The 71169-nt window shown below is 45.1% G+C and overlaps 1 protein-coding gene and 1 long non-coding RNA gene across 4 annotated transcripts; both read left to right on the top strand.

Annotated features, from left to right (window-relative positions):
• The first annotated feature begins 8678 nt into the window (after positions 1 to 8678).
• LOC126941536 (cytochrome b5) lies at positions 8679 to 50949 on the top strand. Of its 3 annotated transcripts, XR_007721347.1 has the most exons (6): positions 8679 to 8947; positions 38546 to 38674; positions 41109 to 41138; positions 45198 to 45221; positions 46390 to 46424; positions 48218 to 48316. XR_007721347.1 is itself a non-coding variant. In XM_050768250.1 (5 exons), the coding sequence occupies exons 1-5, from the start codon at positions 8819 to 8821 to the stop codon at positions 48297 to 48299; spliced, it is 405 nt and encodes a 134-aa protein (XP_050624207.1). In that variant the 5' UTR covers positions 8679 to 8818; the 3' UTR covers positions 48300 to 48586. The 3 variants fall into 3 exon arrangements, 2 of the variants coding, with proteins under 2 accessions (XP_050624207.1, XP_050624206.1); XM_050768250.1 differs by lacking the exon at positions 45198 to 45221 and having other exon boundaries at positions 48218 to 48586; XM_050768249.1 differs by lacking the exons at positions 45198 to 45221; positions 46390 to 46424; positions 48218 to 48316 and adding an exon at positions 50240 to 50949.
• On the top strand, positions 14953 to 36957 carry LOC126941540 (uncharacterized). Its single transcript, XR_007721349.1, has 2 exons — positions 14953 to 36548; positions 36674 to 36957. It is a non-coding gene; the product is annotated as an uncharacterized LOC126941540 (long non-coding RNA).
• Positions 50950 to 71169: the final 20220 nt, after the last annotated feature.

A 71169-nucleotide genomic window follows, 5' to 3' on the forward strand; every position in this document is an offset into this window, starting at 1 on the left:
GAGGAGGAATTGTAAGAAGGGGAGGGGAAGCTCCAGAGAGGAAAGCCTCCCAGCTAGCTTTGAGACAGTATTTTGTAGTTAGACAATCTTTGAGTGCTGATTTTTTTTTTTTTTTTTTTTTTTTTTTTTTTTTTTTTTTTTGCCTCAAGGTATCAATTGAAATCTAAGTCTTATTTGTGGTGTATGATTTTATAGCTGTGGTCTTTTAGTTTAGACTGTTTGAATGATCTCTGTGATGTTTAAACATGTTACCAGGTGGAATTAAAAAAAAAAAATCTTGCCATGACGTTGAACTTTGAGAGCCCATTTGTAACTAAATTTATCTAGGTGATTTAGCACTCGCTAATTAGATGCAAGTGCTAATAAACAAAGGCCAAGTAAATGCAAGAACTGATAGAAAACAAAGTACATATTTACCAAGAAAGATGACTGCCTTCTCTCAATGAAGAGGAAAATTCCCTCATCCAAACCTTGAAGCTAAGATGAGTTAGCTTTGGAATCCCACTTCTGATACCAAGTATGTCCAAGTCAAATACAATCCAGAGGTGAATCTAAAACATTTTATTTGGGAAGCAAGAATTGCAAGTCCAAGCATACATGAGTGGTCTTTGCTATGTCCAAGGAACAAAGAGAAAGTTTGAGGTTTTATAAAAAGGAGTCACATGTATTTTTCTGAAAGTTCACTAGCACTAGTAAAGTTTTGGGTAGCTGGCAAGTTCTGATTGGTGAGTGTTGATGGTGGGTAGAAAGTCTTATAGTAGAAGCAGGTTGTTTCAATAGCTATTAGATAAAACTGGTTTTAAGTTAACAGTAGCCAGTTTCTGTGGGTAGGGTTGCAGAGAACTACATTCTTAGGATAATATATGATGTTTCCTGAGTGCTTTTCCCTCTGGCCTCTTGACTTTATTTTAATTGGGCATGATAAGAATGACCCAATTTATATGATCAAATTTCACAGTGGCAATCGGGTTTGGTACTATTGGTGGGTTCCAACATCAACTGGAGTCTTAGAACTATTCCCTGAGGATAAGAGGGGCCTACTGTGGGCTCATACATTGTACCAATGCTAATTTCCTGGTTTTGATATTGTACTGAAGTTACAAAAAGATGTAACCATTGGGGGAAACTGGGTGAAGGGTACACAGCACCTCTACTATATTTGCAACTTCCTGTGAACCTACAGTTATTTCACAATTAAAGACTGGAAATCATTTCAACATATTTTTGTCGGTTAACGTGAAATAAAATATTTCTATATTGTATATGAACCATGACTGATTAGTATAATACAAATAATTTACCTTCTTCACACTACTTAGTCCTTAAAACTATCTCTGAATAACAAAACGTTACACTTGGAAATGTTTGCTTGATATAAAAAAAAAATGTGATCATTTTGGAATACTTAAAAAATGTGTGTGTATGTTGTCACATGCATCTGTGTGAAGAGACCACTAACAGGCTTTGTGTGAGCAATAAAGCTTTTTAATCATATGGGTGCAGGTGGGCTGAGTCCAAAAAGAGAGTCAGCAAAGGGAGTTAGGGCAGGGGCAGTTTTATAGGATTTGGGTAGGTAGTGGAAAATTACAGTCAAAGGGGTTTGTTCTCTTGCGGGCAGGGGTGGGGGTCACAAGGTGCACAGTCGGGGAGCTTCTGAGCCAGGAGGAGGAATTTCACAAGGTAATGTCATCAGTTAAGGCAGGAATCAGCCATTTTCATTTCTTTAGTGATTCTTCAGTTGCTGCAGGCCATCTGGATGTATATGTGCAGGCTTGGGCTCAGAGGCCTGACATTCCTGTCTTCTTATATTAATAAGAAAAACAAAACAAGATAGTGTGAAGTGTTGGCGAGGGGAAAATTTTGGGGGGGTGGTATGGAGAGATAATGGGCGATGTTTCTCAGGGCTGCTTCGAGCAGGATTAGGGATGGCATGGGAACCTAGAGTGGGAGAGATTAAGGAGAAGGAAGATTTTATGGTAAGGGGTGATATTCTGGGGTTGTCAGAAGGAGCATTTGTCATATAGGATGATTGGTAATGGCCTGGATATGGTTTTGTATGAACTGAGAAACTAAATGGAAGACACAAGGTCTGAATAAGAGGAGAAAAACAAGTATTAAAGGACTAAGAATTGGGAGAACCCAGGACTTCAAATTGGAGAGTGCCTAACAGGGTTCAGCATGATTATTTGCTTGGTTGGCCAGTTTTGGGGCTCTATCCTTGAGTTTTTTTGTTGTCATATACCAGGCCAGATTGATTTAGGTAAAAACAACAATCTTCATTTAAAAATATACAGAGTGTTCCTTTTTCAGCAGTAAGTCAAGGCCTATTCCTGTCTTCTTATATTAATAATAAGAAAAACAAAATAAAATACTAGTGAAGTGTTGGTGTCATGAGGGGAACAGGAAGCTGTTCAGTCTTATTTGCAAATTGATTTTTGGGGGTAAGGAAAACTAGTATACATGTGCCTGTCTAATTAACAGGCAGACACATGTAGGTGGAGGAGCCACAAAGGAAGACGAGACCTTGTGTAAGGCAAAACTGGAAATGTAAAGTGGGTGAAAGAATTGGAGTGTGCTTTTCCAGCAGAGGTAATGTATCCATTCCAAGAGGGAGTTAAGAGTGGTGGTTAGGGGATAAGACCAGGACCAGCTATGATGGTTTGGAGAAAAAGTATAAGCCGGCAGTGTAGACAAGGGCAGGGTATTTATGGATAGGTGAAAACGAAGAATAGGAGTATGACTAGACAGAAGATAGCAGGGATGAAAAGTTTTTGGGATGTAGTCTAAGTAGTGGGGGTGACTGCGTAAAGCCCTGTTGCAGTAAAGAAGAATAGACCTAACAAAATGAAAGGATTTATTAGGCTCATAAGGGTTACTATGTTCTTCAGAAATGTGGGTGAGTTTAAGGGAAGTAGGGGTGAGTACTTGTGACTTCTAAGAGGAAGAGGAGAGATCAGGCTGGCTGTCCCATGGACACGGCTTTATTCTGGAACGGTGAACCCAATGGGGAGGGTCCTGCAGGAGGACGGCAGTTGCGGTATTACAGATGACTAAGTAGAGTCCAGTCCATCGAGGTTGTAGAGTTTGACGGATCAGATTCTTAACAAGAACTGATCATCCAGCTAGAGTGTCTTTATAAGGCTGGGAATCTGGAGGAGGCAAGAGATGATTAGCAGCCTGGTGAATTTCCTGTCTGGCCTGCTGGAGGACTGGAAGATAGTCACCTAGAGGGCTGGTGTCTGGGATGAGGTTGGGGCCAAGCAAGAAAGTGCATCCATATAAAAGTTCAAATGGACTGTACCCTGTACCATCTCGAGGACAGGCTTTAATTCTGAGAAGGGCAAGAGGTAAAAGTACTGTCCAGTCCTTTTTAAGTTGGAGGCTGAGCTTAGTGAGGTGTGTCTTTAAAAGACCACTAGTCCATTCTACCTTTCCTGAAGATTGAGGATGATAAAGGGTATGAAGGTTCCACTGAATACCAAGAGCCTGAGAAACTGCTGGGGTGATTTGACCAATAAAGGCTGGTCCGCTATCAGACTGTATAGCGGTGGGAAGGCCAAACTGAGGAATTACATCTGACAGAAGAGAAGAAATGACCATGGTGGCCTTCTCAGACCCCGTGGGAAAGGCCTCTACCTATCCAGTGAAAGTGTCTTCCCAGACCAAGAGGTATTTTAGTTTCCTGACTCGGGGCATGTGAGTAAAGTCAATTTGCCAGTCCTGGGCAGAGGCAAATCCCCGAGCTTGATGTGTAGGGAAGGGAGGGGGCGTGAACAATCCCTGAGGAGTAGAATAGCAGATGGAGCACTGAGATGCGATTTCCTTGAGGATAGATTTCCACGATGGAAAGGAAATGAGAGGTTCTAACAGACAGGCTAGCAGCTTGTAACCTACATGGAAGAGGTTATGAAGTGATGACAGAATAGAATGGGCCTGTAGAGCTGGAAGGAGATATTTTCCTTGGTCCAAAAACCATTTACCTTGAGTGGGGATGGATTGATAGGTGGAAACTTCAGTGGGAGAGTAAGTAGCAGTGACTGATGAGGAGAAAAACTGGCCATAAGGGACAGAAGTAGGAATGCTAGCTGCTTCTTTAGCTACTTATCAGCATAAGCATTGCCCTGAGCAATGGGATCGGATGCCTTTTGATAGCCCTTGCAGTGAATGACTCCAGCTTCCTTTGGAAGTAAAGCGGCCTTGAGAAGAGTTTTTATTAAAGAGGCATTAATGATGGAGGACCCTTGCGTAGTGAGGAAACCTCTTTCAGCCCATATAACAGCATGGTGGGTGGGATATGGAAGGTATATTTAGAGTCAGTGTAAATATTGACATATAGTCCCTTTGTAAGAGTGAGGGCCCGGGTTAAGGCAATGAGTTTGGCTTGCTGAGAGGTAGTGGAGTGGGGCAGAGCGGTAGCTTCAGTGATAGATGTGGAAGACACTATAGCATAGCCTGCCTTCGCCAGTGATTGGCGATTGGGCCTGGAAGAACTATCATCAATAAACCAAGTGTGGTCTGGGTGGGGAATAGGAAAGAGGTAAATATGGGGAAATGGGGAGAATGAATGGTTTAGTTAGGATGGCAAAACTAGGTATCTAAAGGTGAAAGTGCCTAGCCATGCCTAGGAGGGAAAGGAGTTGTTGTTTTGTAGAAGGGGTTGGGGTTTGGGAGATTAGCCGGACACGATAGGCAGGGAGAGCACATGTGTTTTTATGAAGAATTATGCTGAGATAGGTAACAGATAAGGAAGAAATCTGGGCTTGACTGAAGTAATGGGGGCTGTCCCTGAAGCCTTGTAGCAGTACAGCCCAGGTAAGTGGCTGAGGCTGATGGGTGTCAGGGTCAGTCTAAGTGAAAGCGAAGAGAGGCTGGGATGAAGGGTGCAAAGGAATAGTAAAGAAAGCATCTTTGAGATCCAGAACAGATTAATGGGTTGTGGAGGGGCAAAATGGGGGAATTGTAAGGAGAGTTTATAGGCTTTATAAGGCCATGCTGTAACAGCTGAGTGAAAACAGGCTTTAATTCTTTTAAAGCATGCTCTGGGATGGGATATTGGCATTGAGTGGGGTAAGGGTGATTAGGTTTTAATGGGATGGTAAGGGGTGCGTGATCACTTGCCAAGGAGGGAGTAGAGGTGTCTCATACTTCTGGATTAAGGTGGGGAGATACAAGGGGAGGATGTGAAGGAGGCTTTGAACTGGGGAAAAGGGTGACAATGAGGTGTGGCTGTTGCCTAGGAATAGTCGGGGAAGCAGATAATTTAGTTAAAATGCCTCGACCTAATAAGGGAACTAGGCAGGCAGGGATAACTATAAAGGAGTGCATAAAAGAATATTGTCCCAGTTGGTACCAGAATTGGGAAGTTTTAAGAGGTTTAGAAGCCCGGCCGTCAATAACCACAATTGTTACGGAGGCAAGGGAAAGAGGCCCTTGAAAAGAAGGTAATGTGGAGTGGGTAGCCTCTGTATTGATTAAGAAGGGGACGGACTTACCCTCCACTGTAAGAGTTACCTAAAGCATCTGTGATGGTCCAGGAGGCTTCCAAGGCGATCAGGCAGTGTCAGTCTTCAGCCACTAAGCCAAAAAGATCTGGGAAGGAGTCAGTCAGCGAGCCTTGGGCCAGAGTTCCAGGGACTCTGGGAATGGCTGCCAGGCGAGTTGGATAGTCCAATTTCCAGTGGGGTCCCGCACAGATGGGGCATTACTTAGGAGGAATCCCAGGCTGCAGGCATTCCTTGGCCCAGTGGCCAGATTTTCAGCATTTGAAGCAAGATCCTGAGGGAGGAGGTCTTGGAGGAATGCCTGGCCACTGCAGTTTAGGAGTTTTGAAGTTCTTGTGTGCTGGAGAGGTGGCTGAGGTTTCTTTCACAGTGGAGGCAAGTAATTGCCACTCTTCTCTATTATTGTACACCTTGAAGGCAAGGTTAATTAATCCTGTTGTGGGGTTTGAGGGCTGGAATCTATTTTTTGGAGCTTTTTCTAATGTCGGGAGCGGGTTAGGTAATAAAATGCATATTGAGAATAAGACGGCCTTCTGGACCCTCTGGGTCTAGGGTGGCAAAGCCTTTAAGTGTTGTTGCCAAATGGGCCATGAACTGGGCAGGGGTTTCATATTTGATGAAAAAGAGCCTAACCGTTTTGGGAGAGGTCAGATAAAGAAAAAAAGGAGCATTAACCTTGACTATGCCTTTAGCTCCAGCCACCTCTTTTTGAGGAAATTGTTGGGCAGGTGGGGAAGGGCTCATCACGGAATGAAACTGTAAGCCAGACTGGGTGTGAGGAGGAGAGGTGATAGAAGGATTATAGGGTGGGGGAGCAGAGGCTGAGGAAGAATTGGGACCTGGCTCAGCCTGGGGAGGAGGGGAGAAGTCGGATGGGTCCATAGAAAAGGAACATTCAAAGTACTCAGAGCTTGGGGTGGAGACCGAAGGAACAGACAGGAGAGAAAGAAGAAAGATTTGGGATGAGTCGCATTGGGAGCAGAGACTAGGGAGGGACTGATGTGTAAAAGAAGGCCTGGATATCAGGCACCTCAGATCATTTGCCCATTTTACGACAAGAATTATCTAGATCTTGTAGGGTGGAGAAATTGAAAGTGCCATTTTCTGGCAATTTGGAACCTCTGTAAAGTTTGTATTGGGGTCAGGTGGTATTGCAGAAAAAAATAAGGTGTTTACGTTTTAGGTCAGGTGAGAGTTGAAGAGGTTTTAACTTCTTGAGAACACAGGCTAAGGGAGAAGAAGGAGGACTGGAGGGTGGAAGATCGCCCATAGTGAAGGAGGCAAGCCCAGAGAAAAGAGAGGGTAGAGACACGGAGGGTTGGGGAGGCACTTGCCACCCAAGGGAGGTGGTGCTTGCCACGAAGGTGAAGGATCAAGGCAGGTGTCCCTGTGGTGATCAGACACTTCTGAAATATGGGTGAATAATCAGGCAGGCATCCCTGCAGTGATTAAACACCAAGGGAACACTGTCTTCTCGAGTCTGTGACCAGTGCCGGAGTTTTGGGTTCATGGATAAAACGCATCTCCTCTGTCTCTAGCAGAAAAGGAAAGGAACTGAAATTAAGAGAAGGAATAGATTGAAGGGTGGTGCCAAAATTGAAAGGAGAAAGAGGTTGAGGGACAGTGAGAGAGGTTGGAGAAGAGAGTAAAAAGAAGCTACTTACCCAATTTAAAATTGGTGAGATTTACAAAAAAAACTAGCCGGGCGAGGTGGCGGGCGCCTGTAGTCCCAGCTACTCGGGAGGCTGAGGCAGGAGAATGGCGTAAACCCGGAAGGCGGCGCTTGCAGTGAGCTGAGATCCCGCCACTGCACTCCAGCCCGGGCTACAGAGCAAGACTCCGTCTCAAAAAAAAATAAAAAATAAATAAAAAATAAAATTGGTGAGATGTTCCTTGGGCTGGTTGGTCTGAGGACCAAGGTTGTAGGCGGATCTTTTTCACGGAGCAATGAGCAGGAGGACAGGGGATTGTCTTATCAGTTAAGGCAGGAACCGGTCATTTTCACTTCTTTTGTGATTCTTCAGTTGCTTCAGCATTTTCACTTCTTTTGTGATTCTTCAGTTGCTTCAGGCCATCTGGATGTATATGTGCAGGCTTGGGCTCACAGGCCTGACATGTGTGTGTTTTGTGTTTTTCTGGATAGGCATTCTTTCCTATGGAAGAGGTAAGCAGGGGGAAGGGAGCTTACATTCATCAGACACCTACTATGTGTAGGAACCTGGTGCGTCCCTGGAAGGGTGGATGACCTCACATGTGAAACCTCTAGTGTGGTTCTTTTTGGAATTAACTACCATTGCTCAAAAGGGCCTGAATAAAATACCAAATTTTAACATGCTGGAATTTTTCTTTTTTTTTCCTCCTTCAAACATTTGTAGCTCTTTATATGTGGTATTTTCCCTGCGTCAGAAGGGAAAGAGGGTGCCCTTCGGGGAGGTTCTCTTCCAGACTCCTAGAAGAGAATCTGATTTAGCTTAAATGCACAAACAAGGCCTTGCCACGTCACTGGCCAACCGCAGCCAAACTACTTCAGTCACAGAAATAATTTGGACACTTCTGCTTTTTAAGGGAAAGATGATTTCCCTGGATTTTTTTTTTCCTGTGAGAACGAGGGATTCCAAAACCCCAGCGAGGTCAAGCACAGTTCGCCAACTTTATTTTTTGGGGCGCAGCGCATTTGCTTCCCGAAGTCAGTTGCGAAACCGTTTTCTAGCGCGCACGGGGCTTTCATCTCTTGCGTGTATGCGAGACGCCCTCTTTATGGACTTGGCCATGGCTACTTTTGTTACAAATTAACGTCTGGGACTCGGGCTCCTGCGAATAGGAAACTCCCGTGATTCGCTGCCCAGGTCGCCGCCCTCCCAAGAATGGACTCTGCACCTACCATCCATGCCCGCTGGTACACCTCGCTCACTCGCACGCTTAACCCGCTGGGACGCCCCCGACCTCCCACCTCCACCCTAGCCACAGTTCGTCCCGCCCTTCCGCGCAGACTCCGTGGAGCCCTGTCCCGCCGCCTGCGCGCTGCGGCGGTCGGGAGATTGTGAAGGGCACCTCCGGCAGCCAATTAACACCCGCACACTGGGCGGGACCACGCTTGGGCAGGCGGAGGGGGTCGACCTAAGGCGGGGACTTTTGAATGACAAGGATGACGGCCAACCGTCGGGGGTCCTTCTACTGCGCCCCGCCCCTGAGCCGGCCGCCCAGCCCCCGGAGCTGTGCCCGGCGCGGGGAATGTCCCGGGTGGAGCTGGCGGAGTCGCGCGCTCTGCTCCACCCGACGCGGCTGTGTGTGTTGGGCCTGGCTCGCGGCGAACCGAGATGGCAGAGCAGTCGGACGAGGCCGTGAAGTACTACACCCTAGAGGAGATTCAGAAGCACAACCACAGCAAGAGCACCTGGCTGATCCTGCACCACAAGGTGTACGATTTGACCAAATTTCTGGAAGAGGTGAGTTGGGGATGAGCAGCTTGGGGCGCAGGGAGCGTGGGCCGGGTTTGGGGGTTCACTGGCATGACCTGTCTTTCGCGGGCCCGAGTCCGCATACGTACGCCTGGGCGCGCCCCCCGCCCCCTGAGTTCGCTCACCTGCGCGTGTACGCCTGGGCGCGCTTCCGAGTCCGCACACCTGCACGTGCACACCTGGGTGCCCCCCACCACCCAGAGTCCGCACACCTGGGAGCGCTCCCCGAGTCCGCACATCTGCTCGTGTACACCTGGGAAGTCTCGAGTCCATACACCTGCGCGTGTACACCTGGGAGCGCTCCCCGAATCCGCACACCTGCGCGTGTACACCTGGGAGCGCTCCCCGAATCCGCACACCTGCGCGTGCACACCTGGGAGCGCCCGGGCACGGTGGCATCATCGCTACGTGGTCCGGGGGCGCACTAGGCAGGAGCTGGTGCACTGGGCAGGAGCTGGCGCTCGGGCCCTGTGGCGGTGCTGGAGCAGCCTTCCGGGGAGAGCGCGCAGCTATGCGGGGGATTTAAATGATCCCTTTCTTCCTTGAGTTTGAATAGAAGGGTGTCCTTCCACGACCGGCGGCATCCCCGGAGTGGCCGGCTGGAGACCACCCACCCCGAGAGCCACGGATCCCGCCGGAGGGGACCCCGAGTGCGGAGGTCGGGTGTGGTCCGTGCCCGCCCTTCCCTTGGCAGCCACTGGCCGACCTTGGGGCCCACATCCACTCGCATTCGCGTTCACCTGGAAGAGGCCCGGTGTTAATTAACCTTTTCCTGGCTTTGGCAGCCAGGTGTCGTGCTTGACTCCTGAGACCGCGATGTGTGGCTGGAGCAAGAACACAGGAAGAGGCCAGGCAGAGCAGCGTGCGTTCTGCTGTCGGACTCGCCCCTAACAGTTTTGGAAGGTGTAATAGGGAACGTTTGTTAACTTAAAGGAAGACATTCCTTTGATAAGATAATTTGCAGTCGATTATAATTTTTGCCGCACACGCTAAGGGGCGTTTTTGGTGGTTGTCTTAGATCCTCTGGAAGTGTTTTACCACTTTTGGGGAGTCTGACTCATGAATCTTAACGCATGCTCACGCCCCTCTCCCAATAATGAGAAGGTTTAGTGATGGGAATTTTTTACATAGTCCGGGAGCAGGGAGACAAAAACAGATGCCTGGTCTGAGCTGGATCACAGTTTACATCAGAGGACTTTGGTTTTGCAGAAAATGTTAAAATCAAAAGGCCTGTTTTAAAAAATGAGGCTGGGCCAAGCACGGTGGCTCACACCTGTAATCCCAGCACTTTGGGAGGCTGAGGCGGGTGGATCACTTGAATCTAGGAGTTCGAGACCAGTTTAACCAACATGGCGAAACGCCATCTCTAACCCCCAAAATACCAAAATTAGCCAGACCTAGCGGCGCACGCCTGTAGTCCCAGCTACCTGGGAGGCTGAGACAGGAGAATCCCTTGAACCTGGGAGAGGTTGCAGTTAGCAGAAATCGCACAACTTTACTCCAGCCTGGGGGACAGAGTGAGACCCTGTCTCTAAATAAATAAATAGAATTAAATAAAAAATAAGGCTGGAGTTGATGTTTATTGGTAAGGTATTTCACTCTGGAGCAGTGCCCAAAGATAAAGTCGTGTTACCATTTAGTAAGGAGGGGTTTATGTTAGGGAATCAGAGCTGACCTGCCCTCTCCCTCCTGCCCGGCTGCAGATCCTGACATATAACAAACATCAGTTCTCATTAACTCTAAATGTGGAATTTTAAGACACAGTGTGTGCTTTGTCTGTTTGTGTTTATAAAAAAAGTAACATAAGAGAATATTAGGATATTTTATATTATGAAGCATTTTCTTCGTTTCTTTTGTTTTCTTTTTTCCTAAAACGAGTTTTTTCAACCCTGGCACTGTTGACATTTTGGGCCAGCTGATGTTTGTTGTGGCGTCTGTCCTGGGCATTGTAGGATGTTGAGCCACCTCCCTGAGTTCTACCCACTAGATGACCGGTACCACCATCTCCCGTATTTTTTTTTTGTTTTGAGACGGAGTTTTGCTCCAGGCTGCACTCCAGGCTGGAGTGCAATGGCTTGATGTCGACTCACTGCACCCTCTGTTTCCTGTGTTCAACCAATTCTCCTGCCTCAGCCTCTCAAGTAGCTGGGAGTACAGGCGTGCACCACCACGCCCAGCTATTTTTTGTATTTTTAGTAAAGACGGTTTCACCATGTTGGCCAAGCTGGTCTCGAACTCCTGACCTCAGGTGATCCACCCACCTTGGCCTCCCAAAGTGCTGGGATTACAGACATGAGCCCCCGCTCCCGGCGCTACCTCCCCTATTTACAGCAACAAAAAATGTCTCCAGATATTGCCAGAGGTCCCCTAGGGCACATAATCTCTCCAATTTAAAAATTACTAAGGTTACTGTGCATGACTTTAGGGGTAGATTTTCAGAGAAGATAACAAGGAAGTGAAGATTATTGTTAAAATGTACTCAAAACCATTTACTTTCACATTTCATTCCTGTGAGTCGGGAAAGGAAGGATTGTGCAAAAATTTTCCGAGAAAAACTGAGAGATGAGAGCAAGCTCTTGAGTGCGTAAATTAGCTGAAAACAAATTCCTTTATTTTTTCTTACTCAAAGTTTTTGTGGAGAATGCATCTCAAATAAAATGAACAGGAGGGTGGCTGAGCCCGGGAACGGCTAGGAGGATGGCGTGAGTGAGGAGGCTGGGGTGTGGGAGAAACACGAGGAGTTTGGTTTTTGTCCTGTCAGCTTTAAGGGGTTGGAGAGATCTTCAGGCGTCGGGAGAACTGCAGGCGCTTCTGCCTCCGCTGTCTGCCAGCATGTGGTTCTGGGAAACAGCAAGGCCGCTTAACTTTTCGCTGGATTGTGGCTGCCCTCTCAGCACCTCCCGATTTGACCTTTTATGGACGTATTTTTCCATTTGCCATCTTTATATTATTTGCTTTGACTTTCTGTGACCATCTCTTGCTTATTGCATATCCTGGTCATTGGCTTCCCAGCCTCTGGCAGGGCCTCAGGTTCTACCTGAGATTCTAACCAGGATTCCTTGCAGGTGACTGCCTGTGCTCCTGGGATTACATCTCAAATAAGCGCGCATCTTCTCGCTCAGAGCTCTTCAGCACACTGCCCTGCCAGGTAGTTCTTTTTTTTATTTTTTTATTTTTTTATTTTTTTATTTTTTTATTTATTTATTTTTTTTTTTGAGACGGAGTCTCGCTCTGTCGCCCAGGCTGGAGTGCAGTGGCGCGATCTCGGCTCACTGCAAGCTCCGCCCCCCCGGGTTCACGCCATTCTCCTGCCTCAGCCTCCCGAGTAGCTGGGACTACAGGCGCCTGCCACCTCGCCCGGCTAATTTTCTTGTATTTTTAGTAGAGACGGGGTTTCACCGTGTTAGCCAGGATGGTCTCGATCTCCTGACCTCGTGATCCGCCCGTCTCGGCCTCCCAAAGTGCTAGGATTACAGGCTTGAGCCACCGCGCCCGGCTGCCCTGCCAGGTAGTTCTTTTAGGAGGCCAGTCTGTTTGTCTCAAACCTACTTTTAAAACAAATGAGTGCAGAATGTCTCTGTCTTTCTTCCCCGCTTGCCCGGTCCTCCTTCCTGTCTTCTGTTGTTGAAAGGCTCCAGAATTTCTTGCAGCCTTTGTGTGTTAACTAAAAAATATTTTATCTCACCTAATTTACCTAAATAGGAAAGATTTTTCTTCCCCTCCTAACTCTCAAATGAGCTTTCAGTCATTATGGGCTAGACCTTTGTCTACTGTGAGATCCCCCATCCGTATGGACAAGATTTCTCATGACTGAGTATTTCACATTCTTTCAGAATGTCCTAGATTTATGTGCATGTCCGCGTTCATGTTGAGAAGGTGCGTGGTGAGATGGTGGAGGGATCCTGCTCTGCTGGCAGGTACAAGCCAAGAACACAGGTTGAAGCTCAGCTGTGCAGTGTGCGCTCTGACCTCCTGAAATAATGGCCTCTAAAGCTGTTTTTGCTGTTCAGGAAGAGGGGTAGAAACCTAAGAGGGAAGACTGGTTTATTACTAATGGCAGTCTACATAGCAGCAGGTGCTTAGTTACTGTCTGATACTTAAAAGATTTTGAGCTTTATTACCTACATATTTTGAACTAGATTTTTTTTCAATCCTGAGTTATAGTTTTTGAGTTTATATTTGTGAAACTGAGTCTGCTTGATCATAGAACTTCAAGGGATAGTTCTTTGAAATGAAAACTTAGGCGTTTAGGGCCGGGGGAGAAATGTTTGCATTTCCCTTTCTGCGATTTGGGCAGCAGCATCTATTCAGGTTTTAAAAGAGCTGTGGGCCGGGCGCGGTGGCTCACGCCTGTAATCCCAGCACTTTGGGAGGCCGAGGCGGGCGGATCACGAGGTCAGGAGATCGAGACCATCCTGGGTAACACGGTGAAACCCCGTCTCTACTAAAAATACAAAAAAAAATTAGCCGGGCGTAGTGGTGCGCGCCTGTAGTCCCCGCTACTTGGAGGCTGAGGCAGAATGGCGTGAACCCGGGAGGCGGAGCTTGCAGTGAGCGGAGATCGTGCACTCCAGCCTGGGCGACAAAGCGAGACTCCGTCTCAAAGTCTCAAAAAAAAAAAAATAAAAAATAAAAAATAAAAAAAAATAAAAAATAAAAATAAAATAAAAGAGCTGTGGAAGGGAGAGAGAAAGGTATCCTGTAACTAACAACAGTTACATGGAAGGGATAGAGAACAGTATCCTGTAATTAACAACAGTTGCGTTAGATGTTGCTTTTGGTTCAAGTCAGTGGGTGTTTGATTTGTGAAATAGATGTTGTCCTGGAAAACTTTATAAAGCAGAATGTAATGTCTTTTTGTCAAGTTGTCTCCTCTCCCTTTACATCATAAAAATGGAAACTTGTTTCTGTAGAACATTTTCTAGGGATCCTGGGATTCTGGTAGTCTTGGACCCGAGCCTTAAATGTTCTTTACAGCATTCTGCCTCGTAGAAGCTATTGGCTCCTGACTCACTTTGATTTTTGGAGTCTGAAGAGTGTTCTTTCTAGCAGGTGTTGTTGTAGGGACTTGCTGTTTGATATTTTCCATTGAATATGGCTGCCTACGTTGCATAGACCGGTACTTCTAAAGCTTGGGGATCGCGGAAGAGAGTATGGGTGTTGAAATTCGTTGCCCTTAATTCTGAAAAACATAGAACACATATCTTTACCCTTGTTAAAGCTACCATATTTAGGGCTAAAATGCTAAATGCCTTTGCTTTTTGCAAGAAAATTTGATAGTATTCTGAATCTCATGTTACTAAAAGGCTACATTTGGCAAATATGCCTTTGATGCATGTAAAATGGGAACATTGTTATTATTTAGTATATACCATTAGGTAAATAAAACTTAGAAATTATGGAGTCTGTAGGAGGGAAATATAAAGGTATTGTTGGTAGTGTTGGTGGCTTAGGCATCTTGGGTAAAGTGATAGCAAAACAACATCTTAGAAGGCCACCTGGGGAACGTGAACCCGTAAGTCTTTTATATATTTCTACGTATATCTCTATATTTTTTGGTAACCTGCTGCTACTTTTGAAAAGAGGTTCCAGGAGGCAACTTTGTTTTGAAACAGTAAAAAAAAAAAACAATAAAGAAACACCAAATTAACTTTTGCTTTTTGATGATCTTAAAGGTAGTTGAAAATTGTAAATAAGGAAGGGAAAACACATGCAAGCCAGCTTTGGTAAATCAAGGAATAAATAATACGCACAATTCTACTGAACGTGAATCTCTGGTATTCTGACAAGTCCTCCCGGTGAAGATGGCTGATAAGTGCCTTTGCAGTTGAGTGGAGTCTGAACAACCCTGTCCCACTGGGCATTCACGGGAAAGCATTGGGCTGGGGTTAGGAAAACTAGACCTGGTCCTAGACCAATCATGGAGGTGACCTTGGGCAAGTCAGGTAGTTCTTTCAGTCACTTTCCTTGTTCTGAAGTGGGGACTCTTCTGTCACTGGCATCTGCATTGGGAGAAATGATATGTGTGAAAACACTGGAAAAAGTATGTAAAGAGAAGGCATTTAAGTGACTATATTTTGATTGAATAAAAATTTTAAAATAAATTGTTTCTATGTAGAAGGTCCATTATTTAGTAGGAACATATCTCAGAAATTACGGTGTTTACTAGTAAACAAAATGACTCAAAATACAAATATTCACTTGAAACAATTTTTCAGGAATGTGTGCTTTGCATGATTGGAAATCATCCCATTTCGGGAGCTTTTAAACATACAACTTTGTTGTGTAAGGCAAAATAATACATGATCATGTTAAGGAAGTGGACAGTGTGGAAAACTGCAAAGCAGGAAATCAAAGCTGCCTGCAGCTCTGCTCCCCGAAGGTGGCCAGCACGAGCAGTTTGCACACTCGCTGCTACAATGTCCTGCTCGTGGATGTGCTTTGCGTCCGTGGAAATGTGCTCTGCATGCTCTGTAATCTCCCTTTTTCTCCACTAGACTAGGTGTTGAGGTACCAGTCCTGAATTTAAGTAACTCCTGTTCCCAGGCTGCCTCCTTATTGTATAGAGGGATCCTAACGTACAGAATCCTCTCTCCTTCCACGTTTTTAGTTTCCCACCTGCAATTACCTCCTTATGGTAGATCTTTGTAAGTGGGATTCTTGGATGAAAGGATGTACACTTCTACCTTTTTTTTTTTTTTTTTTTGAGATGGAGTCTTGCTCTGTTACCCAGGCTGGAGGGCAGTGGTGCGATCTCAGCTCACTGCAGCCTCGACCTCCTGGGCTCAGGTGATCCTCCCTCTGGAATAGCTAGGACCACAGGCATGAGCCACCATGCCCAGCTAATTTTTGTATTTTTTGTAGAGATGGAGTCTGTTGTTGCCCAGGCTGGTCTCGAACTCCTAGGCTCAAGTACTCTGCCCCCTTTGGCCTCCCAAAGTGCTGGGATTACAGGCATGAGCCACTCTAAATTTGGATGGATGTTACCAGAGTGCCCTGGGGTGGCACACCAGTGTGTACGTTTCTCGGTTCTTAGGAGTGGAGGAACTTGGTTGCGCCTCATTCAGCCCCCTTCCTGAATTATTTGGCTGTGTACTTCTGTTGAAAAGGGAAATGTATGGAATACTTTTTTAGCCCCTTTAGCTTATAAATGCTCTTAAAAGTGCAGCTGTGCAAGTAATACCTTGTCTATTCTATGAAAGAATTTCATTGTCTGAAGGCTCAAAGCATCAGAAAAGTGACCGGAGGCAGCAGCTGACTACGTGGGAAGCTGAGTAGCAGGCTCAGAGCCATTTTTGGAGTCTCAAGAGAGTCCTTTCTAGCAGGTGTTGTTGTAGGGACTTGCTCTTTGTTATTTTCCATTGAACATGGCTGTCTACATTGCATAGACCAGTGCTTCCAAGGCTCAGGGATCAGGGAAGAGAGTATGGGTGTTGAAATTCATTGCCCTTAATTCTGAAAAACAGAACATTTTAATCAAGTGTGCTTTCTTCCCTATTACCCTTGGACCTAGTTTTCTTGGGAACATGGTCTTGAGTGTATATGGTAACTGGGCATCTGTGCCTTTTATTGAGTTCCAACATGGGGACCGGGAGGGTGAACTGAAGATCGGGTGGGGACAACTCAGTTCTTGCTGTTGATAGAATCTGGCCTGTGCTGCCTGTTGGCTTAGAGCTGACATCTCTGTGGATGATGGCAAGAAGTTACTTTCTTAGATCCATAGAATTCTGTCTCTAGCAGGCCCATGCCAAAATGATGGCATCTGAGTCAGCACTGATGCTGGGGAGGTTCTGGAGGGGTGGAGGGATAAGGGATGTGGACTTAGGGGAAGGGGTGGGGTGATTCATAACCTCTAGGCTCAGTTAAGGGCCCCCTCTGCCTGGCTGGTGGGCACGGGAGCCTGTTTGAAATGGAATCACTTGAACTCTTTTGTAGTTGAGGGCCTCGGGAGTGTCAGTTTCTAGCTTGTTTCTTTCACTGCCTGCTATTGTTTATTCTTGGCAGACCTAGTCATCAAGCTTTGTGCAGCTGTGTCCAGAATTAGCCAGGCCACAGAATATATCCAGCCTTCTTTCCCTGGTCTTCCTCAGAAAGTGTTAAGTAAATGCCATTCATTAACTCTCCCCAAGTAAATGCTATTCTTGAATCCTCCCCTCCCCAACAATCCCTAGTGAGCTAATAAGAAAAGTTATAGCAGTGGACATTGGCTGAATGTTTATGGACATTCAGTATGTGCTAGGGAGTATGCCAAGTGCTTTTTGCACATAAAACCTTCTTTGCGTTTGTGCTTTTAATCTTTCTTTCTTTTTTTTTTTGAGACGGAGTTTTGCTCTTGTTGCCCAGGCTGGAATTCTATCTTGGCTCACTGCAACCTTCCACCTCGCAGGTTCCAGCGATTCTCTTGCCTCAGCCTCCCAAGTAGCTGGGATTTACAGGCATGCGCCACCGTGCTGACTCATTTTGTATTTTCAGTAGAGATGGGGTTTCACCATGTTGGTCAGGTTGGTCTCAAACTCCTGACCTCAGGTGAGCCACTCGCCTTGGCCTCCCAGAGTGCTAAGATTACTTTGGGAGGTAATCTCCCAAAGTGGTGTGAGCCACTGTGCCCAGGCTGTGCTTTTAATCTTCAAAGCAACCCTATGGGGTCCGTGGTGATGGTGTCCTCCCTTTTAAAGGTAAGATGCTATGTCTTAGGGAGATTTTGCAACTTTCTCAGCAAGTCCCACAGACAATAAGGAGCAAAGCCAGGGCTGCAGTCCAGGCTGCAGGCACTGCGGCCCAGTGTCTTCAGTGCTGAGTCTGCTGCTGAGGCTTGAGACCCAAGGAGTATTGAAGAGAACCTAGGGTAGCTTTAAAAGCAGAAGTCCATCCCACTGAAACAGAGTTGCTATCATTTGCTGGAGACCTCCATCACTGGAGAGTTCTCTGTAGGAACCAGGCAGAAAGCAAAGGGGATTTGTGATGCAAAGATCTGAACAAAGCCAAAACCCTTGGAAGGTCAATGGGCAAAAATATGCCTTTCTTTCCATCTGTTGTCAGTTTACTCTGTTGCCTTCTAGGAGGTGAAGGAAACAGCCATTCTTGTTTCTTGTAGAGGAGTTTTCAAATAGAGGGAGTGGGGTGGAGTCTTTACGACCGCAGTTTGTTTGTGACCCAGATGCTGCTCTCACCTGGCAGGGGCTGAATCATCGGTGTGGTTTTGGTTCAGAGAGAGATGGTTTACACATGTGGTGGGTATGTGTGAGGAGGCATGTGTTGTTTGGGAAAAGGCCTCTTAAATAACTGCCCCGGGAAGGATTGTTTAAATGGAAATCCGAGGAGGTTCCTGCTCTGATAAATCCCTCAGTGGGTCCAATTCATCTCTCGCCCGCCCCTTCCGGGTCCGTATTCCCTCTGCATCTGCCACGCGGCTGGTTGCAGGGTGGTTAGAACATCTTCCTCTTCTAAGCTGAGAGCAGATGCCCCGGCGTGGCGTCTCTTGTATCTTTGCCACCTCTCATGGTGGCCACTGGGAAGTCAATTCTCAGGATTTCATTGGTTCCCTCAAATGAGTGGTGAGTTTATTAGTTTCCAGCTTGAGTAATAAATGCGATTTACTTCTTTAAAAAGTATGATTTCTAGAAGAAGCACATACAAACTTCATCTTTTGGAAACAGATTGTCGTTTCTCTGTTTATTTCCTTTCAACGGCTTCCTGTTGCATTTAGAATAAAATCGTATCTCTTTGCCCTGGTTTGGAAAGCTCTGAGTGATCGGCCCTTATCTACCTCCCCCACCTCAGCAGATAACACCGTGTCCTCCCTGCTAATGCCCACACCTGATCACATTGACCCTTTCTCTCTGTTTCTCAAACAAGGCAACCTTGTTTTTGCCTTAAAACCTTTGCTCTGTTTTCCCCTGTGTCAGACTCGAGCCTGTTCAGGTCTCAGCGTGGTGTCCCATCCGTTTTGTGCCTCTGCTAGCAGTTAGACCCCCCCGGCCGTGATGTGCTGCCTGTCTGCTGCTTTCTGCACACGAGAAGGGCTCCTGCCTGTCTGGCTGCTGTGCACCTGGCCCATGTCCAGTGCCAGGAAGTCACTCTTCTCGAGATGGAAGAGGAGAGGAACAGACACGAGCCCCCTGCCCTGTGGCTATCTTTTTTTTCCTCCTTTTTCATACATAACACATACTAGTGTGATCCCTTCTTACTCTGCGGCCCATGTCCAGTGCCAGGAAGTCACTCTTCCGGAGATGGAAGAGGAGAGGAACAGACACGAGCCCCCTGCCCTGTGGCTATCTTTTTTTTCCCTCCTTTTTCATACATAACACATACTAGTGTGATCCCTTCTTACTCTGCGGCCCTTGTCCGGTGCCAGGAAGTAACTTCCCAGGACGGAAGAGGAGAGCCTGGTGGAAGAGCAGACACAAGCCCCTGCTCTGTGACTGTCTTATTTTTTCCCCCTTTTTCCACGCAGGGCACGTACTAGTGTGATCTCTTCTTACTCTGTAGGCCTTGGCCTGGGATTTTGTCCCTGAGGATTGCGCACTTAGAAACTAGTGGGACTCTATTGTGAAAGTCTGGATTGTGACATAGTCATGGGGCATGGAACACAAGAATGACATCGAGGGAGGCTCCCATGCAGTCAGTAGAAAGGATGAGGAGAATTAAAGGTGAGGGGAGCACTTTGGTCTGCATTTTCCAGTCTCTTCCTGCCCAGAACCCCGACCTCCACCTGTGCCTGAAATCCTAGTCCCTTTTGCACTCACAGACGCTCCCTAAACCACCCCACGTTCCCCGGTGTAAACCAGGCCCCTCTGGGCCGCACCCCACTGGGTTATTCTCCTCAGTGTTCCTGCTGTTTTTTCTCCTTTCCTGCAAAACACACGCACCCTCCTCTCCTGCAGAAACACACACACTCCCTTCTCCCCTGGAACACACACACACACAGACACACACACAAACACACACACAGACACACACACAAACACACACACAGACACACAAACACACACACAAACACACACACAGACACACACACACACACACACACACACACACACACACACAAACACAAACACACACACACAAACACACACACAGACACACACACACAAACACACACACACACACAAAAACACACAAACACACAGAGCCTCCTTTGACTCTCCTGCCCCCTCCAGGATTTACTCATTTTTCTGCTCCCCTGAATAGTAGAACGCTCTGAAAGGGTTGTTAAGCCTGGTCTCCAATCCACCTCCTCCATTCCCTTTTAAACCACACCTGTTCACCACAACTTCTCTTGCCAAGATCTCCCAGGGTGCCTCGTGTCAGCTCTCAGTTCTCCAACACAGTGGCTCAGCAGACTCTGACACAGATGCTCACCATCTTCTCCTGGGTCCCTCCTCCCTCCACCTCCGGTCTCCTTTTCCCACTTCTCTTCTGTCTGACCTCCTTACTGGAGGACCCCCTGGGGCCTGGGCTTTTCCGCTTTGGCAGGCTCACACAGTAGCATGGCTTTAATGTGCTAATGAATCCTGGATTGTCACATCCTGGCCAGAAAGACCTCTGTCCTGAACTGGCTTTTGTATCCCTGAGGCTACATCACAGTTAGGTGTCCAGTAGGCTTCTCACCCTAACGTGGGGAACACTGAAGTGGTTTCCTGTCCCACACCTGCTCCCTCCGCGTGTCCCCATCTTAGCAGATGGCACTTCCATTCTCCCAGCTGCTCAGGCCAAAAGCCTGGGGGTCGTACTCCTCTCTTCCCTTCTCTCATACCCACATCCTGTCCACCAGGACGTTCTGTGGGCTTAACTTTCATAATGTCAGAATCTCACCCATTTTTTACCATCTCTACTGCTGTTCCCCTGGTTGGAGCCTCCATCTTCTCTCGCCTGGTCTCCTCTTGCCCCCAACGGTGTATTCTCACCATAACAGAGTGACATTTTAAAGTCAAATCGGGTCAGTGTACTCTGTTTAAACCCTTCAAGGACTGATTACACTGCCCGTTTTTAAGACTTAGGATATGGCTGCAGTCATCAGGAAAGTGTAGTTCTGGCAAAGGGACACATACATGTCCATGTAGCAGAACAGAGAGGCCAGAGATAGACTCACACAGAGATTTCCACCTCGTTGACAGAGATGGAAAAGCAATTCCATAGAGGAAGGATAGCCTTTGCAGCACGTAATTCTGGAACAATCGGACATCAATAATAAAAAATATAAACCTTGACTTAAACCTCACATCTTATGCCAAAATTAACTCAGAATGGAGCATAGATCTAAATATAAAATGTAAAACGTTTGTTGTTGTTTTTTTTTTTTTTTTTTTTGATATAGGGTCTTACTCTGTCACTCAGGCTGGAGTCCAATGGCATGATCACGGTTCACTGCAGCCTCCACCACCTGGACTCAACTCAGGTGATTCTCCAGCCTCCCAAGTAGCGAGGACTGCAGGCATGCACCACCACGCCTGGCTAATTTTCCCTTTTTTTTTTTTTTTTTTTTTTTTAGACAGGTTTTGCCATGTTGCCCAGCTGCCAGCTGGTCTCAAACTCCTGAGGCTCAAGTGGTCTACCTGCCTTGACCTCCCAAAGTGTTGGGATTACAGGCATGAGCCACTGCACCTGGCCAACATGTAAAACTTTTTAAAGTGACTTAGGATTAGGCAAAGAATTCTTAGACATAGTAGAAGTGTGATCCATTTTCAGTTCTTTGCACTGGAAGGTTATTACCCCCAAATAACATATGGCTCCCTGCCTCACCTCCTTTGAGTCCTCACTCACAGTCACCTCAACGAGGCGTATCCTGACCACCGTATTTAAGCCTGGATATGACCGCAGCCCCCTGCACTCCTGAGCCCAGCTATGCTGCTGAGTTTTCCCGCTGTAGCATGTATTACCTTGTAACATACAGTATAATTTACTCATTTATTAGTTTTTGCTTCTCTGTGCCCTTCCACTAGAAATGTATGCTCTGTGAATGCAGGACTTTTTCTCTTTTATTCACTGATAAATCCAGTTCTTAGAACAATGCTGGCACATAGAAAGGGCTAAATATTTATTGATTGAATGAAGAATTAAAAGTTTATAAATATAAAATACTAGAAAGCTGATGTGGAATGACTGTTGGGTGACACTGAATAATTTTCTGATACCTTATTTTATTTCTCCTTTGTCCCACCTGCGTATTTCAGCCCAGTTTATTATGATTAAACATGAAAGAGAGGCCTAGTTATTTGGTATTGACAGGAAAAACAACAAAAGAGAGGGATGGGCACATGCCACTGTCAGTCCTGCTTTCTTCCACCTCTGGGCTCAGCGTAGGCTATTCTGTTATCTCTTCTTTTGTTTTTATTTATTTTTATTTTGTTATTTATTTAAGTCTTACTCTGTCGCCAAGGCTGGAGTGCAGTGGCACAATCTCGACTCACTGCAACCTCCGCCTCCCGGGTCCAAGCAGTTCTCCCTGCCTCAGCCTCCTGAGTAGCTGGGATTACAGGTGACTGACACCATGCCCGGCTAATTTTTGTATTTTTTAGTAGAGACGGGGTTTTGTGTTGTTGGCCAGGCTGATCTCAAACTCCTGACCTCAGGTGATCCGCCTGCCTTGGCTTCTCAAAGTGCTGGGGTTATAGGTGTGAGCCACCGCCCCCGGCCTTGTCTCATCTGTTGGCCATTCCAGCTTAAGATAGATTGTGGTTAGAGTAACAGCCTCTCTTAGGTCATCACTCATCAACCGGGCCCCCAGTTTTGGTGGCTTGTGTATTCTTCTGAGGACATCGGGTTGCATTGGGTTACAAAGCAGGAGGTAAGCTGTGGCAGCTCTGGGCCTGGCTCTGGGCTTGGCAGGACTGGCGCCACCGTGCCCTCCTGCTCTTGTCCCTCAGAAGCAGGCCTGTCCCTGGTCCTTCCCTGTACCCCAAGGTCATCATGTCAGAATTGGTGGCTTATGTACCCTTCAGAGATTAGAGGAAGAGTTAGCACACCTGCTTTATTTTATCCAATGAGACAAGTGTAGTAATGGTAGCAGTTGAAATATTGGTCAGGGCATAGTGACCAAAATTTGGTTCCCAGTACGTTTTAGACCAAACATTTACTAATTCAGTTCTAAAAGTAATTAAGAAGAATTTTGCTTATCTTTTTCAAGAAGAGGAAATTCTAACAGCGTTCTGCAGGATGGTTGCCAGCTCACAGTCTGTCTATGAGACCTGTCCGCCTTTGGCCTAACTAACCTTTAAGAACCATCTCATGTAGAAATGTCTATTGTTCTTACCATGTTTCTATGAATGTGTGCCATTTGGTTCTGTGGTTCAGTAGAATCCAGCCAGTTGATTAAATCCAGAGAAAACTTTTGAGGTTGAAGGAGAGGTGGTGAGAAGGGGGTCCCTTGGGTTTGGTGCTGGAATTGGCCTTCAGCAACTTACAAAGGCCAGGAACTGTGCTACGGACTATACACAGTCTCTGTGGCAATATAAAATGGGGATGGGGAAGAAAGGAAAGTGAATTGATCTTTCTCAAACATCACTACTTGGCCAAAGAGTCTACTAATTAATTCACTTAATCCTGCAGATGGGTAGCTGCTAGATAGACTGTGCCCGAGGGACTCAGGAATCATCTGGACTTAGACCTCTGTTAGCAGATCTCAGGGAAGTGGCTCTCCTCTCAGTACACACAGTGGTTAGGAGACCTGGTGTGGAGTCATGCAGCCTACGTTCATTTCCCAGGGCCTCCCCTAACTGACTCCGTCACCTCTGTCTGTAAAGTGGGGATAATAGTAATGGTAATGCCTGCCTCTTGGGCTTGTGAACTTTGGAAGGGTCCACACAAGTGCTCAGAACACTTCCCTATACACAGTGAGCATTTGTTAAATGTTACCCACTGATATTTGCCATTATTTGTCCCTAGACTTTTTCCCTGGCTGCTAGAGTGGAAAGGACAGAAGTTGAAGGCATTTTTTCAGGCTGTGAAATGCAGAGCTCTTCGGCAGAAACTCCAGGTGCTCTTTTCCAGTCTGGGCTAATTTCTCACTGGAGACCCAAGCCCTCACCTGAGCCATATAAAGTTACCCCTGTATCCTCCATGACACCATTGCGTTCTGCCTCAGGGCCTCCCTGTGTCTGTGTCCCAGCCTTGGGATGCCTCCCCTTGCTCACCTGGTAAACTCCTGCTGAAATGTTCACACAGAGTCCAAGCGTTGCCTCCTGAGTGACCCCTCCTGGGCCCTTTATCTGCCTCACACTCCTGGGAGAGTTAATCCCTCCATCTTTTGTGCCATGACTCCCACACCTGATGCTCACCACATTTAGCTGTTTGTCTACATAGCTGTTTCCTGACTAGACTCTAACTTCTTGAGGGTGGGGCCATGACTTTGCCATTTTGGTAGCAACAGAGCATGGCTTGGCATTCGTCAGATGTTTGAATGTGGGTCCCGTAGGCAAGCTGGGTGACGGCCAGAGCGGCCTCTTTAGTTTCATGCCGTGACCTTCAAGGTGAAATGGAAAGTAATTCCAACAATGCTTGTGGGGATTCAGTGAGAGGGCGGATATGAAGCCCCAAGTTGGTGCCCCATGCAGACACTGGCCCCTCCACAGAGTCCAGAATAGAGCAGGACAGAAGTCTGATGAGCTCAAACCAACTTGGAGGCCATCACCTTTTCCCGTCTTAGAAAAACAGCATCCGGAAGTGATAGGAAATGTTTGATCAGGGCATCTTGTTATCTTACTCTAAATCTTGCATCAATTGTTCATTCTCCAAACTCTTTCGAGTTGTTTTCATTTTTGGCTTAACTATTGCAGATAAGCTCTTTAAATAAGTTTATTTTTGCCTAGTCATTGTTTATGGACAGTCTCTTTACCCCACCTTTTTTGGTAGTGTCAAGCATTTGGAATGAAAGATCCTGTTTAAAACTCCAGAGTGGATGGACTTTAGTCACTTAGCATTGCATTTAGGTGAAAAGGGTTTTTTGTTATGGTTGTCCTTTTCGAATATCTCTTACTTGCCAAGGAGTCTACTAATTAATTATACGACTTAATCCTGCAGATGGGTAGCTGCCAGAGAGACTGTGCCTGAGGGACGCAGGAATCATCTGGACTTAGACCCCTGTTAGCAGATCTCAGGAAAGTGGCTCTCCTCTCAGTACACACAGTGGTTAGGAGACCTGGTGTGGAGTCAGGCGGCCTGCGTTCATTCCCCCGGGTTTGTTTTTGCTTGGTTATGCAAACCTTCTGAAGGCATGACTTTGATCTGCTGCAGACTGTCATATTGTAGTGTCGTTTTGCATACGCTTTTGACTGTTTAATAGGGACAACCTTGTAGTCAAGTGGAACCCTGACAGTAGGGTGTGTGTGTGGGTGTCTGTGGGTGTGTGTGCACGCACCTGTGTGTGTGTGTGTTTTGAATCTTCTGTACATGTTGTCATCTGCCCTGCCTTTCTGGGCCATTCTGTAAGGCCCAGAAAGGCAGGGCAGATGACATTTCTTGAGGTTTAGAAGTATGTGAAATTTTCTCCCAAATTCTCAAAAGGGAAATTTATGAAGAAACTTTATTTTTAAGACATCTTTTTATATGTAAAGACACTTTGTTCAGAAATGTAAAAATGGTCATTTTATTTGCATGTTCAAAAAAAAAAGATGGGAGGAACTGAACTCTCAAAGTCAGAAAGCAGGGTTCCCGTTCCACCTCCCTCGTGAGCTTTCAGGGTGGCACTGGGCTTCATTCCTCTGCGTCCCATTTTCTCTGTCTGAAAATTTAGGATGTTGAGCCTCTGAAGGTCCTTTGCACCTCTAAGCCTCTGGGAGTTTTCACCGTCAGCCCACTGTTTGGAGTCCAGATCTCCAGCTCAGTTGCCTGGTTTTGATGCCGGGCTCACAGAGGAGGCGGAGGATAGTGAGCTGTGCAGGAAGCTGAGAGCAGTTAAGTATTAAGGCTGGAGCTTGTGATGGGTCGAGGGGGAGAGATGGGGTCGGAGAAGCCTCCGAGCTGGGTCAGATCCCGGTGCGGCGCTGGTGTTGGGGTGTGTGATCTACGCACCGCCAGGTCCTCCCCGGCCACCCTACTCTGTGGCGATGGCTCCTCCGGCATGTTCTTCAGGCCTCTCCTTTTAAGCTTCTTCCTCTTTATTTATCTGCTCTGTTGATCCACATCCTAACTATTGGAAAGGGGCTGAGGTATTTTTTAATAGCTCCCACTTTTCCAGACTCTACTGTGTTCAGGCAACAATTCAGATGTCCCTTCATGTTCCTCTTGCTGCTTGGTGCATGTCAGTCCCTGATTGGTAGGAAGCTTCTCGAGGCTCCGGACTGTGTATTCATGAGTTTAGATGCTTCTGCATGTTCACACAGGTCGCGTTTCTTGACTAAATGATTGATGTTGTAATAAGGATTAGGCTCAGGAGAACCCCTGATACTGGCTTAAGCAGGACAGGAGTTTATTTGCCCTAAAGAAGTGAGCTTTGCCACCAGAGCTGTGTGATAGCTGCGTCCCACTCCCTTCTGGCCAGTCCTGGGGACAGCCTCATCCTGGTGCTCGGAGGCGGTATCTTCACCCCAGGCAGCAGGATGAAGGAAGACAGGGCACAGGGGATCCACCACTCCAGAAGGAAGACTTCTGGAAGGTTCTTCCATTTCATGAGCCAGAGTTTAACCACATGAGATACGCAGCTGCAAGGAGGCTGGGAAGTATTTCTAACATCTTTCTTTGTTGGCCATTCCCAGCTCAGAGTTTTAAATATTAGGGAGGAAAGGAGAAACAGACATTGGAGCAATGAACAATTCCGCCCCCCTCCCCCTCACCTGATTTGTTCAACTAAGGGCAGCTCCTGTGCTGCGTAGGCGTTGACGCTCTCTTTGAGAAGTTCCAGAGGCGTTTGATTTAGCTGCAGAAATTCACCACCGTAGGTTTTTGAGGAGGGTACAAGAAATGGTGAAAACAATATTTGAGGTTGAGATCCCAGCAGCAATATACGCAAGGGACAAAAGTGGGATAAGGACTGGACTGAGGAAGAGCAGCTGGCAGCTGCAGCCGGAGGCCCTCCCTAGTTTCCCTTATCTGCTGTCAAGTGAGCCAGACTGTTAACCTTTGAGTTTGAGATTTTATAACTTGTTTCTCCAAGGCCACTAAAATGTAGCAATTTTAGGAGTTAAGGGCAACATTAAACAAAAATATTATTCTGTATCAAGCTTAAGACAATCTCATTTGACCTAGTTACTTGAGGAATATAGCTGGCAAAGATAATTCCAAAAATATCGTTTATACCCATTTTTACTTTCTGGGTAGAGTAAGGAACTATAAAATGGCCCTAGAAACAACAGGAATGAAGAATAGGCCTGGTAATCGTTTTCACCCAGTGACCAGTTTCTGAATAAGTAACAGTTACAGACTGCACATTCAAACCTAGAGTGACTGATTTTTACCCACAGCATTTTCTTTCTCCTTAAGGTTATTGCCTTCACACTAAGAATTTATTATTTATTGAAATCATCTGTATCAAGTCGCATCAAATTTATTTTATCTTGCCAGTTTTTATAGATCCACTTTTAGTGTACACTCTTAAGTAGAAAATATAATTTTCTTGCAGTTTTAAAAATCCTTTATACTGTGGAATCTCTAATAAGACATTTATTTAGCATTTCTCTTTGGACTCATTCTAAAAAGAAGTGGAAACATCACTCGTGTATATTTTCTCATTCTTGGCCTCTTAACATACGAAGTTATCTCAAGATCATGTCTTTATTGATTGTGCTTACTTTACAGCTGACTTGTGACACATTTGCACTATTGTGCTATTATAAATCACCTTCTGCTATTTTACTCTGATACTCATTTTTTCTTGTATGGGAAATTGGACTCCTTATTTTCATTTGGAAGCAGCCATGTGTGCGCTCTCTCACTGTTACTTATTACTGAAGTAGGGAGCATTTGAGAACTGGAGAATGGCATGCCAATGAAGAAGGCCTTCTAGGGACTGGCTGTGCCATGTGAACAGTCCTGGGTGTGCCATCCATGGGGCCTGCCAATATTGCCCGGAAGGTTTGGGTCAGCTTCTTTTTTGTGTGATCTTGGTGGAAACCACTGAGCAACATGGCATTAAGCAGGCCACGTGTCTTCCCAGCGAGGTTCTTACAACGTAGGTATGAAGGAAGGAAGCCCTGTGATCCCCAGGGGAACTGTGAGTGTAGAGCTGGTCCTGATAGCCTTGGCATCTCTCCTGCAGGAAGAATCCCAGGAGCAGGTGAATCCCACCTGCATTGAGCATCTTTCAGTTTAGAGCAAATCCTTACTGCTTGGAGTATATTTAGAAAGAGGCAGGGCAAGGGCCATGGCTAGGCTGGCTTCGTAGCTGATGAGCTGTATGTTGCCCAGCAGCCTTAAGTGTGTTGCTTTTTCACAGCAGGTCACTCAGCAGTGTCTATGTGAAAATACTGGCTTGGTGCTATGAATTAAGGATGAAATGAAAAGCTTGTTTCTGTGTGTTAGCATTGTCCAAAGGACTGTAAATAGTGCTTAATTCATTATGGATATTTGGTGCCCAGTGAAGAATAATTTACCAAGTTTGTAAAAACAGGATTTTCTTCCTTTTTAAACTCTTTTATTTCTTAGGAAACCAAGGCTGTACCTCTTAGATCCTTGAATAGCGCAGAGGTGCAGGAAGTGCCGTTCGTTGGGATGACTGGTGTTGGGCAGAGGGGTGACCGTACCCTCCAGTCGGTCACTCAGCACACAAGAGCTTCTTCCCTTGACTGTCCTCGTAGCTGAGATGACCTAGTCTTTCCTTGAAGTTATTGATGCCATTCAGCTAGCACTTCATTTTCTGCCACATTTGCATTCCTTTCGTTTTTGTGCATACGTATTTGGTGGACCCTTGACCTTGATAAATCCTCAGCTTTACAAGTACAATTACAACTGTGTTTCTCACATTACATGAAGTATAACTGAAAAGGTTAAGACAACAGATTTTTAGTGATAGTAAGAACAAGGACTAAAGCCATAAAACTTTTTTTTTGTTTGTTTGTTTGTTGTTTTTGAGATGGAGTCTCGCTTTTGTCACTCAGGCTGGAGTGCAGTGGCATGATCTCAGCTCACTGCAACCTCTGCCTCCTGGGTTCAAGCAACTCTCTTGCCTCAGCCTCCCAAGTAGCTGAGATTACAAGCACCCACCACTTCACCTGTCTAATGTTTTTGTATTTTTAGTAGAGACAGGGTTTCACCATGTTGGCCAGGCTGGTCTTGAACTCCTGACCTCAGGTGATCCACCCACCTCAGCCTCCCAAAGTACTGGGATTACAGGCATGAGGCACTGTGCCTGGCCACCATAAAACTCTTAATTTATATTAAATTAATGTAAATAAAAGAAACGCTGCTGTGAAAGCCTTCTTTGCCTTGTCATTATCCAGACAGAACTCTTCACTTCACCTCTTGTTAGAAATACCAAAATTGTTAGAAATAGATAATTGGTATTGCAAGGAAATGTCAGCATGGAGACCAAAGATCTCTCAGCAAAGCAGTCTTTACTTTCTGCAGAAACGGTGCTCAGTGGCGGATGGAACAATGGCGAGAGCACACCTGGACAAAGGAAAAGCAGACATATTTATCCCTTACACATTTGGTTCATCCTTACTGCTATGTCCTGCATCCATTGGCTGGAGCAGGACCTCACACTCTTAAACTGATACCCAGTTTGCTAATAGCCTAAAACTTTCCTAAATAGATAAGTGCAAAGAAGAACAAAGAAGTTACTTAGGAAAGGTTTAAGAAAGCAATAACAATTCCAAATGAGAAAGGAACATAGGCTGTGAGCTGGAATGTGTCTGTGAGCATGTCCAACAATTACATAGGATAGGGCTTAACAAAGAGTTATTAGCACAAAGCAAGGAGGCTTGAAGAAAGTTAGTCTTTAAAAGAATCTATTATTTCTAACACTTAGGATTTATTCTTTAACAAGAAGGGGAGCTTTGAAGAGGAAACTTTTTACTTTCTATACCTCTTTATGCCTTCGGGTTGGCAAGATGGTGAAACAGGTCCGGCTTGATCCTGAAACCTGCCACCGAGTCATAGGAGACTCATTTGGTCCTTGGCCATCTTCAACTTTTATATTGGCCTCTCCTTGCATGAGTCAGTTGATAGCAGCGTATTCTGCCAGAGTAGTTTGGTTTGTGGCAAACTCTTGTTCTAGAGATAGTTTGCACACAAGGTAACTACAGTTAATGTATTGGTGTAGTTGAAGATTGCTGGGAAAATACATCTTAAGTGATCTCACCACACATGTGTGCACGCACACACACGCACACACACACACACACACACGGTAAGTACATGAGGTGGTGGATATGGTGATTAGCTTGATTGAATCATTTCACAATGTATATGTGTATCAAAGCCTTACACTGTATACTTTACATATATACAATTTTAACTTTTATTTCTTAAATATGCCTTGATAAATCTGGGGAACATTTTTAAACATTAAAAAAGAAGGTGAGAATCATCCAACTGCACTGTGGGATGAGGGCTGGAGAGTCAGAGAGGTACCCGTGGTAGCTATGGGGCTCGTTCATTCCTGCCTTCAGGGAAAGTCACCCAAATCCACACTTCAGTGATATTTCAGCTACTGCGAGTTTAGGACCCATTGGGTCATCTGTAGACAGTCAGAACTATGAGGCTGTCTCAGGGAAGGCCAGAAGTCTCTTCTGTGCTATTTGTTTATCCCCAGATGAACTGCATGCTTCTTCAAGCTTGGATCACGTTGATGTTTCATGCACTTGTTTCTGTCCCACACAATGCCTTGCACATAGTAGACAGTAAAATGTTTTGATGAACTGAATCAGACAGCAGTTAAGTATGAAATCATATGATTTGAATGGGAAGAACTGTTAGAGCTCAGAAAAAGTAGAGTGCTATGAAAGGAGGAGTTGGAATGAGAGGGAAAGTTCCCATCAGCCACTGAACTGGTTATATATAATAATTACAAAACCAGTGTGTAGGAATGATCCGTGCTTATCTCATTTATTTATCCAATGAATACTTATGGGTATTGAACTAAGAGTTAGAGAAACAGTGATGAACAAGACAGATCCATGAATCTTAGAAACAAATTGATATGAAATGTCGCTGTCACTAGGTATGCTCCAGGGAGGAGCTCTGGGACCTCCCTCGATACCAAACCCCGAGGGTGCTCAAGTTCCTGATATAGAATGATGTCGTATTTGCATATAACCTATAGGCATCCTCCTGAATATTTTAAATCTAGATTACTTATAATACCTAATGTAATGGAAATGTTAGCTAAACAGTTATTAGACTGTATGGTTTAGAAAGCACTGACAAGAAAAGAAGCCTGTTCATGTTCAGTACAGAAGCAGTTTTTTTTCCTGGATATTTTCCATCCATGGTTGGTTGAATCTACGGGTAAGGAACCCATGGATATGAGGGCTGACAATAATTGTAGGTAGTGATAAATACTGAGAGGGAAATACAGCAGTAAAGGATAAAGGCAATAGTGTGGGGACACAGGCAGGCTGCTTTAATTAATTATTTAACTTAGTGAATGATGGGGTCTTGCTCTGTTGCCTAGGCTGGGGTGCAATGATGCAGTCATAGCTCACTGCGACGTTGAACTTCTTGCCTCAAGCAATCCTCCCACATTGGTCTCCCAAAGTGTTGAGATTACCAGCGTGAGCCACCGCACCCAGGCAGGCTGCTTTAGATGGGGAAATCAGGGGAGGGCTCTGAGGTGTTGACATTTGAGCAGAGCATAAGTGAGGTGATGGATGAAATCTTGTAAAGGTCTGGGAGACCAGCATCCCAAGCAGAAGGCAGATGTTGGGTTCTGAGATGGGGACCGAGTGTGGCCAGCTGGAGGGCCTGCCAGAGGCTGTGTGGCCATGCTCATGAGCAAGGGCCTTGTAGGACATGGCAAATACTGGATGTTTGTTAACAGCAGTGGGAACCTGTTACCGTTAGAGTATCACTGAAGGCATCTGTTTCATCTCTGAAACTCCCCTACTTTACCTTCTATCTCTGCACCACCATTACTGCCACCCCTCTAGACTACGGCAGCATGATCCTTTCCCAAGGTACCATAATCAGCTTCTAAGTCTTCATGGCATGGCAATCTCAGGGGAACTGATGCTAGGGAGGATGGGAGACCAGCTCGGTGACAATTGCTGTTGTTCTGGGTGGTGGCAGGGGAAGTGGTGAGAGGTGGTTAGATTCTCAGTCTGTTTGGAAGATTGCCAACTGGATTGGCTGATGGAGTAGATGAAGAAAGAAAGAGGAATAAAGCTTGACTCCTAGGCTTTTGGCTGCAGCATCTGGGTGTGTGGTAGCAGCATTTCCTGTGAATGAAAGACTAGAAGGAGTGTGTTTTGGGGGAGAAAGTGAGACATGCTGTTTGGTCCTGTTATGCTGGGGTGTGCGTTAGCTGTGGAGTGGAAGTGCTGAGTAGCTTCTGCGCGTGGGAGGGACCTGGGGCTCTTCCACTGCTTTCCTTGGCTGACAGATGATACTCTAAGTGGGGAGACTTGATAAGATCATCAGGAAAGCCAACGCAGATGGAGGAGGGGTGAGGGCCAGGGACTGAGCCCAGGGTGCTCTTGTGTTTAGACATGTAGACATCAGGAGACTGCGGTGGCTGAGAAGGTTGGAAGAACACAAGCAGAGCCTGTTCCCCTGGAAGGCAAATAAAGAAGGCAACTCAAGGACAAGAGAACCGCTGTGCAAAATTCTGCTGCGAACTTTTATATGTGAGCTGTCTAAAGCCACGGAGCAACAGGAGCTGGGAGCCGACATTGCTGCTTACAATGCAGGGGTGTACTGTGTCTTCCTGAGAGTCCTTTAGTATTGCATTGGGTAGGGGTGTGGCAGTTAATGTCTTCTGAATTTAGGCTGTGTCGACCTTCAATCTTTGAAAGCATATTTCCTGTTTATTTTCCCATAGCTAACCTTTAAATTGTAGATGTAAAAAGCAAAAGCCATTTCCAGTTATTGGTGTTCCCTGGGTTGTATCTGGGGATTCTCGTATGCTGTCGAGAACAAGGTATATTTGGGTAACTTACAAAGTGGAGATTTCACAAAAGCATGTGGGAGACATTCGGAGCCACAAGATATGTGGGCGTGATGAGTGAGTTCCGGTAACTGGTTTAGCCCTAAACGTGGTCTCTCTCCCTGACACCTGTTCTCAGCATTTGGCCCCATCTTCCATTCAGTTGTGCAAACCAAACATTGGCTCCAGTGGTGCTTCCTGTCTCCCCCGCCATCCTTACTGTCTGGAAGCCCTCTCGTCCACTCTGCCTCACACCGTGCACACCCTGGCACCTGCAGCTGCCCCACCCTACCCTCAGGAATGGCTGCAGAGAACAGCCTTCCCTCACCCTCTCTTGCCCTTTTGTCTGCTGTCCACTCTGAAGCCTGGGTTATATTTTAAAATTAAATCTGATTGTGTTACCTCCTCAACTTAGATCCTTACCATGGCATCTCATTGCTCACAGGACAAAGATCAAAATCCTTTGAGAGGCCCAAAAGCAGCACACAGCCTGGCCCTTTCTCCTACCCTGGGACCCTATGAGTCCTTCCCTTCCAGACCCTGAACTCGCCGTTCCCTGCCCCTGCAACACCTTCCCCGGACATCCCTTGGCCCTTGTCAACTGTCACTCCTGCCTTGTGGTGCAGCTCAGCAGGGCCCGTCCTGACCCCTTCGTGTGGGTGACATTCCTCTATCATATTCTAACTCGTTCATCTCGGGACATTTCCTCTCACTTGCAGTGGCATCGTGGTAGTTACTCCTGTAGTTACTTCTGTTTCATCCCTCCGGCTGTGAACTCCCTGAGGCGGGAGCCATTGCTATCTTGGCTCCCACTGTGGCTGCCACATGGAGACCTTCATGCGTGTTTGTTGGGTGAATTAACTCAAGTGCATAATAACAAAAACAAATGGAAATCTTCCTCTAGAAAGACGGAAGACTGTTGAGGGCAGCTCACGTGGAAACGGCTTGGCATCTCCATGCCCATCCCCACTTCTGGGTCCTCCTCACTGTCCCGTGACATCCTCTCCCCAGGTTCTGCAGCTGGTCACTTCCCACGCATGGTCGCATGAGTAGACGCTTAGCAAGGAGTGCGTTATGGAGGACAGATTTCTGCCACCCACTTCACCGAAGTGGAAGCACAGCTTCCATTAGGCTCAGGTTCTTTGGGAGAATTTCACCTCTTTTGTTACCTCTAATCTTACCTATGTGTAACCACACATTTTGGTCTTCTTAAATCTTTTAGATAATCATCAGATAATTTTACTTACCTGTTATTCTACCACTTTCTACCTTGCCTTTTCTTCAGGCCACCTCCAAGGGCTATAACCCGCCTAAAGGTTAGGACATATACCGCTGCCACACATTGATCTCTGGGCATAACCAAGATGGCATAACCACCAGCATTCCCAATTTCTCTTTGTCTCTTCAGAATGCTGACAGACAAAGAAGAGCATTTTCTTTAGTCTCCAAATGTGTGGCTCACACCTGAAATGCCAACACTTTGTGAGGCTAAGGCAGGTGGATCACCTGAGGTCAGGAGTTCAAGACCAGCCTGACCAATGTGGTGAAATCCCGTCTCTACTAAAGATACAAAAATTAGCCGGGCGTGGTGGTGGGCGCCTGTAGTCCCAGCTACTCCAGAGACTGAGACAGAAAAATCGCTTGAACCTGGGAGGCGGAGGTTGCAGTGAGCTGAAATCGCGCCACTGCACTCCAGCCTGGGTGACAGAGAGAGATTCCGCTCCCCCCCCACAAAAGTGATGTGTGCATATTAAAATTGCTGCATATATTTTCTAACAAGAGTGAGAAGATTGACACGATTGACAAGTTTCAAAACATGATTTAGATTCAGTTTACTTGGCAAAGTGTCTCTCCATAATACATATATTTCAAGGAAAATATTAGATATTACAAAAAGCCACCCTCATCTTTTACTGTCTTATCAGGATGAGTTATTTTTTCCAAAATATCAATTTTTAGGATTTGATTTTCCTACTAATTATTAAGATAGACCTTTAGGATAGAGTGAAAATATTTTAGTATCAGTTCGTTTATTCTAAGCTATGCTTTTCTCTTAGTTTTTTAAATCTTTAAAATTTTACATGTGTTATCAGAGAAACGAATATAATCCAAGATGTTTCTCTTTCTCTCTTTTTTTTTTTTTTTTGTTGTTGTTGTTAGAAAATTGCCCCACAAATGGTTTACGGAAGGTGAAAACCAGAGGTTGATAGGTAGATTCATACATACTTATCCCTTGTTCCTGTTCTTGGTCAAAAATTAAGGTGAGGAGTTGCCCTGTTGTACTTCTGTTTCAGATTAAGACTGTCGAATTACCCCATGAAATCGAATGTTTATTTTCTCTATTTTAGCACTTTAAAGATCAGAATTCTGTATCTAAAAACTTGTCTAAGTCTGCGATTCTTTACAAACACACAAGTCCATGCTTTTAACCTCACTTGAAGTCGTCCTTTGAACATCGGCTGTCCCTGGCAAACAATGATTGACTCTGGGAGATTTGTCTCCACTGACGTATCCTCAACAGGAATCAAAAGTTAAGCAGTTCCTGGGTTAAGCAGTCCCCATGCGAGTAGCGGCAGTCTGTGAGTTTGCATAGTTGTGGGTACCGGCTGAGTCGTTTTGTATCTCACCATGTGGCTTCTCTCTACTCAGTAGGTGAGTGGAAGTGCCCAACCTTAGGCAGACTTTTCCGGAATTAACAAAACCATGTTTTTATTGCTGCAGGCTGGGAGAGGAATCCGGAAGCTTGAGGTTGGCTTTGAGGTAGCCTTTCTGTTGTCTGCACGTCTGGCGTGCATTCCCATGCCGGTTTAAGGTGGACTTTTAATCATCTAAATGGCCCCAGCAGAAGACATTTTAATAAATTGGGGGAATGCCTATACAATGTAACAGCATGTAGCCATGTCAAAGTCCCATTGAGGAAGAATACTTAGTGACTGACATGGTTTGCACATGTTCCCTCCAAACCTCTGTTGAAATGTGGCCTCCAGGATTGGAGGTGGCTGAGCAGGAATGTTTGGGTCATGGGGACAGATCCCTTATGAATGGCTTTGTGCTGTCCTCGCAGTAGTGAGTGACTTCTCACTTTGTTAGTTCAGGCAGAGTTGGTTGTTTGAAAGAGCCTGGGACCACCTCCTCTCTCGCCATGGAATGCGTGAGCTCCCCCGTGCCTTCCACTGTGCGTAAAAGCTTCCCGAGGCCTCACCAGAGGCTGAGCAGATGATGGTGCCATGCTTACACAGGCTGCAGAACTGAGGGCCAAAGTAACCTCTTTTTTCTTTGTCAATGATCCAGTCTCCGGTACTACGTTAGTACAAAACAGACTAACGTAGTGACACTGGAAAGTGTTTAATAAAAATGCTGGGTAATAGTTATTAAGCATAAATGATGTGCCAGATACATACATTAATACATTTCATCCTCAAAAACTATATACGGATTTTCCCAAGTTCACAGAGTGAGTGGTAACCAGGAGGCACCCCTGCCTCTGTATCACGTATTACCTCCTTTTTGTTTTCTAAAACAATGCACGGGATAATGATCACAGTTTCTATCAAACATTATATACACATATGTGTGTCCAGCTCTGCAGTCCCAGCTACATGAGAGGCTGAGGTGGGAAGATGGCATAAGCTCAAGGGGCTGAGGCTTCAGTGAACAGTGACTGCACCTCTGTACTCCAGCCTGGGTAACAAAGGGAGACCCTTGTATGTCCAGCTCTCTGGAGGCAAGATGATAGGTGATTTTAATGTTTTTCTTTGTACTTCCCAATTTTTTGGCAGCATAGATGGATAAACATTATAAAAAGAAAAAAGAGTGGATTTCCTTAGCACTAGGTATGTTTAGACAAAGTAGGAAGAGAAACAGTTTAAAAACAGAACAATGATCCACCTTCCTACAATGTTATGTGCCCTGATGTCTTCATTACTGGGAGAAATTAAGGACTGACCACAGTCAACTCTGCAAGGGAGACTGGTTTTTGTCCAGTTGTTGGACACTTGCAGGTGACTTGCCCAAGGTCAGGATGAATCTAAGATAACATTCAAGCTCAGTTAAAGAAGGTGTTTCTTTTTCTTTCTACAAAAGTACATATTTAGGATGCCTTGCCCAAGCTCCACTTCCTTTTTTATTACTCTGAGAGCTGCTTCCCTTGCCCGAGAATCTTTAGACCTTACCTCTGTCCTGTGACTAAGCCCCACTTGTCAATCATCTTGGAGAAAAAATTTCCCTCCCTGCATCATGACCATCTTGGTTCACTAATTAAAGCAGCTGAAAGCACTAAAACTCCTTTTTTCCACAAGACGCTCTTCCCGCCTCTCCCCAGTGCGGAGTTGAGCCCCTGCCTCCGTGCCTCCATTGTGTCCTGGCAGCACTGTGGCCTGGTGGCAGCGTCTTCAGCAAGTTACTTGTTTTTTTTTTTTTTTTTTTTTTTTTTTCCTACCAGAAAATGAGTTCTGCAAAAGCAGGGACTTATCTGTCTGACAGGCTGTGCTGTCTGTGCATTGCCGGCACGGGCACGCAGGGTGCTTTCCAGAGGGAAGTGACACACACGTGCCTCTTGTGAATCGCCATCTCAGGAGGCATGCCAGCTCTTGAGGCCACACTTAGACTAAGAAGTCAGAGTAGTCAGTCTCAGGTGCAGGAGTCAAGAAAAAATAGATTGGGTGGAGAATAAGAGCAATTTTGAGAGCCTTATGGAAAAACAAAACAGACATTACCAAAGGATGAAGGACATGAGCCTCATGCTTTTTCTAAGCTGTATGAATGACATGGGGAAGCAACATATGGTATTAGTGAAAGGTTCTTTCTTTCCTTCTTTCTCTCTTTTTTTTTTTTTTTTTTTTGAGACAGTCTCGCTTTGTTGCCTAGGCTGGAATGCAGTGGCGCAATCTCGGCTCACTGCAACCTCCGCCTCCTGGATTCAAGGGATTCTTAAGATTCAGCCTCCTGAATAGCTGGGACTACAGGTGCCCGCCACCACGGCTGGCTAATTTTTGTATTTTTTGGTAGACAGGGTTTTGCCATGTTGGCCAGGTTGGTCTCAAACTCCTGAACTCAAGTGATCTGCCTGGGATTACAGGCGTGAGCTTCTGTGCCCGGCCGGAAAAGGTTGTTTTTAAATTTTTTTTTTTTACTTCTTTTTGAGAGTCTCCCTTTGTTACCCAGGCTGGAGTACAGAGGTGCAGTCACTGTTCACTGAAGCCTCAGCCCCTTGAGCTTATGCCATCTTCCCACCTCAGCCTCTCATGTAGCTGGGACTGCAGGGGTGTGCCACCATGCCCGGCTAATTATTTTAAATTATATTTTATAGTTATAGGGTTTCACAGTGTTGCCCAGGTTGGCCTTGAACTTGGGCCCAAGCAATTCTGCTGCCTAGGCCTATTGTACTTGCATGATGGAAATTGAATATAAAGGCCTGTGTTGTTTTAATCCATGTTTATGTATAAGTTACAGTCTCCTGTTGTCATCTGTGTCTTCTGAAGGAGTCACCTGTTTGGTTAAATAAATTCTGGCCATTTTCTCTTAATTCATTTACCTGAAAAAAAGATGTGTTCTCCCTCTCCTTTGAACAGCATCCTGGTGGGGAAGAAGTCTTAAGGGAACAAGCTGGAGGTGACGCGACTGAGAACTTTGAGGATGTCGGGCACTCTACAGATGCCAGGGAAATGTCCAAAACATACATCATTGGGGAGCTCCATCCAGTAAGTACATTTTGAGGGCCTTTTCTTATTTGTATTTAAGGCTATCAGATGACCTTACCCAAGTCTGTAAGCTTGCATGGATACACATTTAAAAAGGAGTAAAGCAAAAACAACTCCTGATTTTAGGACACCATTTTTGTCATAAATAAATTGACCAAAAATGTCTTTGCATTTCACTGTTGCTTTTTTTTTTTTTCTTTTTTTTTGAGACAGGTCTTACTCTGTCACCCAGGCTGGAGTGCAGTGGCACGATCGTGGCTCAGTGCAGCCTCAACCTCCTGGGCTCAAGCCGTCCTCCTGCCTCAGCCTCTTGGTAGCTGGGACTACAGGCACACACCACCACACCTGATAAATTTCATATTTTTTGTAGAGATGGAGTTTTACCGTGTTGCCCAGGCTGTTCTCAAACTCCTGGGCTCAAGCCATCTACCCACCTCAGCCTCTCAAAGTGCTGAGATTACAGGCATGAGCCCCTGTGCCCAGCCTGGTTGCATTTTTTACTGGCACTTCGTTTTAGTCAGCATGCCCCACCCCACAGCCACGCACGGGGAGTGGAGTGCTGCTCAGTCCTAGAAGTTCCGTGGGGCAGCACCTTTTACAGGGTGGGACAATCAACCCAGCATTGCTTTCTTTCCTTTTCCGACCGAAATATTTTTATTAAGAATCCCACTTCTACTTTCATCAGACCAAGGATATTTTAGTTCTAAAAAATGATTTAAAAAGTATAAAAATGCAGCTCTGTGAAATGAATAACTCTGCCTTCTGTAGAACTAGCGCATTGTCTGTATTCCACTCACTGTACCCCAGACCTTCGAGGATGTCAGCTCTGGACCAGTCCGTTGACCAACTTTTGGAAAACACTGGCCTAATTTGGCTTTCTTTCTTTCTTTACTTTTTTTTTTTTTTTTTGAGACCGAGTCTTGCTCTGTCGCCCAAGCTGGAGTGCAGTGGCGCGATCCTGGCTCACTGCAAGCTCCGCCTCCTGGGTTCACGCCGTTCTCCTGCCCCAGCCTCCCGAGTAGCTGGGATTACAGGCTCCCACTACTGCGCCTGGCCAATTTTTTTGTATTTTTAGTAGAGATGGGGTTTCGCCATATTGGCCAAGTTGGTCTTGAACTCTTGACCTCAGGTAATCCACCCACCTCGGCCTCCCAAAGTGCTGGGATTACAGGTGTGAGTCACCGCGCCTGGCTCTGATTTGGCTTTTCTATGAACAAGGATGGGATCAGGCATGTTGGGCTGTGTTACGATTTTAGACCCTTCTGTGGCAGTTGTAAATGACCATGTTAAATGTCACTAGTCTGTCAACCTAAGTTGTCAGGAAAATCGCTGAAAACTTGGAAAGAAGTCTCCAAGCGCCCTGAGCATCTGGAGTAGATCCCAGGGCCGCACACGCAGCTGCCCTGTCCACCTCTGGGAGTGCCTGGCTCCGTCCTGCCTTCCCACTTGTGCATGGTGAGCAGCTCACCAGAAGAGGACGGAGGCCTGCTAGGAGCCAGCTCTGCTCTCTTAAGAAAAAAATGGAAAGGCAAATAGCCTCATTCCAAGTGAGCGAACTGAGAAACTCTTAAAATTATAGGAAAAGCCTTATCATATACCACGATGCTTCCTGTAATGACTGTGAATGAAGGAAAGGTTACATTAGGTTCTTTGTAGAAGGCTCAAAAGTAGGAAATCCATTTGAGAACAGCTTCATTGACTGGGGAGGTTCGTTTGATTTTGTTTTTGGTGGTGGGAGATACGTACTTTGAGGGAGGAAGCGTCATTTATCTGACAAGTTTATCTGCCCCTATATTTTCATCCCATACTTCACAAAGGCTAAGTTGTTTTGGGGTCATCAGGGAGGCCTGCCCTTACACATGCCTGATCGCATCCTTGTTTCTAGCTGTGGGTTAGGTTTCAGGCTCTGACTGTGGCATTTCTGCTTCATCTGCCCCCTGGGCTTCCCTCTGGCCAGCCTTTAAACACACTGTCTTTTTGACAGCTGCAGCCTGAAGTTGAAATAGTTTATGACTCTAGACCTGGGAGATTGCAGGGCTTAACTGAAGAGGTCACACACGTAAGAGACACGTGCACAATCTCAAATGCAATTTGAGAGGACAGAAGGGAAGCATTAGTCTTCAGCTGCTCCCTGAATTACATATCACAATCTGAGTCTAATAAAGGTGTGTGCACATCAACATGTCCAGAGGACTGTCATGGGCGCCGTTCTAAACTTTGGAACTCTAGATAGAAAATATCTCTTGGCACTTAATCTGCTACTGATTTTTGCTGTTAAATCAGATGGATCAAACTTTGCGTTTAATAGCTAAATATTGAATCTGAAATGGTAATTACTGAATTGTAATTTAAAAAAATCTCAAAGTCAACATTTTGGAAGTGGTACCTTTGTAGATTTTTTAATTCCATAATATGCCTTATTTTTTCCTTGCAGGACGACAGACCAAAGTTAAGCAAGCCTCCGGTGAGTGTGACCATCTCAAATGTCTCTGGATGTTTTCATTGTCTTTAATACTTGTCAAACTGAAGGCAGAGGTGTTTTATTTACCTGACTGAGGCCAGCACCGGTCTTTCTAGATAAATGAATATGTAACCTACTGGCTCAGCAAACATTTTTTATGTATGGAAAACTGTCAGTGTGATTTGTTAGGATGGCTTGTGTGTAATTTTTTTAAGGCTGTCAATACTTAAACTACATTTTTCATCATAATTATCAATATATACCCTTTGAAGAGCTACGTTTTGTAGTAGCACTGTGCTTGTGATCTAAAAGGTTTGACACAAGCCTTATTTTCAGAGAACTTAAAATCTGAATGGAAAGTGGTTTTATTACTTAAATCTTTAAGGGTACGTCTCATGTCTTCTTCATCTTTAAGTCTCTTGGGCCTAGTAGGTGTTCATAAATATTTGTCAGGTGAATTTAATGAAATTAAATGATACCCTTTTGACATACTTTTCCTTGGGAAAGGAAAATAACTCTGGCAATACTAGTTTTATGTTATGATTCACTAGCCTTTCTCTCTGAACTGCCCATCTCACTGATACTTGAAGATAAATGTAGGGTGACAATGGAAGAGCACAGCCTAAGTTCCTGAAAAGTACAAGTAGGCAAAGTAGTTTCTAATGTCTAATTAAAGGGCTATGGGGGAAAGTTTTGCTTAAAACACACGACAAAAAAGAAAGTATAATTTTTTGTTTTGATGTAAATTCTTGGTTTTATTAGAGTAAGTGCAACAAGACCCCACTGAGCTTGTGTTGAGAACTGGTGAGCTGATTTTTTGAGTTGTTGCTGCCAAGACATCGTCTTTAGTTTACAAAAGGATCAAAGCAGTTAATCCAATGATATAAGCTTAAAGGCCACATTTACCTCAACATCCCTGATAGTACAATACAAGTCTTGTGTAATACTGTTTAGTACAAAGCAATTTTATTTGTATGTTCTCTCCTTATTCAAGAAAGACTTAAGTTCAATGTTAATGATATGAGTACTTCCAGAAGATAAAAAATTGGCTTCAGAATTTGAATGGCCTCTGTGACAATTGCTCAGAACCCTTGCTGTGAGTTCATTTGACATTAGCACCTTTTTTGAGGCTACTTTTTGAACAGCTGAAATTCTGTGATGCATGAAGTTTTTCCTTTTTCTGTGAAGTCTTTTAAGGGAAGAATATATATTTATTTTTTTATCATGTGTTCGGCATGGTAATCATTTTGGTATAAGTCATTTAGCTATAGCAAAACAAAAGTTTAAGATTCATTAGATGAACTTAGATGACCGCAGGGCCAGCCGCTTCCCTAACCATAAAGATGACAAGCAGAAAACACTTGTAGGTCTAAGATTGTACCCATGTCTCCTGCCATAGCTGCTTTCAGTGTGAAGGACAAAGCCTTTCCTTCTTTGTTTGCTTTTAGAACACATGTATTACAACCTATACTGTTGGATTAATTGCCCGTTACTGTTTATTGTTCTTATTTTCTATTTTAAAGTGGCAATTACTTTGATACTGAGAATATTTTGGGAACAGAGCAAGTTTATGGGGTAAATTCCGGGACTTTAGCTTTTAGCATCAAAGAAGGCTCTCCTGACAACACTGAGTGACAGCCCTTTGTGTGTTAAGACATGGTTTACTTCATTCCAGCATTAGCAGTTGATATTTGATCAGCTTGTTAGGTGTGGAAGGTCTCACTGAAGTTTGAGAATCACACTAACTTTTTAAAGTAGATTTTTGTTTGTTTGTTTGCTTGCTTGTTTTTGAGACGGAGTTTTGCTCTTGTCACCCAGGCTGGAGTGCAATGGCGTGATCTCAGCTCACTGCAACCTCCACCTGCTGGGTTCAAGCGATTCTCCTGCCTCAGCCTCCCAAGTAGCTGGAATTACAGACGCCTGCCACCGTGTCTAGCTAATTTTTTATATTTTTATTAGAGATGGGGTTTCACCATGTTGGCCAGGCTGGTCTTGAACTCCTGACCTCAGGCATTCACCTGCTTCAGCCTCCCAAAGGCGTGAGCCATGACACCCAGCCTAAAGTAGATGTTTTAATCTCTTCAGAGATTTTTACAGATTAACTAACTTCTGAGTATTTTTTTTTAAACAACTCTTCTTTATTGTGACTTTGCTTCAGTGAGAGCAGAACCGGAAGAATGTGGGACGAGAGCTTGCTGGCCTTTTTGAGAGGCCATAAGCAGATGAAACGAAAGGAAATACATGAGCACTTTTCTGGATTTATCTTTCTTGTGCTTTTGGTTTAGCAGAAGTAAAGAGTGTCCTTAGGTACTTCTTTTGTCATGTGTCTGTATAACCCATCCACCTATCTCCGAGAGGTTGAAGAATGTACACTGTGATCTGAATTTTTGAAATGTTGTCTGCTTAAAATATCTAGTTGAATAGTGAAATAAAATGCAGTAAAGATTATTAGCTTGAACTTGCCCTAAGGAAAGCATTGTGTTGAGTTACCAAATTAAGATGTTTGTAGACTTAGACATCATGCATTTTAATCGAACATAAATGTTTCTATCACATTTGCTTACGTAGAGAATATTAGTCGTAGCAATATCCCTTCTTGGTTACAGTTTTTAAAGCATTCTTATAGAAATTATTTGGTCCTCACAGTATCTCCATGTTAGACCTGCCAAGGGAGGTGAGTACATTGCTGCTGAGAAGTGTTAAGCACCTGAATCACAGACATGCTCCAGAACCGTCCAGCAGCCATCTCAGGCTGGTCAGTTGCAGTCCCTCAAGCTTCTTCTCTAGGTTCTGGGCTTGCCGTGTTAGACATCACTCTGTCAGTATTTGAAGAGAGATAGGCTTCCAACTAAAGAGTGGGTTATGTTAGATGAACTTATAAATGAGATGACTCTGATGCACAAAAGCTTGTTGGGCTTTGCATGCTTTTCATAATTTATGGAGCTTATAATTTACATGGATTCACATGACTTTCATAAGTCATTATCCATGACATACTTGTTTTATTTTTTTGAGACGGGATCTCACTCTGTTGCCCAGGCTGGAGTGCAGTGGCATGGATCTCGACTCACTGCAACATCCACCTCCCGGGGTCAAGCAATCCTCCCACCTCAGCCTCCCGAGTAGCTGGACCATAGACACACAGCACTGTGCCCAGCTAATTTTTGTATTTGGGTTTCGCCATGTTGCCCAGACTGGTGTTGAACTGCTGGACTCAAGCAACCTGCCAGTCTTGGCCTCCCAAAGTGCTGGGATTACAGGCATGAGCCACCATGCTCAGACTTTGACACACTGATTTGATTGTTAACCTCTTTTTACTGAAGTTGAACCCTCAAAGTCATGGAGTGAACAGGTGGCAGAGCCAATCATAAAAACCATCGTCTTTCTCCTTGTTCATTGCTGACATACTTTGATAGTCACGTCCCTAAACCCAAGTGAGGCCCTCAGAACATTGACCACTAAAGACCAATTACTTTTTCATCAAAGTGCAAAGTGGTAATTCAAACTTCCTCTAACTGTCAAGCATCCTGGGCTACAGAGCCAAGAAGATAATCAACAATCAAAAGATGATAGGATTATTTCAGGTTCCCCTCTTTAGAATTCATGGCTGTTGCTGGTATTGCTGGTGCGAGAGTAGTGTTTTAACCTTAGCACTCACCTATGGTAACCACGAAGGCAGCAGGACGGCAGGTGGGAGGTTCCAGAGTTGTCAGCAGTTGGTGAAATGCCTGTGCTCATTTTAACGATGCCATGGATGTTTGTGTTTGCCTTCTGTTGGTTGTTTCAAGCTTAACTTTCTAGTTTGACAATCATATTTTACCTTCAGTGATTCTTTTGTTTCAGAACTGATTGTGTCCTGTAATAGCTAACTAATATTTTTGTATATTTTGATTATTTCTAGTAATCTTTGTTAATTTTATTCATATATACAAAATTTGGAAAATCCTCTTGCCGTAGTTATGAATATTTTTATAGATGCTAAGATTTTAAAATTGCTGGAATAGATAATACATTTGCAATTTTTTTTAAAATGACTTACCTTTTTTCCCCCTACTGTGTCAGGAACCTTAAAGGCAATGTTTCAAGGTTGGTGGGTCTCATAACTGCTTTGCTTGCTTTTCCCTGAAAGGTGTCTGTCTTTTCATGGGAGTTTCTCTAACGTGCTTTGCAGAGTGATGCTTTGTCTTACTGCAGGCCGCTGATTGTTTTGCTAATGCTTTTTTATCTGTGCTTTGGGAAACTGCAGATCTGAAGCTGTCTTATTTATGGCAACTTCTGTTTGAGGCACTAATGCTTATATTGGTGTGGAACATCAAAAGAATGCTTCTTAACCCATTTTCAAGCCCCAAAAGTTTATAGTTCACTAGACCTTAGCTTTTCAGCTGTTTGGAGAAGTATGCGTTTTTCCAGAATCATTGTCCATTCACTTTAGTGCTACTCAAAAGAGCTGCTCCCAGAAAGCCCTGGAGGATAAAAACAGGGCTTTCTTATTTGGGGATTTGCTGTTAGGCTGACAGTGACCAGCTGGTGACAAGTGTGACGCCAGGCATAGCAGTCCCGTGAGGCTGGTCTGGTGTCTTGCTGGTAAAAACAGGGCTTTCTTATTTGTGGATTTGCTGTTAGGCTGACAGTGACCAGCTGGTGACAAGTGTGACACCAGCAGAGCAGTCCCGTGAGGCTGGTCTGGTGTCTTGCTGGTACCGTCTGGTGAGAATTAAAGCAGCCCCCCGAAAAAGTTGGCCTAGAGTGTAGAATTTAAAATGGCCGTTCTTTTTGGTTCACGTGTATTTAATGTAATATAGGTACACTTTTTTACATCTGTCAGATTTGAATAAAATAACTGATTTTTTTTATTGAACATTGTGTTGTTCATGCTTTTGAAGAATGAAACTGCTTTTTCTAAAGGTGACATGGGATTATGTGTATGTGAACATGAATGTCTCTTTTCAGTTTCTGCATTAAAGTATTCAGATGTCTAGCGTGTGCAAGATATTTTATGTAGCATACTAATTTTGAATGTTTTTAAATTATTGAGGTTATGTCCTTAAGTAAATATAGATGATGACTAAAATGTTTTATTCTGGAAAAAAACAAAGGCATTTTAGTGAAAAGAAGTTTATAATTTTCCTTTTTGACATCTTCTGAAGAATGCATTGCGTGAAATACTGTGTTCTTATTTTCAGAAGGATTTGAGTCAATGGAATAAGTTCACCATTCCCTTGAACTTACTTTACTTTTTCCTCTCGTGTTTCAGGAAACTCTTATCACTACTGTTGATTCTAGTTCCAGGTATGTGGGAGCTTTCTTTTAAAGCAGTGGTGGATGGGAAGGCTCATGGGTCCAGGCTGGACAAGGTGCGTCCCCCACCTGCTGGGTTCCTGGACCTGACACTGTGCTGTCTCAGCAACTTTCCACTGAAGGCTGGACTGTTCAGAGCGCTCAGCCCCAAGCTTTCAGGCAGGGGACAGTGAACACCGTCCACAGCCACGTGATCTCGCCGCGTGATCTCACCGGCTGGCTGCATCCACCCCAAGGAACAAACAGAACAACTGCATTTCCTTTTCCCCCAGGGCAGCATCTTAGGCGGCCAGTCGCACAGCGCCTCCCTGGCTCATCCAGGCAGACTTTCCATTTGCTTCCTTTCAGTCCATGTCTGTTTCTTAAACTCTAGTGATTACATTTCCCTAAGCACCGGTCAGTTTCCCTTTGTCATTTTTGTTAGCTTTAAAGTTGAAGCTGGTAATCAGCGTGTAGCATGACTCAATTGTTCTAGGCACCAGATTTGTTTATGATAGTCCAAGTGCACATTCACATTTTTGGCAGCTCTACCATATTGACTTCCATAATAGCCACTTTTTTGGACCCAAGCTTAAAACCACACATTTGTATTTCATCCTGTCAAATTTAACTGCCTCAGTCTGTTGGTGTTTTGGAATATTCCCTGCCCACAGGCAGTATTTCACCCTACTCTTCATTAACAAGCCAGTTTCTTTCTAAAGTGAAGTTGAAAAACCCCACCAAACCCCACTAAGACAAAAGTTATGCTCGTAATTCTTATGAAAGTTACACTTGTAATCCTTATGAAACGATTGCACTTACAATCCCTATGAAACACATATGTAGACCTAGTCTATTTCTGAAGTCTTACACATTAATTTTCATTTTCTAAGAAATTAAGTCAAAGATCGAAATCTAAAGATTCAAAACTAATTTAAAGATTCAAATAGAAATTATAGCTCATCCCTCCTTTGTCTCTGATTTGATTCATAATCTGTAAAATTTACAGATCGAACTTCTATGCATCAGGACTGTAAATTAGGCATTTTTTTGGTGGGGGTGTGAATTTAGACCTGTGGACCACACACGAAGTAGTTTGGCCATTCTGTTTCTTAACCTTTTAAATCCACTTCAGCACAGGTTGTAAAGATTAGATTTTCCAAACCTAAGCTTAAAGCTGTGGTGTTAATGGCAGCTTTAATAATCACAGGGCCCATACTCCTCAACTTTACAGCTGGTGGGGCATTTGTTTTTTGGTTTGTTTATTTTTGTTGGTTTGTTTTTGAGACAGAGTCTCGCTCTATAGCCCAGGCTGGAATGCAGTGGGGCCATCTCAGCTCACTGCAACCTCTGCCTCCCAGGTTCAAGCGATTCTCCTGCCTCAGCCTCCTCCCCAGTAGCTGAGATTACAATTAGCTACTACCACCACGCCCAGCTAATTTTTGTATGTTTTGGTAGAGGTTTTACCATGTTGGCCAGGCTGGTCTCGAACTCCTGACCTCAAGTGATCCGTCCTCCTTGGCCTCCCAAAGTGCTGGGATTACAGGCATGAGCCACCGCTCCTGGCCAAGTGGGGCGTGAGTTTTCTCATAAAGCCAGTAGGGCAGAGTGATTCCTGCCCTACATATAGCGGGGCATGCATTACACTCATGTCACTTTTAGCAAATCCAGGTCGCCTTTTCAGCAAAATTGGTTACAGAGTTAAGAAAAACATGCCCTGGTAATTTTCTGTTAGAAAGGGCAAAGACTTTGAGTTCACCACAGTGCACATGATGTCAGCATGATTGCTTTTTGTGTCTTTCTAGTTGGTGGACCAACTGGGTGATCCCTGCCATCTCTGCAGTGGCCGTCGCCCTCATGTATCGCCTATACATGGCAGAAGACTGATTACCTCCTCAGAAGCCAGCACAGGGAAACCTGCTTTGGTCACAGGAGAAAAGAAGCCATTGCTAACTACTTCAACTGACAGAAACCTTCCCTTGAAGACAATGATTTTAATATATCTCTTTCTCTTTCTTCTGACATTAGAAACAAAACAAAAAGAACCGTCCTTTCTGCGCTCACATTTTTCGAGTGTGCCTTTTTATTCATCTACTTTATTTTGATGTTTCCTTAATATGTAATTTACTTATTGTAAGCATGATCTTTTAAAAATATATCTGGCTTTTAAAGTATGCACCGTGTTTGCCTGTTTGGTATATAATTGTCTTTAATGTTTAGAATCTGATTATTTAGAGGAATCCTTCAATGTGTTACTCATTCAGATCCAGGGAGGCCATAGGACTGGAGAGGGGGAATTAAGTTTGAGCGTCTCCTTTCACATCGTCACATCTCATTTAGTAACCATGTATTGTATGCTTCTGATGTAGTTTCTGTTTTCAAGGAAATTAAGAAAGGCCAGAAATTATAGTTTAAGGATTTCTAATAATTGTTCTACTTGAAATAGATCTTAAAAAGAAAGTAGTGGCCGGGCATCGTGGCTCACACCTGTTATCCCAGCACTTTGGGAGGCCAAGATGGGTAGATCACTTGAGGTCAGGAGTTCAAGACCAGCCTGACCAACATGGTGAAACCCTGTCTCTACTAAAAATACAAAATTAGCAGGGCACGGCGGTGCATGCCTGTAATCCCAGCTACTTGGGAGGCTGAGGCAGGAGAATTGCTTGAACCCAGGAGGCTGAGGTTATAGTGAGCCGACATCACACCAGTGCACTCCAGCTGGGCAACAAGAGCAAAACTCCGTCTCAAAAGAAAAAAAAGAAAAGAGAAAGGAGCCTACAGGGCCTATGAAAGAGACTTTCTTATCCTCACTGATTGAAAACCATCAGCAACTTAAAAATGCATGAACCAGGAGCGGGCATCGCAAGTGTCCGTTCTCTGAGCTTCCAGGTATCATTGCAAAGACATTCTCAGCGTCGTAGGTTCTGAAGTCTTAAGAATTCTTCATTCAGAGGGGAGAGTTGTTTATAAACTCTTCTAAGGAAAGGCTGGTTTTCTAATTTGTAAGGAGATTATGGGACACTGGAATCTGATCTTTGAAGAAATTTAGTGGCTAGTATTGAGCTCTGAAGAGTTCTAATGTGGCTCCGTCTCCTCCTTGGGGCTCTAAGGGGCTGATTCAGTCATCTTACTTCCCATTTATTATTCTCTTCCTTATGTGTTATTCTTTTAAATGTGGAAACTTGAAAGCTGAATTTGTTAGACCCCAGTACTTGTGTCGTTGGCTGTGACTGCGTTTGCACTGGCGTGAGCTGACAAACCACAAGCTTCTTCAGAAGTGACCGCACGCAGTGGAGAAGAATTGTGGTGTTCTTAGAGAGTACAACCTTTATAATCAAATAGCATGCACCGCCTTTGCCTTCTTCAGTCACTCAAGGTTGACAAGCAGTTTCCATTTCAAAATAAATTACATCACTTGCTAAGGGACCCGTGTAAATATTTCAATATTTTTGGTTGTGATTTTTAGCTATAAAGCTTCACATCTTAGTACTTTTTAAAACATTGCTCCTAAATCAACTAGGAGGTGAGTCAAAGTGGGTCTGTCATACCTTAGATGACATTAAAGAGTTAACTTGTAAATCATTTTTAAGATGTTGACTAATAGTATCTCTTTATCGTTAAGAAGCCTAACAGTTGAATTTGACATTTTTATCAGTGACTCAGCAATTTGCTGACGTGGCTGGCAATTTTTCTTCATGTGTTTTGGGAACAACATGTAGAGTAAAGGAGAGGAGTTTACTTCCTATTTTTAACATTTACAGTTTGTGCAGCCCAGAATCTCAAGGAAAGATATTTGACATTTTTTTTCCCTGTTGCTTTCCCTTCAGAGAGGTGAGGACTTCAGAGGCTGCCCTTCTCTTCATCTGCTGGTTGTGAAAGGAAAACATCTTGGGCCTCCAAAATCACTAAGGAAAACTCAAGCTGGAAACTGCTTAGTTTCCATTCTGCCTCCCGTTCTACTCAGTCACCCCTCTGCTCACTGAGATAGAGGCATATCTGATTGCTTCCTTTGGAAAGGCTAATCAGAAACTCAGAAGAATGCCACCCTTTGTGTCTCACCTGTCTGTCACCTGGAAGCGCCCTCCCACTTTGAGTCTTCCTGCCTTTGCTTCAAGATGTCCCGCCTTTCCAAACAGAGCCAGTGTACTTCTTACATACATCGATTGATGTCTCATGGCTCCGTAAAATGCGTAAAACCAAGCTGTGCCCTGACCACCTTGGACATGTGTCGTTAGGACCTCCTGATGCTTTGTCACGGGCACGTCCTCAACCTTGGCAAAGTAAACTTTTATTTATCTATTTATTTTTTGAGACGGACTCTTGCTCTGTTGCCAGGCTGGAGTGCAGTGGCGCGATCTTGGCTCACTGCAACCTCCGACTCCCGGGTTCAAGTGATTCTCCTGCCCCAGCCTCCCGAGTAGCTGAGGCTACAGGCGTGTGCCACCACGCCTGGCTAATATTTTTGTATTTTTAGTAGAGATGGGGTTTCACCATGTTAGCCAGGCTGGTTTCGAGCTCCTGACCTCAGGCAATCCACTCACCTCGGCTGGAATTATAGGCATGAGCCACTGCGTCCGGCCTATTCCTTGACTTTCTTAATAAAGTTGTTTTTACTTTGCACTGCGGACTCGCCCTGAATTCTTTCATGCGCGAGATCCAAGAACCGTCTCCTGGGGTCTGGATTGGAACCGCCTTCCCGGAACACGTGACTGTGTTGGGTGCACATGTGTCGGTTGCTCACCTCCTGGGTTTGAGTCGATTAGGGCTCTGGTTGGAACAGGCATCTCCCTTTCTAGGGTGTCTAGACGAAGGCAAGTGGAAGTTCTGGAAGCAGATTTTCCTTTGCAGTGTAGCCTTTCTAGGGGGTGTGCAGACACAGATGGCCTCAGGGAACCAGTTTCCAGATCCTCAGCTTCTACCTAGATTGTGTGAGTTTCCTTAGTCTGCTGTAACCAAGTATACCACAGCTGCGTGGCTTAGAACAACAGAAATTTGTTCCCATAATTTAGAGGCCAGACATTGTAAATGAAGGTTTCAGCCGGGCCACTCGCCCTCCGACACTCTGGGTGGAGGCCTTCCTCACCTCTTCCAGCTGCCACTGGTGGCCGGCAGTTCTCACCTGGCGGTCCCCACCTCACAGTCCTCACCTGGCGGTCCCCACCTCACAGTCCTCACCTGGCGGTCCCCACCTCACAGTCCTCACCTGGCGGTCCTCACCTGGCGGTCCTCACCTCACAGTCCTTGGCTTGCAGCTGCATTGCCCAGGGCTCTGCCTCTATCCCTGACGTTTTTCTCCCCTTGTGTCTCTGTCATAAGGACACATTGGATTACCTACCCCAGCATGACCTCATCTTAACTAATTACATTTTCATGATCCTGTTTCCAAATAGTCACGCTCTGAGGTGCTGGGGTTAGGACTTCAACATAGGGTTTTGGGGGACACAGGTCAACCCATAGCACATTCTTTTCTAAAAGTGACCTGATGTTCATGCCGGCGCTCCTTCCTTTACTCTCTTTCAACTCAGTTCCTCTTCTCCCACTTTTCAGGAAAGAAGCGATCTTAGCTCAGGCCACTCCAACAAAATACCTTGGACTGGGTGGCTTAAAAAGCAAACATTTGTTTCTCACAGTTCTAGAGGCTGGACGTCCAAGACCAAGGTGCCAGCAGGTTCAGCGTACTCACATGGTAGGGAGAGGAAGCAAGCTGTCTCGGGACTCTTATGATGACACGATACTACCCCACCTCCTCACACCCACACATTAGGGGACAGGGATTCCATATGGGAATCTGGGGGGAGACATTTCGTCTGTGACAGAGACCTATTTCTCACCCATCCTGAATTTTAATATTGGATGCTAAAACTACTGTCAAATGTGGTACATAGTGGGGTCTGTGAGTCTCTGTAATCAAGACACTTCTTTAATCAAGGTACCCCACCCCAAGTCAGGCTTTGTGCTTTCCTTGTCTGGCATGTGCTCTGCTGACGGTGAATCGTAGAATAGGAACAGGGCGATTCAGCCTTCTGGAGGGGGGTTGCGGTTCAGATGGACAGTCAGCAGCAGGGGTGATGACACTGTATTGAGCAGTATCTGTTTTACCATGCCTTCACTGTCTTCGATGAAGGCCTCCCTCCTTCAGGAGTACCCTGGGAGACTGGTCAGACAAAATATGAAATCATCTTGTGATATGGGTCCACAGAAAATCAAAATCAAGTTTTTAATTTCACTGGTATGTGTACATTTCTATTACAGACAATGTGATTGGGAGGCAAAAGACTGTCATAACAATATTTTTCATTAGGATAAAACTAGGAAGAAGAAATAGATCTATGAGATCAAGGACAAAAAGGAACAATGTACAATTTCTGCTAAGAAAGAGTGTTTCGGCATCTTTTACAAAAGGGTAATGATGGCAAATTGCATTGATATTTAAATTCCACTTAGCAAATTTTAAAGAGTGATATTTCATCTTTATTTTAAAATGTCAATCTTTCAAATGTTGCATAATGATGCCCTTTGTAAATATTTAAACTCATGATGAAACATTTTAAAGGGCAACTGAAGGTGTTTTTCAACATTCTTATAAGGGTAATTTAAGTAGAACGTGTAAGGGTAATTTAAGTAGAACATGTGAAGAGCACTGCCCTGCGGCAGGAGCTCGTTCTCACTCACTGTCTCTCCCCAACACCACCTCACGCACCTGTCCCCACATCCTTTCTCCATGACTTGGCCACACTGTGAAATCAAAACATAAGTTTCAAACATTGATAGTGTATGTTGAGTGAGGTTATGCACTACATGCTGAATTTTGACATCAGGCTGCCTGAATGTTTTTCTTGCAAAATATTTTAAAAATTGCTTTTTATTTGTAGTTAGCTCAACAGTCCAAGGCCTCAGCACATAGCCTGGCTCACAGAAACATTCGAGGTTTTGAGTTGAAACTAAATTGCGAATTGTTTTAATATTTTCCATGGCTTAGAAGTCTTTGATTTTTTAAGACCCTCTACTCCTAACTGTAAGTTGGAATCACTAAATCTGAGTCTTGATTTAAAACAAAGGTAAGGCATCTTTGATACTGTAAAGCAAGGACAAAATGCAAAACACCTTCTGTTTCAGGAAGACACCTGTTGTACTGAAATCTGAAGTCAGAAAGGAAGGCTTGGGAGGCTTGGAGACCGCGGTTGGAAACCTGGCCCTCCCGCTTGCTAGCTGCATCGCTTCAAGTAAGTTACTTATCCTTGTGGAATCTTACTTTCCCATGGATATAATTCATGAGCAATGCTTCCCTTAGACCTCAACTAGAGGTCCTGCCCACTTGAAGGACCCCATCTGGTCCACTGGCTGTGGGCTTCCTCATGGGTCAAGGATGTGCCCACCTGGAGCCTGTTCCCCTCCAAACCCTAGTACCCTACACACACGGCTTAATCCTGCCTGTAGGTCTGGGTCTCCCCGGCTCATCCTCCCGAGGGTCACCAGGCTGTGGGGGGTGCACATCAGGCCCGAGAGTAGCCGAGGGCTGGTGGTCTGCGGAGAGGATGGACACCCTGGATGAGCAGGTGGGGTCTGCAGGTAGGATCTTCATGAGTGCACTTGGACTCTGCATGTCGGTGGACGGGCGCTGGGAAGGGAAGCGGGAAGCTGGGAGCTGACTCTTCCAATGCCACCACCATCTGGCACAGAACTTTGATGAATCTGAAAATCCTAACTTCAAACCTGACCTTTCTGGCCATTTGTCAAGGCAGGCGGATGGGGTGTATTTTCAGACTTGTCGGTGGCTGCACATTAAAACACTCGGACACACAATGTGTGCTCCTCCTGCCCCACAGATGCGAGGGGACGGTGGCTCTTCAGCGGGTGAAGGCTGAAACGACCACTGAACAGCCCATGCAGCTAATGCAGGCTTGCACTTCCCCATCCGGACCTCTTAAAGATTGCTTTATGTTAAGATGAGGTGTTTGGTATATAAAATTTGAGCAAAACAAAGCTGATTGCAGTAATTGCAGCTAATAATCACATCAATGTACAGAAATCCCTAGAAGGCTAGGCTGGCCCAGTGTACCAAGCTCCCCTTTCTCTCTCCTGTGATCACTGTTGTCCACTCTGTCACCTTATCTGAAGGCACCATTTGGTTTGGCTCCACATCAGGGTGGGGAGCACTGGCATTTGGGGTCCTGCTGTCACCCTGGAAGGTGAGTGTCACTCCTTGGTCATCAGCATTACCAAGGGCAAGGGAAGAGGAATGGCAGGGCCCCTGCTGAGAGCTCTGCCATCTCCTGGGAGGAGTAGACACAGAAGCCAGGAGACAATGGGGGGACAGTGGGAGGATGGGGAGATGGGGGGATGGGGAGATAGTGGGGGGATGGGGAGATAGCGGTGGGATGGGGAGATAGCGGGGGTATGGGGAGATAGCGGTGGGATGAGGAGATAGCGGGGGGATGGGGAGATAGTGGGGGTATGGGGAGATAGCGGTGGGATGAGGAGATAGCGGGGGGATGGGGAGATAGTGGGGAGATGGGGAGATAGTGGGAGGATGGGGAGATAGTGGTGGGATGGGGAGATAGTGGGGGATGGGGAGATAGTGGGAGGATGGGGAGATGGGGTGTGGGGAATTGGGGGATGGGGAGATAGTGGGGGCTGGGGAGATAACAAGGGGAGATAGCAGGAGGATGGTGAACTAGTGGGGAGATGGGGAGGTAGTGGGGGGATGGTGAGACTATGGGGGGACATGGAGATAGTCGGGGAATGGGGAGACCATGGGGAGGTGGGAAGACAATAGGGGCACAGATTGACGTCAAGTCTGATGCTCAGCTGCTTAGCCAGAGGCATGGCTGGCAGAGGCCAGCAGGAAGAAGTGTGCTGGGCACTCAGCACCTGCCAGAGAAGCTCAGAAGCAATAGAAAAGGGCACGAGGTTGTCTAATAGGGATGGAGGTGTTGAAGGGGTTCTGTGAGGAGTCATATTTTGTAATCAATCAATAATGTCTGAATATTAAGAGATCGCTAAATCATTATGTAAATCCTGAAACATAAATCACAGTCTTCCTTGTTTTTGGCTGAAATGCAAATATTTTCATCAAGATGGAAAAAACAATCCAAGTTGTGGGTGGGAAGGAGACATCTGTCACAAAAAGTCCTTAAAAATGAAGAAATAGTGAAGCTTCTTTCTCTGTTCTTCTCTCTAGCCCGGGTATCTTTCTGGTCACTCCTCCTTCCTACTGAAGGCACAGAGTCCAATAGCCATGAAGTTGGACATGGACCACAGCCTCCATGAAGACCCGCAGTATAATTTCTAGCTTGAGGGTGGCTGGGTGGTCCCAGGCGTGGTCTCCGCTGGCATGCAGCCAGCTCTGCATCTGGTTGTATCTGGAATCTGTAGGACCAGGCTGAATTTGACCAAGGGCTTCAGGACTGGCCTAGAAACAAACATACAACCAGAAGTGGGATGCCGTGGGCTCCACCATCTCCACTTCTTTTAAAGAAGAAAGAAGCAAGTGAAACAAATTTGCTTTTTGAAAACCTTAGGTCTCCCAAAAAAAACAATGCAAAACATGCAATTGCAAGAATGTTCCCTCTAGTCCAGATAATTTAAGAAACCATTAAAATGCCATGTTGTCATTTTAGATTAGAAAGTTTGACTTGTTTTTAATATTCTTGTAGCCATGAGGGAATACTGGAAATAAAAGAACACTTTGAAGTTGTGGTAGAAAGAATTTGAAATTCACATGATAATTTTAAGTGACATCATATGGAGAATCTTCACCAACTTTGAGAATTATTGTTTCATTTTCTTAATATGCTATTGCTCAGCTGAATTTATTTTTCCATTATGATTATGCTTGTCATTTTTATAAGTCAATAGCTGTTTAAGGAGAGATCATTTGAGAATTTTCACATGGAAACATTTAACATCAGCAGGGACAGTGGCTCATGCCTGTAATCCCAGCACTTTGGGAGGCCAAGGCAGGTGGATCACCTGAGGTCAAGAGTTCAAGACCAGCCTGACCAATATGGTGAAACCCCGTCTTTACTAAAAATACAAAAATTAGCCGGGTGTGGTGGTGCATGCCGGTAATCCCAGCTACTCAGGAGAAGAATCTTGGACCTGGGAGGTGGAAGTTGCAGTGAGCCAAGATCGGGTAACTGCACTCCGGTCTGGGCAACAGGTGAGATTCATCTCAAAAAGAAAAAGAAAAATTTAACCTTGTTATAAGTAATGGTAGCATTACTTCACATTTCTTTTCTTAGTTCGCCAGTTCTTAAACATGCACACAAAAATCCATATTTGTCTTGGAAGAAAACATAGGCATAAATCTTAATGACTTCCGATTAGGAAATGGTTTCTTAGATAACAAAAGCACACACAGCAAAAGAAGAAATAGATGAACTGAACTTCATCACAACTAAAAACTTTTGTTTCAAAGGACACCATCAAGTAACTGAAAAGATGACACAGGATGTGAGAAAATACTTACAAATCATGTATCTGAGGGACCTGTATCTAGAATATATAAGGAACCCTGACAACTCAACAAAAGACAATTCAAGTTAAAAATGGGCAAAAGATCTGAATGGATAGTTCTCCAGATGAAAATGCATGAATGGCCGATAAGCATGATTACATGCTCAGCATCATTAGTTATTAGGGAAATACAAATCAAAACCACAAGATGCCACTTCACACGCATGGGGAAGGTTATAATCAAAAAGTCAGACACTAACAAGGTTTGACAAAGAGGGAGAAATTGTAACCCTTGTGCATTGCTGGTGAGAATGTAAAATGGTTCAACCTCTGTGGAAAACAGCATGGCAGTTCCTCAAAAAGTTAAACAGAATTCCTACATGACTTACCAATTCCACTGCTAGGTATATATCGAAAAGAAGGAAAAACGTGTTTAGACAAAAACTTGTCACGTGAATGCTCATAGCATTATTTATAATGGCCCCAAGCTGGAAACAACCCAAAGGTTCATCAGTGGATGAGTGGATAAACAAGTTGCATTATGCCTGTACAGTGGAATATTATTCAGCAGTAAAACGTACTATCCATGCTAGAACATGGCTGAACCTTTGAAGACATTTGCTAAATGAAAGAAGCCATTCATAACAGGCTACATATGGTATGATTCAATTGATACGAAATGTTCAGAATAGGCAAACCCATAGAGACAGAAAGTGGTTACCTCGGGCTGGGAAGAAGGCTGAAGAAAATTGGCCAGTGGCTGATAACGGGTGCAGAATTTCTTTGGGGATTGATAAACATATCCTGCAATGGATTATAGTGATGGTTGCATAACTCTAAATGTACTAAAAACCATTGAACTGTACACTTTCCATGGGTGAACTGTGTGGTATGGGAATTATATTTCAACAAAGCTATTGATAAAAAAATTCAACATAGTCAAGGTGAACTCATTCTCCACGCCCAAGAAATTGTCCTGTCCAGTGTTTGTTTGTTTGTTTCTTTCTTTTCTTTTTTCTTTCTTTTCTTTCTCTTTCTTTCTTTCTCTCTTTTTCTTTCTTTCTTTCTTTCTCTTTCTTTCTTTTTCTTTCTTTTCTTTTTCTCTCTTTCTTTCTCTCTCTTTCTCCCTTTCTTTCTTTTTCTTTCTTTTCTCTCTCTCTCTCTCTCTCTCTCTCTCTTTCTTTCCTTTCTTTCTTCTTTTTTGAGATGGAATTTCGCACTTGTTGCCCAGGCTGGAGTGCAATGGTGCAATCTTGGCTCACTGCAACCTCTGCCTCCCAGGTTGAAGTGATTCTTCTGCCTCAGCCTCCCAAGTAACTGGGATTACAGGCACATGCCACCTGATCTGCCCACCTCAGCCTCCCTAAGTACTGGGATTACAGGTGTGAGCCATCGTGCCTGGCCTCAGTGTTTCTTATCTCAGGAGCATCCACCCAGGTCATGCCAGAAACAGGGTTTCTCCTTCACACCCGTCACGTTTGGCGTCGCTCCCTACGATCACCACTTGGTTAAGAGTGGCCTCTTTTAAAGGGTGAGATGTGAGGCCAGAGGAGGGGCTTTTACTGTTTCACTCTATACTTTGTTCACTTACATATTGTTGGAATTAAATATATGGCGTTTGCAGCTGAAGATAAACTGATTGCTGATGTGTAGTGTTTGTTTCTAGATAGCCTCAGTGGCCACTCTGTCTGCTCCCTTGCTAGCGTCCATCCCTCCTCTCCACCTCCAGTGCCACGGCCCTCGTCTGGGCTGCAGCTGGGCTGCTCTGAGTTACTGCCACAAAAGCTCACTTCCTCCTCTCATCTGGATCTGCCCAGGCCATTATTTCTCTTCTGCACTGTATTCTCTGAGTCTCACCCAGTTCCCGAGGCAAAGGAGGCGTTTGTTAACTGCATAACTAAATAAATAGATGTCTGAAGTCCCTTAACTGGTCTCCCTCTTCCAGTCTCTATTTTCAATCTCTTGTGCCCATCATGATGAGATTATTCTTACTAAAACACCACTTTGATATCACTCTTGCCCCCCAGTGCCAGGCAGCTCTGAAGCACCCTGCAAACTGCTCCTCGGCCTTTAGAGGCAGTGGGTTTTGAGAACTGCAGGATGTCTGGGCCATGCATATCGGAGCATAGGAACATTCAGACTCCAACAGTTTGTCAGCGTGGCAAGAGGTAGAGAGACAGATGTTATCTGACAAAGTTCGTCATATTCTTGGTACACCAGATCCTGGAAGCTTGTGAAATACTCTGGAAGGTCAAGCTAGTGCCTGGATCTTGGTGTCAGCCCAAAAGACTGAGGGCGAGGGAGGGCGGAAGATTATCAACAGCAAACATGTAGGAGGGCAGGGACGGCTCATTCTCGGAGGTCAGGGGAGTTCTGTGCTTTTGGACCTGAGTTTGATAACCTCAGTTCCTCCTTATCTCTGCTGAGCTGCAGTATCTCATAACTTCAGCACGCTCGCCCCCACCCTGAGTCTGTCGACTTCGGTGCTGATGAAGTTCACATGCTTGGCACTATGGCCAGTGCCTCACAGCCTTTCCTTTTAACTAAGACTCTATTGGCGTTACGCACCCCCAAGTGACACCCTCCTCCTGGGAAAATATGGATTATTTCAGCATCCAAGACTTACTACTGAGACCTAGTGATAACTAAAGAAGGCACTTTTCTCTCTCCTCTTTTTTTTTTTTTTTTTTTTTTTTTTTTTTTGAGACGGAGTCTCGCTCTGCCGCCCAGGCTGGAGTGCAGTGGCCGGATCTCAGCTCACTGCAAGCTCCGCCTCCCGGGTTCACGCCATTCTCCTGCCTCAGCCTCCTGAGTAGCTGGGACTACAGGCGCCGCCACCTCGCCCGGCTAGTTTTTTGTATTTTTTAGTAGAGACGGGGTTTCACCGTGTTAGCCAGGCTGGTCTCGATCTCCTGACCTCGTGATCCGCCCGCCTCGGCCTCCCAAAGTGCTGGGATTACAGGCTTGAGCCACCGCGCCCGGCCTCTCTCTCCTTTGTGCCGGCTTGGTTACTGATTTACTCCTACTCTCGCAGTAGCTTGCAGAATTCACAGATGCGATTTAGAGCGGCTAAATGTTTCTGGTTGAAGTTTTCATGTGTTAGAGAAAACAAAATCCTTTTAGGGAAACCATGGAGTCGATTTTTGCCCTTTTTCTCCAATGGTTCTTCATGTTTCCTTTAATATTTTTTTCAGAGCTATCTCTCCTGAGAATCATACCTTTTGTGGCTGGTTCCCTGTATGTTTCGAGTTCAAACTGGATTCCGTAACTTTCATTTCTGTCCTCATGAAACCCTTCTCACCCAAGCAAACCTGTAGCACATGCCTCTCTCCCTGTGGTCCTCTACAGCTTTAAAGCTCTCTGCTCTTTGGGATTACAGAGGGTCTAGTATTTGGCAGTTTCCTGAGCCATGACTTTGCAAAGAAAAAACAATACAGGTCTGATGGCATTACAACTTCATAAAAAATTAATTCAGTGGTGCTCATAGATTGCCTTAATTTCCTTCATGATTTCAGGTTGGCTGTCTCCTCTCCCTAGTTTTAGAATGTAGTAGATAGAATGCCCTTAACTATATGGGTGGATGGTTGATTACTCAAAGTCAGGTAAAGTGGAAAATTATAATGGTTATATTCTAACTCATTTTAAGTTCATTTGCCAAGAGCTTTTTTTATTTATCTTTTGGGTCTGGATCCTCTGAGAGGAGTTCTGTAACCGTGATGCATCTAAAATGTCCCTTTCTCTTACTTTAATGTGGAATGAGAACATAAAGAGGCTTCCAAAGCTATCTCCATACCGTAGAATTCCTAGAGTCTTAGAATTTTTCTCCCTGGTCTTTTACAGCTGCCTTGCACATGCCTAATTAGTCATTTTAACAACCCCTTTATCAAAGCTTTTAACGGCATCCAACATAGTCTTTATGGGGACATCTCTCTGTTTGAACTTGTATTTTTCCTCAGGTTACATCATATTCAATTAGTGTAATTACATTTAAAGCTAATATAATGCCAGGCACGGTGGCTCACGCCTGTAATCCCAGCACTTTGGGAGGCCGAGGCAGGCAGATCACGAGGTCAGGAGTTCGAGATCAGCCTGGTCAACATCCCTGTCTCTACTAAAAATACAAAAATTAGCTGAACATGGTGGCGGGTGCCTGTAATCCCAGCTACTTGGGAGGCTAAGGCAGGAGAATTGCTTGAACTCAGGGGTTGGAGGTTGCAGTGAGCTGAGATCGTGCCACTGCACTCCAGCCTGGGTGACAGAGTGAGACTCCGTCTCTAAAAAAATAAAATAAGAAATAAAGCTCATATAAGCAGAGTGGGAACAAGTACACTAACAAGGGAGTTGGAGCAGGAGTGTGCAGGTCAGTACGCTGTGGGCATTGATTATTTGCATTTCAGAGGATGTGGAGAGAGACAGGTAATCTGGTGAATAGGCTGAGCTGAATCGATGGAGCTTCTTCTAAAGTTTATGCTGCTGAATCTAGACTATTGCTTTGTTCTCCCCCGTCTCAAGCTCACATTATAAATTTCCATTTATAATTCTTGGTTCTCTGTGTATTCTCTCAGAAACAACTGCCATTGTATGAGTAGGAGTTACCTGTCTGTCAATGAGAGAAACCCAAAGCAAGGTCTTTCTAGTAGCTTCTGGCCCAGCCGAATAACAATTAGGCTTAAATGAGTGGCACCTGAAATTCAGAGTAGCTGCTCTCTACTTCAAAACGCAGCTCCAGGGAGTCCTTAGACCTCCAGAAATTACATGAAGCATTCCGTTCCTATGTGCATCTTTCTGAGAAGAAATAACTTTTCCAAAATCCTTAAGGGGTCTGTGATCCCCTAAAGATCAAGAATCAGTACTTACATGTGGCTTTGTCCACTCGGGGGAAGAAAAGTACTTGGTGATCTCAGCGAATGATATCTTTAACTGCTAAGCCGCTTTTTCCAACTGGCAGAAGCCCTTGAGAAGAGTTTATTAAGAATGAAGGAAAAAAAGATCCCTGGGTACTTTACACAACTGTTCCTAAAATTCACCCCCCACCCATGCACTGAGCAGGACCACGTGTCTCAGCCTGGGGGTACAGCCCTGAACAAGTGCCCACCATCCCGGCCCTTGGGAAGCTGCGTTCCATGGGGACATCTGCAAACCACGGGTAAGTAAAAGACATGTGTGGAACCCCAGTCATTGGAAAGGTGTTGTGGAAAGAGTAAAGTGGAGGGGCTTGGAAAGCCATGTGATTTTAATTAGGGTGGTTAGAAGCTCATCTGTGAATTGGGAACATCTGGGTGGCCACCTGCATGAAGTGTAGGAATGAGCTTGAAAATATTTGATGAAAGCATTCCCGAGAGAGGGAAATAAGTGTGCAAACGCTCTGAGGCAGCCGTGTGCCTGGCATATTTGAGGAACAAGGAGGCCAGCATGGCTGCAACAGACAGGATCTGATTTACATTTGGAGAGGTGCATCAGAGACTATAGACTGCAGGTGGCCAAGGGCAGGCGCAGGGAGGCCTCTGGGCCTCTTTATAAATACATGAATTTATGGATAGGTTTAGGAAGGCCACTTCCTAAGCCTGTCAAAATGCATGTGTTTATAAAGAAATTTGTTTTTCAGGCATTTAAATTATTTAAATGGATTTGCATTTAAATTATTAATTAAGAATTAAGAATTATTACTTATATATTCATTTATAAAAAACAAAAGAGGACATACAAATCAGAAATGTGTAAAAATAAATTTAAATTGGCCGGGCGCGGTGGCTCAAGCCTGTAATCCCAGCACTTTGGGAGGCCGAGACGGGCGGATCACGAGGTCAGGAGATCGAGACCATCCTGGCTAACACAGTGAAACCCCGTCTCTACTAAAAAAATACAAAAAACTAGCCGGGCGAGGTGGCGGGCGCCTGTAGTCCCAGCTACTCAGGAGGCTGAGGCAGGAGAATGGCGCAAACCCGGGAGGCGGAGCTTGCAGTGAGCTGAGATCCGGCCACTGCACTCCAGCCGGGGCGACAGAGCGAGACTCTGTCTCAAAAAAATAAATAAATAAATAAATAAATAAATTTAAATCATAACAGTAGCTTGGTGGCAACCTAAAAATAATGAAAATAGCATTTTATTTTATATTTTTAATGTTTTATTTCAATAGTTTTTGGGATACAGGTGGTTTTTGGTTACATGCATAAGTTCTTCAGTGGTAATTTCTGAGATTTTGGTGCACTTGTCATCCAAACAGTGTACACTATACCCAATGTGTAGTCTTTTATCCCTCACCCCCCTCCCACCCTTCCCCTGGAGTCTCCAAAGTCCATTATTTCATTCTTATGCTTTTGCATCCTCATAGCTTAGCTCCTACTTATAAGTGAGAATATGCAGTGTTTGCTTTTCCATTCCAGAGTTACTTCACTTAGAATAAGGGCCTCCAGCTCCATCCAAGTAGCTGCAAAGGTCATTGTTTTGTTCCATTTTGTGGCTGAGTAGTATTTTATGGTGTATATATACCACATTTTCTTTATCTACTCATTGGCTGATGGGCACTTAGGTTGGTTCCATATCTTTGCAATTGTGAATTGTGCTGCTGTAAACATGCGTGTGACAGTGTCTTTTTCATGTAATGTCTTCTTTTCCCATGGGTAGATACCCAGCAGTGGGATTGCTGGATCAAATGGTAGTTCTACTTGTAGTTCTTTAAGGAATCTCCACACTGTTTCCCACAGTTGTTGTACTAGTTTACATTCCCACCAGCGGCGTAAAAGTGTTCCCTTTTCACCACATCCATGCCGGTAGCTATTATTTTTCGACTTTTTAATTATGCCATTCTAACAGGAGTAAGGTGGTATTTCATTGTGGTCTTAATTTGCAATTTTCTCATGATTAGTGATGTTGAACATTTTTCCATATGTTTGTTGGATGTCTGTATGTCTTATTTTGAGAACTGTCTATTCATGTCCTTTGCTCACTTTTTGATGGGGTTGTTTTTTTCTTGTTGATTTGTTTGTAAATTCTGGATATTAGTCCTTTGTCAGATGCATAGTTTGCAAATATTTTCTCCCGCTCTGCGGGTTGTCTGTTTACTCTGCTGTTTCTTTGGCTGTGCAGAAGCTTTTTAGTTTAAATAGGTTCCATTTATTTGATTTTGTTTTGGGACAACTGGCATTTTAATGTATATCCTTTCAGAATTATTTCTCATATTCCCTTATAAAAATGGAATCCTATTGGAAAGACTGTTTTTCACCTAACAGTTTATTGCAGAAATCCATCCATATCAACAAGCAAAGGGCTACATTATTATTAAATGTAATCCATATGTACCATTTTTTTTTATTGTGATAAAGTATACATGCATTTTTTTTTTTTTGAGGGGAATTAGTGGCCTCTAAACTCCGGCTCCTCAATGTGTCCTGGGAGACCCACAGCAGTGAGATCTCCAGCAGCTTTTGAGGGACAGAGGATCGTGGGCCCTGCCCTGAAGGAGGAGGAACCCTGGCCCAACCAGAGTTTGCAGGAGGTCTGCAAGGCGGGAGGGCTGTTCCTCCCACCCCTCTGCTCGGGCTGCTCCTCAAGCCTCTGTATTCTCTTGTGCCATCTGCTTTTCTCCATTCACATTCCTTGGCCAAAATCGATTCCTGTTACAACTTCAAGCATGATCGTGTGACATTCTGCTTTCATTCCGAATCTCTTATCCATCCATCCCTCGGGACTGGGAGACACTTTCCTATGTCAGTTTTTGTAGAAAGCACTGGGGATACGTAATGATCAAGGCGCTATGTCTTCCTCAGAGAATGTTCTGGAAGTGGATGAGGATGTCTGGGTGGGAGATATGGCTGGTGGGTCATCAGCTCACGGAAGTCACTGAGGCCACCTGAGTACTGCGGTCCTTGGGAAGAGTATGTGGGATGAGATCAGAGAGCCGGGGATGGGAGCCCATGGGAGACGCAGCCACAGATGGCAGCACGTGCTGGGCAGTGCCCTGGGCTGCAGGGCCAGGGAGAGCGAGACCACCATGATAGCATGTGTGCAGGACTCACCAGGACCCAGGCACCCTCAGAGGGTGTGACGTGGGTGACCTCATCTCATCCTCGTGGCACACACAGGAGTAGAAAGTGATCAGTATCTCCATTTTAAAAATGCGGCAGCAAAGATCCTAGAAAAGTGGGTGCTGGAGCAAGATTCAGCTACTGTTGTTGGTCTCTAAGGTCCCTGTGCTTACCCAGTGATGCTGAGATTAGGACAGAATGTATCCTCTGGGGGAGTAACACCAGCCTCCACCCACGGGCAGATCCAGGGCAGCCTCCAGGGCGGAGGAAGGCCAGGAGGGTCGCAGTGGATGAGAAGAGTGGGGACTGCCGTTCAGGAACCCTGGCTGTGATCTGGGGAAAAGAGGTGGGCAGGCGGTGGTGGCTCTTCATTTCATTTTCATTTGAAAGGTGGAAGATACTAATGGGTGTTTCAATGCTGCAAGAGCTGTGTGTGGGCGGAGGCTGTGGGGGACGGGGCTAACAGACAGCCAAGGTCCTGGGAGTCTCGGCAGGAGGGGAGCCCTCCTTCCTAGAAGGACCAAGCAGGCAAGAATGTCCCTGACATTGGGCGTAGGGGAAGGGGAGGAAAAAGGGAAATTTAAATTTCATGCCTATTGCCACCTATTCCTGAAGCCACCCACTGAGAGGGAGAGGGAGGTGATGGAGGGAAAGGAGAGGTTTGCAACAAGTGCCATAAGAACAAAATAGGGAGTGACCAGGCCAATGGAAGGACGTGGAATAGCACTGGGAGGCCGGCTGGCTCCGAGACCACTGTGTGGGCATGTGCTTGGCCTCTGCAGCTTGGGCATAAATGCCCTTATCCAGTGTCCATTCAAAGACCAGCTCCAGGCCTTGCATGCCCCATGAGCAGGAGGTTAGGTCCTTTTGTCCCTGAAAGATTCCTCCTTGAGGAAGTCTAGCCCCGGGGGCTCACTAAGTTTAAATGCCTGTTCAGTTGATACCCATCTCTGTACTTGAAGTGGGCAGTAGGCATTTTTTTTTTTTTGCCACTGAATATCCACTCCCCTTCTGGTAACAGCACCCAGATTTAACTCCAGGGAGATCTGCTTCCCTCGTTCTCAGCTATGGGACATAGGTGGGATCGACCCCTCACCTAACTCCAGGCTGAGTTAGGATTCACTTGAGCTTAAAGAACATCCCATCTCCTGGCCTAGTGGGAAATGATTCCACTCTATGAGAACCAAGGAGGCAGAGGGCGTTTCGCCAGTGTTCCTCGGAACACGGACCCGCTTCCCTGCTGTGTGTGCGTTCAGAAGAGGCTGCTTCCCTCCCCTGGCGGTGGGAGGTAAAGGCACGTGTCTGGAGCTGCCATGGCCACGTTGACATCGTGAGGTATCTTGGGTCCTTCTGGGGTGGGGACTCACAGAAATTGAGGCTGAGCCTGTCAACGTGGAAGGTGGATTAGAAAGACTGGGAAACTCTTTGAGTCCTTGGAGATGCTGGCTGAGCTGCTGGATCATCCCTCTCTAGAGGCCACACCTATTGCGGACTTCTAATAAGAAGGTTGGAAGCGTATGATATTGCCGATAATTTGGCAAGTGCTGACCTACAAGAATGGAAATCTCTTGTGGTTCAACTTGAATGTTGAAACTCATAAATTCCTTTGATTTTCTAAGACAATTTTAGGTGGGTGGGGTTTTCATCAACTCAAAGACTTCTAGCAAATATAACACGGGACTTAGAATCCTGTTCCTGAGGAAGGGGTGGTGCCCTCCGAGGTCCCGGGAACTGATTGCTCCAGAACCTGTGGCTGCGCAGCTGCCGCTGCCCCTCACTGCTCTTGCTGCAAAGCTCGGGTGATGCACGGAGATGCGAAAGTTTGCTGCTGCTGGACCACTGCTGGCTCCTATGGCCCTGCCCGAGGGGTCAGATCAACCAGCCTCAGGTTTCCAGCAGAACTGAGAGTCTCTGGGGATTCTGCCCCAGCCTGAATAAATTATAATTCTGTGCAAAATCCAGCTGAGTTCAGCAAATGGAAGTGGGTTAGCCCTCAGAGCCCCACTCCACGTGGGGTATGACAGCAGCCTTAGCTATCAGCTGCACCCAAGGTGGACATTCCCTCACGTTAAACATCGGCATGGCCTAAACTTGATGCCTTCCCAACATTTGTTAGAGAAGAGATTGAAGGGACCTCAAGTTGCAAAAAGATATTTGAATTTTTTAAAAATCTCAAGCTAGTATTTGGAAATGGCCAGCAAGGACTTGGATATGGTGAGGTAAGTCAGACCAGTACCAATTTTATAGGCTGAACGGAGGTTTTCTAGGTGAGAATGCACAAGACGTAAACAGTTAACTTTTCTGCTCATGTTGCTCAACTGGTTTCTTTTTCTCTAAAGTAACTATGGCCTGAACTTGAAGCCATAAAAATAAATATATATATATATATATATATGGAGTCTCACTCTGCCTGGACTGGAGTTCTTCGACACCATCTCAGCTCACTCAACCTCTGCCTCCCCAGTCTAAGAGATTCTCCTACCTCAGCCTCCTGAGTAGCTGGGATTACAAGTGTGTGCCATGACACCCAGCTCATTTTTGCATTTTTAGTCGAGACAGGCTTTCACCATGTTGGCCACACTGGTCTAGAACTCCTGACCCCAAGTGATCCACCTGCCTTGGCCTCCCTTGGCTTACAGGCGTGAACCACTGCGCCCAGCCTTGAAGTCATAATTAAGTAGTATTAACACATCATATCTCATCAGGTAATAGACTTTTGCTTTTTTTGGAGGAGTCATACCAGAGTTTGCATACAAACTCTTCCTGTGTGTAATGTATGCTTATTCATTCATATTGACTGAGAGTCTCCGACGTGTCACTGCATAGCCAGCGTGACTTCCCCAGTCAGATGACTTCCCCCTATGCTTAAGTCTTTACCTCCCTGTACCCCTCGCCAGCTCCTGCTGGAACAGGCACTAACCCCCAGGCTGAACAAGGACTTGCTTCATAAGCCGTCAAAGAAGAAACTCTTCTTTGGCTTTTTTCAGTCTGACAAAAGTCAGTGGTGGCCTCCAAACATTTCTCATTTTCCCAATCATTGAATAACTTCAGCACAATGATATGGCGCAACCCGTTGCTGACAAAGGCTCAGAGCCCAAGCCTTTCAAAGCGAAGGACCTTGTCTGGTTCCACTGTCAAGGCAGGAGATTGAGTTCAGCTCAGTTTATTGGTTAAACATTGTCACCCTCTGTTCCTCCCACGGGTTTGTCTGTTCCAAATGCTGACCCCAGAAAAAAGTTCACGTGCTCTTTCCTGAGCCAAAACATATAAAGAACAGCCTCACTTGCACCGTGTTATGCAATCACTTTCATTGCAAGGGCCGAAGTTCAAGGAGCTGTTAAAGTTGATGCGCCTTTTTTTCCTCAAGGGTGAAACATAAGGAATTGCATGGGATTTTACTGTGAGAGTCAGATGGTGAGAATTCCTTAACATGTGCCTTTCTGAGGTGGAAATTGGGTTCCCCAGAATTGTGACTGTTTGATACTCAGGTGAAGAAATTATTCTCATTGTAACCTCTTCCCCTTGGAGATTAAAGGCTGGATGAACACTTTGTTTGGCACTGCTTTTGATTCTCATGTAGGCGTGAAAGAAAAATGATCTGTTTAATGCCATGTGCCTGCCTTAAGAGCTGTCCTTAAGTATAGCCAAAGGATTATATAATAAGCAAGATTTATATAATAATTTTGTACATGTTGCCACCAAAATATTACTGTGATTTCCTATGACATAAAGCTTTCATCTGTTGCAATCAGGAAAGAATCGAGTCAGCTTTTTCTGGGGGGGAAATGTGCTAGAAAGCCCTTCTGGAAACCATTTCTCAAAATCATGCAAGCTGGAATGGTAACCTAGAACCTAATGCTTTAACAACCACCAGTCATCAGTAAAATAAAACATATAATACTAAAATAGCTAATAAACAACAAGGGCTACATGCCAAATGGATTCAGTAAGAGATTATTTGGGGAACTGATGTGAGACAGACCCATGTCGTCATCAACCTTCTCTGGAAGGTCCAGGAACAGAGGACAAGAGAAGAAATCTTCCGATATCATATTCATTGATTTGGACACCATGTAGTTAAATGGCAGTTGCTCTAGCCCACTGTTTATATTGAGTCAAAGGCAGGGGGTTATTTCTTACAGTGGAAGTGCAGCTGGGTGGCCTCTCCATTGTGTCTGTTTACAACCCACTGAATGGGCATATTCGGGGTGCCAGGGAAATGACTAGAAAAGAATCAGGTTGTGATGAGCAGGCATATGGTGGCGTTTCTGGTAGACAATACTTTCCTCTTCCTCTTAAATACAAACTATAAGCATTGTGACGAGAAAGGACCCTCATTATGAATTTTATGTATTAAATACTAATAGTTTGTTACAGTTTATTACATGATCAATGTTTAAATTAAAAGCTCTATTCAAAGGAATGTATTAGTTTGCTAGGACTGCCGTAATAAAGTAGCACAAACTGGGTGGCTTAAGCAACAGAGATTGACTTTCTCACAATTCTGGAGAGAGCTGGCTGGGATCAAGGTGCAGTCACGGGTTGTTCCCTCCTGAGGGCAGAGAGGGAGCAGCGTCCCAGACCTCGCTGCCAGCGTCTGGGGGTTGCTGGTGATCTGTGGTGTTCGGAGCTTGTAGCAGCACCCTGATCTCTGCCTTTATCTACACAGGGTGTGCCTGTGTCCAAATGCCCCTTTTTAATTTTTATTTTATTATTATTATTTTTTTGAGATAGAGTTTCACTGTTGCTGCCCAGGCCGGAGTGCAGTGGCGCAATCTCAGCTCACTGTGACCTCTGCCTCCTGGGCTCAAGCAATTTTTCTGCCTCAGCCTCCCAAGTAGGTGGGATTACAGGCACGCGCCACCACGCCCAGCTAATTTTTGTATTTTTAGTAGATACGGGTTTTCACCATGTTGGCCAGGCTGGTCTGGAACTCCTGACCTCAAATGATCTGCCCGCCTCGGCCTCCCAAAAGGTTGGGATTACAGGCATGAGCCACCTTGCCTGGCCACCCCCCTTTTTTTTTTAATAGGGGCACCAGCCATATTGAATTAGGGCCTGTCCTACTCCAGTATGACCTCATCTTAACTAATAATGTCTTCAAGGACCCTTTTCTTTTCTTTTCTTTTCTTTTTCTTTCCTTCCTTCCTTCCTTCTTTCTCTCTCTCTCCTTCCTTCCTTCCTTCCTTCCTTTCTTCTTTCTTTCTTTTTCTGAGACAGGGTCTCTGTCTGTTACCTAGGCTGGACTGCAGTGGCATAATAACAGCTCACTGCAGCCTTGACCTCCCAACCTCAAGTGATCCTCCTGCTTCGGCCTCCCAAGTACTTGGGATTACAATCATGCACCATCACACCTAGCTAACACCTGGCTAATTTTTGTATTTTTTGTAGAAATTGGGTCTCATAATGTTGCCCAGGCTGGTCTTGAACTCCAGGGCTTATGTGATCCTCCCCCCCTCGGCCTCCCAAAGTGCTGGGATTACAGGCATAAGCACCTGTGCCTGGCTGAGGACCCTATTTCTAAAGCAGGTCATCTTCTGAGACACTAAGGGTTAAAACTTCAACATATGAATTGGTTGGGGCACAGTTCAAGCCATAACAAGTAAACCTAATTTTGGACCAGATATTCAGGGACAATGTGTCCTGGGCCCATTTTTAAATTAATTAATTGTTTAAAGCAGAAAGGTGCTGTACCAGAAATAGGTTCTACCACTCATAGTGGGGGAAGCAAAACAGTGAGAAGGAAACATGTCCAAATCCAGACTGTGGCTTCTGTTCTGGCAAAGTGGCATCTTGACGACAGTCTGGATCTGCTCACTGCAGAGGGTCAGAGGGTGCGGCCCGAGTGGCACCCACATCCTGGTTGCCTTGGAGGATGCAGGATGGAGCTGCTCAAGGGCAGGGCACTCTGGAGCCCCCCCAGCTCCTTGGGCTTTGTCTGGCCCTACAATGTTGTCCTCACAAAAAACAAAAACAAACAAAAAACAGGAAAACAGAGAGGGAGCAGGTATAAAGGTGAAGCGAGCAGAAGGCAACCTCAGCAGTACTGTAAGAGTGGGTGCCCTGTTCCACAGACTGAAGAGCACTAGAACTTGGCAGAATGACGCCCAGACAGGACCCCATTCCTCCACATTGTTAAACCTCGCACCATGGTTCCGGCCAGAGGTAGCTTCACCCGGCTCTGCCATTTCTAAGTCGAAAACCCTGTACCTACTTGGCAGTCCCATGCAGGTGACTCAGCAGTTAGCTGGGAGCAGAGCCTTGCCAGAAACGTA

Source organism: Macaca thibetana, chromosome 18 (genome assembly GCF_024542745.1).
Source record: "Macaca thibetana thibetana isolate TM-01 chromosome 18, ASM2454274v1, whole genome shotgun sequence".
NCBI classification, from domain to species: Eukaryota; Metazoa; Chordata; class Mammalia; order Primates; family Cercopithecidae; genus Macaca; species Macaca thibetana.

Coding starts and splice junctions, on each gene's coding strand:
- LOC126941536 (XM_050768249.1), top strand. CDS start 8,819: ATGGCAGAGCAGTCGGACGAGGCCGTGAAGTACTACACCCTAGAGGAG. Junction 38,675..41,108: donor TCATTGGGGAGCTCCATCCA/GTAAGTACATTT, acceptor TTTTCCTTGCAG/GACGACAGACCAAAGTTAAG. Junction 41,139..50,239: donor CAAAGTTAAGCAAGCCTCCG/GTGAGTGTGACC, acceptor CTTTCCCTTCAG/AGAGGTGAGGACTTCAGAGG.